General features: G+C 37.8%; 3 protein-coding genes across 3 annotated transcripts; 2 read left to right on the top strand and 1 right to left on the bottom strand.

Moving 5' to 3' along the window:
* The first annotated feature begins 19,919 nt into the window (after positions 1-19,919).
* LOC311432662 (transthyretin) lies at positions 19,920-27,591 on the top strand. The gene is made up of 4 exons (XM_084511106.1): positions 19,920-20,075; positions 20,854-20,993; positions 25,251-25,386; positions 27,300-27,591. The coding sequence occupies exons 1-4, from the start codon at positions 20,007-20,009 to the stop codon at positions 27,405-27,407; spliced, it is 453 nt and encodes a 150-aa protein (XP_084367232.1). The 5' UTR covers positions 19,920-20,006; the 3' UTR covers positions 27,408-27,591.
* A 2,025-nt stretch (positions 27,592-29,616) lies between these two features.
* On the top strand, positions 29,617-36,466 carry LOC311431804 (transthyretin-like). The gene is made up of 4 exons (XM_084509697.1): positions 29,617-29,755; positions 31,587-31,717; positions 34,355-34,490; positions 36,038-36,466. The coding sequence occupies exons 1-4, from the start codon at positions 29,687-29,689 to the stop codon at positions 36,143-36,145; spliced, it is 444 nt and encodes a 147-aa protein (XP_084365823.1). The 5' UTR covers positions 29,617-29,686; the 3' UTR covers positions 36,146-36,466.
* An 879-nt stretch (positions 36,467-37,345) lies between these two features.
* On the bottom strand, positions 37,346-61,369 carry B4GALT6 (beta-1,4-galactosyltransferase 6). Its single transcript, XM_084509696.1, has 9 exons — positions 61,225-61,369; positions 50,276-50,392; positions 49,801-49,914; positions 46,073-46,197; positions 45,480-45,596; positions 44,038-44,225; positions 43,289-43,411; positions 42,195-42,296; positions 37,346-41,033 (listed from the first exon to the last, which is right to left on the bottom strand). Exons 1-9 carry the CDS (start codon positions 61,337-61,339, stop codon positions 40,886-40,888), a joined length of 1,149 nt encoding a protein of 382 aa, XP_084365822.1. The 5' UTR covers positions 61,340-61,369; the 3' UTR covers positions 37,346-40,885.
* Between the last annotated feature and the right edge of the window lie 2,206 nt (positions 61,370-63,575).

Genomic DNA, 63,575 nt, shown 5'->3' with positions numbered 1-63,575 from the left:
TACCATTCATAAAAAAATAAAAAAAAAAATAAAAAAAAAATATCAGTATGTGGGACAAATGGTACAGAAGAGTGCTAATTGTAGGTGAATTAGTATTGCATCGTGAAGACATTAATCTTTAGCACTTATTCAACATTTCAACCAAGGATTAAATCTGAGTTTTCTGTCACTGCTGTGAGTGCAGAGAGCAGTGGCATCATGTTTGCCACATATGATGCCATTTGAGGGAAAAGAAAACACACAAAATCCCCACCTTTTATCAACACTTAGATGTTATCATCAGGTGCTAGTGCTGGCAGAACATTCATCAGATTAAATGCATTGCTTCTAGTGAAGCTGTGTTTTGTAAATGGTCATGGGAGGAATGCACAGACCCAAACTAATGGAAATGCCTGGTTAGCATCCAGCCACGAGGTAACCCTGGGACTGGCCCTAGACACTTATCTTCTGTCTTCAAAAGGAAAAACGAAGTCTGTAATTTTCTTATCTAAAAATAACACAGCATGGTTATGCTAGGGCTGAAATACCAGAGTGACAGGGACTGTATTCACACTGCTCTGTGGTGAGTTATGGTTCCTTCAAATCCTCACTATGTACACAAGACTTGACAAGCATGACCTAGCAGGCTGCAACCAGGACATGGCTGTCCCCAGCAGGATTGCCAAGGAAGCATGCGGAGTGCTGGTCCCCAGCACGCAAAAGAAAGCATTTCCTGGGCCGTGCCTCAACATGTGTGGGGAACCATCCTGGAGTTTTGCAAGATAGGGTGTTTTCTTCCAGCTTCCATTCTTTCTTGGGTATTTGACCATCATCCACCATCAAAAGCTTAAAGCTTGGTGGGGTTATCAGCAGTAAATCTGTTTAAAAAACAAAACAGCTGCTCCCTCCAGGAGGCTGGCCATGCAGGGAAGTGCTTATGGCCTTGAAGAATCCCAACAATCCGTCACTCCCTCTGTTTGTGCCCTGGTAGTCGAGCTGCAGATACTGGCTATCTCCTTCGTTGGCCCCTTTGGCCTCCTGGTGGCCTTTGTGGTCACCTTGAGCTCAAAACACAGTCACAAACATCTGCTCTTCTTGCCTGGTGGATAATAGAAAGAGGTACTGTGCCTGCTCCTCCAGCTGAACCAACTTGGGTGAAAACCCTTTCTACTTGGGCCCAGTTGTGAGCGGCTTTGCGTAGCACTGCCTGCCCGAACCTCAGCCAGAGTGTGGTGGTGGGACTGGGATGGCACGGTGTGATAGCTGGAGGGGGATCTTTGGCCTTTCCTTGAGGGATTTGAATTCCCTGCTTCCCCAGATTGGCGTGCTCCATGTGAGAACTGACACCACTTTTGCCAAGGTCCTCACCTCCAGCAAAAGCACATGCAATGTTAAAAAAGCTACTATAAATGGTGAAGTGGGTTTTGCACTCCAAAAGGATTTGAACAAAAATAAGTTGTGCCAGTGTTCGGTAGCAGTGGCCCATGCCATCCCCCACACTGCATTTTTTTTTATTTCTGCAGCCTGAAAAAAAGACCGACCGAAGTAGGCAAAGCTGCAAATGTGGTTTGGAAGCAGAGCAGGGCTGGGCGTCTGCTCACCTGTTGCATGGGCGTAGGCTGTGGGGAGGTTATCCTCCTTCTTACAACTCCCCATTCACTCAGTTACTGAGACTGCGATGAAAGGGTCATGAGGATTGCAGCCAAGGCAGAAAAGTGTATTTTTTTTTTAATAGCATTTAATAGTATAATGAGTATTTAATACTAAGCAAATTTTGACTTGCCATAGACTGAAGGAAACTTACAGTTACTGTACTATGTGTACAAAGCCATAGTACTGGTACTAAAATTCCCTTGGAACTCATTTCCTTGGAATATATAACAGAAAGCATCCAGCTGAACTGTGGGAATGTCTCCAGAAGGTGCTGGGACAGCTCTGAGGGAAAAAAAAGTGCCTGGCAAACAGCTTGTGCAGGGCACTGGGGGCTGGTTTATAACCCCTCCTACCTCAGTGCCACGCTGGTTCCTGACCTACGTTTCGAATGTTTCATCAGATTATTTCTCTTAGATCTGTTATCTCTAGCAAATAAAACTCAGAGACGAGCTATCTCCTCCCGGTGATTAAGCAACAAACTCGACTGATTTTCTGGCTAATGATTATCTTCGATCTCCTGCAGCCTTGAGTTCAGCCTCCCCAGGCACCTGGCTTTTGTAGCCAGGGCAGGCCAGGTGGGCCGCAGGCCAGCATGGGTGCCAGCAAGGTGGTGCTGGGCACCGAGCTGTGCTGTGGCGGGGCTGCCTGCCTGGGCAGGGTGGTGTTGGCCTCCCTGGGTGACCTCCAGCCTTTGCTGCCTTCTCCCGTTGCCCACACAGGTTGGGTCAGGGCCCTCCTCACTTCCCTTGACTTCTGCCCTCCCTGAAAAAAAACTCCTAGTGTTGCCTCTCTAATGCAAGCCAGGTAATTTTTTGTAATCTGCGAGCATTGCCAACTACTCCTTTCTTCTTTTCTTGAAATAATAAATAAAGGCAGAGTTTCCAAGTAGAAGGAACGTGGTACTTGGGGCTTCTGTTTTTAGGTTGTGCCTGACCACGTCTTCCAGATGATGCATTGCACCTGATGTAACTCACATTGACAGCACAGCTCATGCTGGCAGGGGGAGGTCTGCTCCGTGTGCAAGGGCGCTCACCCTTTGCCATTTATCATCCTGTGATACACCTGACATTTTGTCCTGTAGATGACAAGCTTGACTTCTGCAATTTCAGGAAGTACAGAAAGCTTCTTACACTCTCAAATCTGGGCCCCAGACAAGTACTGCCAAAACAATAGTGCCATTAAAGAAGAGCTTGTTATCCATCCTGCCTTTGTCTTGTTCTGTGAACAAGTGTGGGCGAGCTGAATTACGGATCTATAAAAATATTTGATTTTCTGTATTCTTGGTGAACTGGAAAGGGGCTATTTCTCCTCCTCATATTCTGTCTTGGAGGAATAAAATATTTTTCTCTGACACAAACAAAACTATACCTGTTCACAGTTCTGTTTGTGCTTTTCCAGGCATCTCTTAAAGCAAACATACAAATTAGTCTGTGTCAGATTGGGGTCAGGTTAGTCTGCTAAAATTGGGGTTGTCCCCTTATCCACCTTTTTCCAGCTTAGAGACCATGCTGATAGCTAGTGCTAGTGGAATCTCTCACTGAGCTCACTGTGCCCAAACAACTGTCAGTGGGGGCACATAAAACAGAGACTAAAGCAGGTAAACAGCTGGGGCAGATCTCAAGGATGTGTCCTAACCAAGGGGCAGAGGATTGTTCTCACAGTCCCATTCTTTGAATTAATGAGCACTTAAATATTTGATGCTACATGAAACAAGTGTGTTTCACACACAAGCATCCAAGCAGAGTGACCTTACAGCAACCTTAAAGCTCTTAGGAGGTTCTTTTCAAAGAAAGGGAAAATGGAATTGAACTGAACACAGGTCTTACCACACATGAAAATTTCTCTTATGATTGAAATAGAGGCAACCACCATTATACATGCTGCTAAATTTTCTGGGTGACTCTGTTCATGTTACTCCATAAAATAATTAGTTCAAAATACTGATGGCAAGACATTCAGAATTACTTTATTTATTTATTCATTCATTCATTCATTTATTTATTTATTTTTGTGGGTGGAAGACATACAGTTAAAAACAAAAAAGAAAAGAAAAAAAGAAAAAGAGCAACAAAGAAAAACTGCTCAGCTGCCTATAAATCCTCACTCTCTCCAGTTGTGTCCTCCTCCTTTTAAACCCAATAAAATTCTTGCAAAATGGTTTACAATTAAAACAAGATGCAAGTACCTTGCGCCCGTTGAGCTTAAAATCCATGATATTAGATGCTGAGAAGGCAGTCACAAAAAAACTGGCCTCAATTTTTTCCAGGACACCAGAGAAGTACAGTTAGCCCTCCAGTGATTAAGGAAGTCTTTTAAAGGAGTTTTTTAAGTAAACATTCTGCTAAAACAAATAAAAACCCAAGTAAATAGAAAAAAGCATTAAATACCCCCACTAACAGACCTATAAGGGATGTTTCTGTGTATAACCCACCAAAGATCTCACCATTTTATTGTGATCCCCTCCCTTCAAATCTTACCGGAGACTTCCTAGTGCAGGCTGGCAAGGCCAGAGTGCCAAATACTAAAGGAAAGGCAGAACATGGTGCTCTCCTACCGTGTCTTTAAACATTTTCCAGGTATAGTGTTTTTCACTGAGAAGGAGTATTTTTCTATATGACAAAACAGAATACCTTTGAAGGATGTGACTGGAATAGAAATATTATTGAGGTGAATCTGGTGCTAGGAGTAAATTGCAACCTTAGCCAAGATAATAATTTGGAATAAAAAGCTCCAGAATAGTGATGTTCTGCTGTAAACATGATTTTATGCTCTTGAAAGTTGATTTACTGTATCAGCTAAGTTTGGGATTTGTGGAAAAGGACAATGTGACATAACTTGTGATGGCACGGAAGGAGAGAAGCTGTTCTTTTAAAAATCATTTCTGGAAGAGAAAGTGCTGAATGCACCTCTAAACCTGAGTTTATGAAATTATCATCTGCTATGTGTTAGATAGAACCTGTGAGGAATGTGTGCTGCCCTGGGAGGAATGTCTACCACAAATAATAGCACTTAGCACCACTGGGGCTCATTTCAGAGAGAGCCTCCTCTGGAAAGCCTTGTGGCTCAGATAGCCTCTTTGTTTCTCTCCCACATGTACCTTTTCCCGCTGTGCTCCAGCCAGATTAAGGGATCAGCAGGAATTGAAATACTCCCCTGTGCCACCCACTTGTCCAGCAGGCTCTGTGCAGTTTTGTTTAAAGGAGTTTGACAGCCTGACCTATCTGAGTGCATTAACCTTGTTTGTGGAGCGTTAGGAAAGAAATCCAGTCCTTCAGAGGGAAGCGGAAAATGCCTTCAGTCTTTATTTTTCTTTTTTTCACCTTGGCGACAGAGCGATTGCTAATTTTTATGGCTGGCTCGGTGACACAATAGATAAGCTTCTGAATCACGGTAATAAAGAAATGCCAGGCCTGTTCCCTGGTGTAATTGAAAAGAGAATTGGTTTATTATATTTATTACCAACAGAGGACCAGCTGCTTCCTTAGAGACATCAACAGTTTAATACATTTCTTGAAACAGAACCATTGACATCTTTCCTTCTGTATAGAAAAGCAAGAAGCCTGAAGCCAATAGAAGTATGAATCCCAAAGCATGAAGCCCTAAGCCAATATTCCCTAAAATTCATTTTCTGACATAAGACTCAACACACATATCCACTGTAACCACAAAACACTAGCAGCTGCTCTCAGCAGCTCCCCAGGCACCACTGCTTGTGGTGTCTGGGCTCCTTACTCTGCCCCTGTGAAACCAGGGTGCAGAGCATTTCTTCAGGGCTCCTGCTTGCTACCCCCAGCATCAGCCCCTTGCAGCCGGGAGCTCCCCGGCATCCCTGATCTCCCTCGGGAGCCTGCAGGCAGGCTCAGAGCCCAACACACTTCCCAACTCTGGCCTGCCCGGCAGAAATTTTGGAGAAAAAGCATTTCCCTGAGCAAAAGTAGAGGCAGGAGGCACCAGGGTGGCTCAGACCACCAGGTGGCAGCCGGCTGCTGCTCTTGTCTCCCTGCAGGCAGGCAACACTTGGAGGCATTACAGGGGTTGAGAGGAGCAGCCAAACCAAAGGTAGGGCTCGGGTCACACGGTGATGCTGGAAAACCTGGTATTGCAAACATCTCTGCAAGGGCCAGACAGCACAGCGGCTATCACAAATTCACCCAAACTCAGCAGCGTGACAACCAGTGAAGTTTTTCCATTGGTGTTGCATCAGAAAGATTTTTGCTTCAGTCGGAAAGAAATCTTCTACTGGCATTAAAATGCAACCTGTTGGGGTCAATAATGCCAAGGGGAATAAAAAGCAAGGTCCTGGACTGTGATACAGCCTCTCTGTTTTAGCGTTTCATGATGGTAACAGAGATGAATGACTTCCCAAACTTTGTCATTGATCTCTTAAACACAGCATTCTCCCCCAACACACTAATCCTTTTTTATTCTCAAAGGACAAATCTCTTAGGATAGATTCATGGCACTCTTCTTTCACAAATTCTGAGATATTCTGCAGTGAGGAAAAAAACAAAACAAAACAAAACAAAAAAAACACCCTTAACCTGGTTAATAGAAGTGCAGCTAACAAATACTGCCCTGGGGGAGCAGTAAGTTTTCTTATCAGTCTTGTCATCAAGTAATGCTGGAGCAAAGTCTCTCACAACAGCTCTCCATCCCCCTTTTCTTCACTCTTCTTCCTCTTGATTTTGCATGGTTTTATACTGAGGTGGCACTACAAGCATGATGGTTTTATACAGGTGATGAGCAAAGGTACAGCGGGGAAGAAAAAAAAAAAAAAAGGAAACAAAAAAAAAAGACATCCCAACATTTCGGGTCACTGCATGGCGGTTTCTGTGTAACTGTCACCCTGACTCAAAAGCGACAATCTATCAGTGACACCTTTACAAGAGATCTATTGTGGTCAGGCTTTTGTTTTTACAGTAAAATCTAAGAAGAGCAAAAAGTTACACAGAGCAGCACAGGAAGTCTCCTCAGAACCTGCATGGTCTGTTATGTGCTATGCAACACAGTACTTTTATCACCCCTTTTCTCTTTCCTTGCTCTGTAGGTTTTCCACAAAAAGCTGCTTTTCTCCTCTCAGCACTTATTTCTTTTGTGACCAATCACTTCCACCCTGCTGGTACTGGAAGTGTTTTATGAGGAGACCAGACTATACGCCACAAGGGGTTTGCTTCATCAGGGTTCACTTGGTTCACTTGGTATTTCCCTCAGCATCTAGTATAAAGAAATGTCACTACAAGGTCAGGGACAGATTGCTTACCCTGTCAGAACTGGATATGCTGACAAACAGCAAGGCTGCAATCGTCCTAGTCATTTAGATTTCTTGGGTCCAAAAAAAGTTTAGGTTTTGACTGCTGTGGTCAAAGACGGAGTTCAGACTGTAGATGACTAATCACAAGGACTGCAGGAAGTCTGTAGCAGTGAAAAGAGAAGGCACTATTTTTGGAGGGTACTTTTCCTCATTCCATAATGACTTGAGATAAAGGGCCCTACCTGATAATACCCAATAATAGACAAAAGCTTTAAAAGCATTTTTTTTTCCTCCCCAAACCAGACTGTTCACACGGGCAGCAGCCGAAAGCAGAGGCTGTACACCACTCAGAAGTACTCGCTGGTCCTCCACCTGCTCTCCTCCTTGCTTTCCAGCATCTCCATGTTGCAAGCTCTCCCAGACCACTGCTTCTGGAGCACTCCCTTACCACTGCTGTGCTGAGGTCAATCACATCCATTAAGACTGAACGCCCCCCAAAAAACTGTCTCAGGTGTGGACATCAATAAGGCACACTAACCAGAAGGGAAGACAGGGAGGTACCTCCTGTCCTCATTCCGGGTGCTGTGCAGAGAGCAACTAGGAGTCTGCAACATCTTCTGTAGCTTGCTGATAAGAGAAATGAGACTTGATTCTTCAAGTCTGAGGGAGGCCTATAACATTCATGAGAAAAATCTGTTCTGGGGTAGGAACTGCAAAGTGAATGTTTGTGTTGTGCTTGATCAGCTGAATTAACATATCTCAGCAAGAGGAGTTCCCCTTTTTGGACCCACTCCTCTAGTCTGAAATGAAAACTGATTCAGCAAAAGCCGAGCAATTACCTCCAAAGAGAAATTACACGCAAAGCTAAGGTAGAGTGGGGTGGCAAGAGAATTACAGAAACTAGGAAGGAAGGAAGGAAGGAAGAGAAAGGTGTTTTCACACACTCTAAAATTTCACACACACAATGCCTCCTTTTCAAGGTGCTCCATAGAGCAGGGTGTTCATAAAGGACAAGGCCTTGAGTAGACACATGAGAAGCACACACACTGAATATCAGCTACAGCTTAAAACACAGAGACTGCCTTGGAAAAGATTTCATCAGATTTGGTATTTCTTGAGTTCCCATTTCCCCGGGAGGCTTGAGCATAAAGACACAGAAAATGCCTGTCTCCCTGGAAAACAGGTATACTGTGTTGCCCACGGAACTGCTTTTTTATACATTACTACATCCTGTTTCTCTGTTTGTTTGCATGACACTGCCTACACCACCTCCTGAAAGGGTATCTTCTTTACCTCTCTCCTGCATTTTTAGCACTCATTTTTCATCTTTCCCTTTCATTGTTTTTGCAGCTCCTGTTTCTCACCATCCGTCCATGCCAATCCTACATTTTACTTCCAGTTTAGCCAAGCCATTTTCCTTCTCTCCTGCTTTCATTAAATGTTTGGCTTGTTTCTTCCTCCTCCTTAGTCACAGGGATGGATCCATGCACTTCTCTGCCCATCTTTCTCTCCTCTTCCTCACACAGTTCTCCTCTTCACACCTTTTCTACTTAAAATAATCTAAACCAATTTTTGACTCTCTCCTACATGAAAAGGCCTTCACTCCTCAAGCTTCTGTGAATGCAAGTGCTGTGCATGACCCCCACCCTCCCACCTGACAAATTAAATCTCCTCCACAGCCTCCCTTTCTGTCTGCATCGCTAATACTGGCCAGCTGCACTGTTTCCTGAATTTTCCATGTACCTTTCACTGTTTCTCTCTCAAAGACCCCTCTAAGGAATTTCTGCCAGAGGTTCACCCATAACATTAAGGAATTACCTCGGTCACTTGGCTTTTTTTCTTCCTCCACACTCTGAAGTTGCTTGATTACATTTGCTTGAGAGAATGGAACTGTGTTGGCTGGGAAAAGTGGAACAGAAATGGGGAATTTCTAGATGATGGAAGCAAATGGGAGACCTCTGAAAGATCTGAGCTCTCTAACCCATTTTACTCACTCATTCCATTTTCTCCTGAAATAAACCATTCAGAAGGACTAGGGTAGGACCTTAGTTTCCAAGACACGATAGGATCAGAGATCCTTCATACAGCCCGGCAGGCTGAGCCATGCCTGGGCTCTGAGGCTGCTTAGGATTTGGGCCAGTCCCCAAGAACAATAGATTTGTGCAGGGGTGAGAGCGGGGTAGGAGTGCAAAACCTAAAAATCATTTCTCAAGTGAGTGAATGAAATGTATAATTACACAAGAGCACTGAATAGAGGTTTCTGTTAATCTGTGATCCGATAATCTGCTTTGGTTGCCACTTAGCAACAGAATTGCACATTGAGGACAGAAACCCAGGGTGACTTAAAATTCCTCTCTTTGGCAGAGAGGAGAAAAGGTCCCTCAGCAGGCAAAGCAGGTTTCACAGGTGCAGGTTATATTGTGCTTTCAGTGTTGTTATGCAGACACCTGACTTTCAATTTGCCCAAAGTCCAGCTCTGCTGGGCAAATAAAATTGTTTATAAAAATCAGGAAACTTTATTCACAGAAACACAGGATTAATCCAAACAAATACATCCATGGGCTAGTGTTAAGGTCATATACTGTAAGCAGGAGGAACGTGGACGAAGAGACCCGTGGGCTAAAATTGCTGTACCAGAAATTACACTTAACTGGAGGATACAAACAACACTTCTCTCACTTTCTGGGGGATGCACGGTGTCACAGAGATGCCAGGAGAAAGGTGCAGGAAAGCATTATTCTACAGCAGCAGTCCCTACCCAGAGCCACTAGCCTTCATTGTCCTATATCCGAGAGGCACCCTACACTCAACAGAGAGTACTAGCCTACCTCAGCCCTCTCCTAGCTTCAGCTAGTTTCTTCAATGCCACAAAAATAGATAGATAAGTGTAAAGAGGTTCCTATCTCTTTACATCTGTCTGTGTGTGTTTTTTGTTGTTGTTGTTGTTTTTCCTTTCTCTTACCTTTTTTTCCTTCTTCTTACTCCTTTGCTTTTTAACTAATGAGTCTGAAGCAGCCAGACAGGCTGACATCTTTTGCAATGTTGCTATGAATCTGGGGCCAAATAGACGTGGTTAAAAGACATGGTAAGAAGTGCCTGGCAGCCAGGCTCAGCTGCATTTCGGGACATCAGGTAAGACTGCAGCCCCTGCTTGACATTCAAACAGAAGCAGATTCTCCCTCACAGTCTGCTTTGGATAACTTTCTCTTAGCATGTCCTGATATTCAGAGAAGACTCCAGCAATGTCAGCATCTTCCCACATGAAGCATTGTGGTCCCCATACTGTGGGAAGGATGGACTCCCACCCCAGCAGTGCTGCCCAGCAGCAGAGGAGAGAAGGGAGGTAACCCAGCCAAAGGGCAACAGAACCAATGTTGTAGTTAAAATGAAAGTTTCATCTAGTATTTACATTTTAAAAGGATTAAATTTGTTTTCCCAGGTTTGTTTATCTTTAGTCAAGGACATGTGTTTTTTTTTCAAATTTTTACAGTGAAGTTTTGTTCCAAGACCTGTCCATGCCAGATGCACGAACCTTTTTTAACACAAAACACAACTCTGCTCCAGCTTTCTGGAGCTGTTTATTCCTAGGCCAGACTAACCGTGGTGGTATGTGTCTGGCCATTGGGGCTGCAGAGCTCCACAACTGCTGGGTGCCAGGGGCCAGGGGCAGGGTCCCCTTGGGAAGGAGATGAGGGGCAGGTGAATGTGAAGGGCAGAAACAGGAACTCTGCTCCCTTGCCTCTGCTGGTTTTTGGGGTGGGGTGCGAGGTTGGCCAAAAGGGACAACCAAAGGAAATTTGGCTTTTAAAAGACCCCCAGGGGTGGTTTCACAAAGTGATTGCCTTTGTGCTGGTAGATGTTACTAGAGGACACCAGACTTCTTCAGGTAGTAAGCACTCTGTCTACAAGCCTGTTACATGTATGCAGCAGGCAGTTGTGCATGCCATTTCAGGCATATGTGTGCACACGTGTTAATGTCTGATAATGCATGGATAGCTCTGGGTTTTCACAAGTTGAGTTTTTTCCCAATTTCTGCATGCCAACACTGGGTTAATGAAAAAAAAAAAATAAAAAGGAAAAAAAAAAAAAAAAAAAGAAAAGAAAAATTGCGCCACAAAAAGGAGTGTGACTAGCGATTACACACTTCTGCTATTTACAGCCTTCCTCACATAATGGTACAAAGAAGGAGTAAAAATAGCATGTGCTCTTTTTATGTGACTCTTTGTACTTTGCAGAGGAACTTCAATAGACTCATCAAGATGATGCTAATAAAGAAAAGATCTACAATTCTGTCTGTAGTCAAATATTCCCCAGATAATACTCATGGGCTGGTGCTATTTGCTATTTTTCTTTTCCATCTTAGGCTATGCTACTTTTTTTTTTTTTTTTTTTTTTTTTAAATATCTGACAATATAAAGCTCAGATGTAAAACAAAAGGCAGTAGTGCAGACAAGTCTAATGCTGAGGTCAGAAGGAATCTTTTAGATTGCATGAGGAAAAGTAAAGTAAAGAAATCATCCAGAGTTGAACAAGATTTTTGCCCTCTGTTGAAGGAGAATACTTACTTGCAAGGGTGGCTAAGGATTTCAATCTGATATTTCAACACTTTTTGAGGGACCCAGGTGATCCAGAGGACTTGTCTGTTTGGCTACACTTGACAGCTACTTAAGACAGTATGTGAACCCCAAGTGTCGTAACTACTCTGATAGCTGCACACAAGCTTCCAGCCCCCATGTTCTCTCCAGCCTACATGAAAGAAGATTAAAATTCCTTTCAAGCATGATCAGATGGGGAAATCACAGAGATGGAGGAGATTAAAGAAACTTATGTTACCAGTATGTATCTCCCAGAGCTAGTTTCCAGTGGCTGCAAAGCTGTGTGCTTGTGATGCAGTCTCAGGAAGGCATGGGGTGCTGTGCGCTGTGTCACATCACAGCAAAGGGACAAACTGTGGGGCAGCACCTGGCAGATAGATGGCTTTGGGCAGGTGGCCTAGTGCTGCCCCAGAGCAGCTCTGCAGGAACACTGGGGAGAAGCTGATCAGGAGTGGTCCACGAACAGTGCTCTGCTTTGTGCTGTTAGAAGGGTTGTAGGTATGTACAATGACCACAATATGTACTAAAAGGACTTCCAGGTTTTCCTGGATGACTTTACTTAAGCAACACTTTTTACACAACAGATTTTAAAAGAATAAAGTCAATTTCTGAAGGAAAAAAATGTCCCAAACAGGAAAACAAAACCTAGGCATGTTTCACTGGTAGGTTCCACAGCATACCCTGCATTATAGAATTTTATCATTTTAGAGCCAAGCAGTGAGAGCTTAGACTAACTGCCTGAATGTGAGATACATGTGGTCTTAGTTAAGTCATCGGCATATAGCATTCAGTGGAAAAACATCCAACATCAAATGATCTTTCAGACAGGTCTACAACTAGATTGAATTGTTGCAAGCAAGGAAAAGGAACATTCACAGAAAATTACTTGAAAACTCAATGAGAATGGTCAGTGGGAATAACTCCCTAAGATATTCCCCATGCTCACCCAGTGCTGTGGATCATTCTGCTTGCACTGTGCTGGGTTTCTAAAATAAGCTGTTGGAGTCAGGAAGTAAAACTGGCTGCCTGTCTGACTTGACTACAGGCCATCATCTCTTTTCATACCTTAAGTGGAGACGGGACAAGCTGCTTTACACCAACTACTGTTTTATCCCCTGGGCACTACATACTGCATGACAAATAGAGGGTCTGGTAGATAAGGTGGCTGCAGTTCTGTTTGCAGTTGTCTTGAACACAGATCATGTTTCTGCTTCATTACAGTTATTGATAAAGCACCCCTGGATGTACAACAAGTCTAATGATTGAGCAGTTTCTCAGCAATGGTGTGTGGCAGACCAAGAATGAGAAGGTGTATACCCCCCAAAATAATCCCCATTTTACCCCAGGGATAAAATGCATATTCCAAGTGGAAAAAAAAAAAAAAAAATATATATATATATATATATATATATATATATATATAATCACTGTAATTTTGGGTCTAGAGCAGTGATGCAACGGCCATACCTACAGCTAAGCTGCAGCCTCAGCAGTGGTATACTTTATTTATGTGCTACAGGAGGTGTTCTGAACCTAGTTTAGAGATGGCAAACAATTAAACTTATTTTTGCCCTTAGCAAGCGTTGCACTGAACTTTTGTCAAGTTTGCACTCTATAAAACTGAGCATGTACCTGTTACCTGATTAGAATTCAGTCTTCTAGCTTGGCTGGTAGTAGGTAAAGGGGTTATAAGCACAGAGACTTAATCAGAAAAAAATATTTACTTGCAGCTTCTGTTTGTCCATTTAAAGCAGCAATCTGTGTTTGCAATGATGTAAGGTAGGCAGCACTTCATACAGAATGCATATGGGAAAAAGGTTGTGTTTACATATATGAAAGCATACACAAGGTATATTTTCCATTACAATATACCACGCCATGCTTGTCAGTCAACCTTCAGCTAACTCATGTAACCCACGGTATTTCAAAGTGTACAAATGAATTTTGTCCCACATAATACAAAGCTAGCTCTATTTACTGGCGATATGGTGAAAAGCACTAGGAATCCCAGAGCTACTCAACATTTTCCTTCACCCCATACTTCCTACCTTCCTCACAGATTTAGTCACATTTGCTATGGACATAACTAGCGACAGGTTTTGGCTCAGATAAGCTTGTCTAGGAGCAGTGGCTGGTATACAACAGCTATTAGCTCTTTTCCTTTGCTTTTCTTCTGCTAATGCATCATGTTGTTGCAGGATCTACAGCACAGAAAAGTATCTAGTCCTTCTCCAGGAGTTTTTCTACTTGAAATGTTATAGTATACTTTATTCTTGTTTTAAAAGTTGAGGTAGTGCAAAATAGAAGGAAAAAAAAAAAAAAAAAAAAGGAAAATCCAGCCATTTTTACTGTCTCATACATAAGGTTCCTAATCTGCCCATTACTGCTTTTTGAGAATCCTTTTTCTTCCCCCTCTAAAAAAAAAAAAAAAAAGAGATAGAGGGTTGCTTCCTCTCAGACTCTATTTCAATGTGGTGCACATCTGCTTTTGCTAGACCAGTATATCTGGTAAATGTACTTGGAAGCTGATGTAAATATTCAGTGAAGCCCATAAAAGATACAGACACACAGCTTGTGAGATAAAATGATTAGTACAGCATTTCCCCAAGGCTTTTGGCAGGAAGCAGGCTCCAGTTCAATTACTAAAATGAAAGATATGGATGTGTGATGGCCATGCACATGACAATCTCTGTAACTTGGTTCTTCCTGTTCAACAGTACACGAAGTGGATTTTAATCCAGGGTAGATGGTGATCTTATGCCAAGATGGGGCAGATCTGTGGATGAACTAAAGAGGCTAGGTAGCCCTGGACACATGATAGAGCATAAATGCAAACACAGGCTTTCCAGCTACGGTTCACTTCAAAGCTGCATCCAGATGAGTCCATGTGGTGATCTCCCTATATTGACCTCCACTGAAAAAAGAACTGAGTCATTTAAATAGCATTATAAGATGATTAGTCATTAACCAATGGCTAATTTGACACTGTGTAAATTTGAAGAAGCTTTTGAAAGGACTACCCAAGTGGACCTACATGCTGGAAAAACATGCGTTTCCACACACCTATTTGTATTCAGGTGCCAGAATGAAGTGTCTGGGAATAAAGCTTTAGACTCAGCATTTTACAATCTTAAACAGCAAGATGCTGAGCAAAGTACATAGCTGTAGTAGCTGACACAGGAGCTTCAGCAAATATATTTGTAACTTAAGAAAAGATTATAATTTAACTCTACAGAACCTTTTTAATGATCATAACAGCTAGGGGAAGATTTTCAATGTCAACAGTGTCTGATCTAATTATTCATTTGACATCTGCAGTCCGCTGACATTACATCAAGTATATGTGGAGACTGCCTTAAATTCTTTGCCTAGACAAAGCCCCCTGAAAATTGTGTTCTGTGTTATTTTTTATGCTAATAGAAACATTTGCATTACATTGTGGATTTACTGTGTACCTCTTACTATAAGAAGGGTACGAAATTAAATAGATAACCTTCACTATCTCATAATTTTGCTATCAAGGAAATTGACCTTTAAAAAACATCGATCCCCTGGCAAGTTCAAAGTATTTTTCAGCAATATGAAAAGTTAAGGCACCAGGGCTGCCACAAGGGTTATTCAGTTAGCTTTGCATATACATTTATTTATTTGTGCATTCAATTGTCTAGACTGATGGATTAGTATGTAGACAAGAAGACGTATCACAAGTTTGTTTTAGAGGGATGACAGGGACTACAGAGATAGCTAATGAAGTAGCATTGAAACACTTCAACGTGAAAGTCTGCACAAGTGAGAAGGTGCCAGGTGAATTCATAGATTACAAACACTCCAAAGTAACAATCATCTATTTAGATGTTTCATTCTTTTGGAGTTTAGGTTATGTCCTAGGATGCTTTGAACATAGCCTTGAAATAATCAAAAAATGCAATTTTGTACCTGAAGCCCAGTCCAACCCACTTGTTTTCTAAATTGCTTGTTAACAGTTTACACTTCCTCTTTATCAGATTAACCATTCTTGATATAGTGTACAAGATAAGGATGATTTTCTTATTTTTCTATTTCTGAGCAGTAGTGTTTCCTTATTTCCCATTAAAATATCCAGTGTTAGTCCTCTGAACAAGGCAATTTGAGAATGGTCATTAAAACTCTAAATGCAGACATACTCCCTATACAAAATCAAAGTGCATAGCTGACTGACAAACATGCACTTAGCACAAACCTCTGAAATGCCACTATTTTTAAGGCAATTCTTTGCAAACTGAAATTCAAGCTCAAACATGAACTTCCTTAAGCACATTTTTATTAGAAAAGTATTATCTCCAGCTTTGCCGAGAGGATAATGGTAAATAATCTGCAAATTGCTAAATCAGCAGAAAACCTCTCACTGACTGCAGCAGTGCCCTGATGTGCCAGAGCTCTGCCACAGCAATTCAGTGGCAGATGCCTGGACTAAAATTCAGAGTTCTTGACTATAGCTCAGAAAGTTCAGGCAAACTTTGTCAAGAGGTAAATCTCAGGTCTTTTCCTGTAAGTCCTAATAGAATGTAACTCTAGAAAAGTTAAAATAAAAAATCAAATCAAATCAAATCAAATCAAATCAAATCAAATCAAATCATGTTGAGTTCTCTATACTATAGAAAGTTTTGGTTTTGTTTGTATGCTTTCTCAGAAACTCATCAATTCTGTAGAAGAAGTGCAAGGAAATTTATTCAAATAACTGAATGGTTTATCATCAATCAGCATATTTCCTGCTGATGTCAAATGAGTAGCTTACAGGGTTTTATGGTCAAAGTCATATATTTCAGCATATCTGAGCATTTTTCCATGTGAAATGGTTGGTTTTCTAAATAAAATCAAACAGAAGAGAATGGAGGAGAGAGTAAAGAGTTTATTTATGTAAAATAAAATTAAGTGTGTGACTATATGGAAGAGAAAGGTATACTGTAAAGCAGTTGGAAAAAGCCTTGACATTAACAAGAGTATTAGCGGGACATGTTTATTCTTGACCTGAACACTATAATGCTTCCAAGCAGGGAACACACTTTCAATAAAAATAGGCTTTAATTCTAATTCTTCAGCAATGAACTTCAACTGATTTGGAATTCAGATAAGCCTTAAAGTATTTACATATTTGAGGATTATCTATTTTTTTCCATAGCTGGGGGGTCTCCTATTTCTTGGCTTCCATAAGGCTGTGGTTACTGTGCACACCAGAGACTCTTTGCCTTTCTCTTCTCCAGCCATCTAACCAACCTGAATGCTACTCCCTTCTTCTGGGTTTTGCATGTTCTCCAGCTCAAAATAGCCTCTTTCTATTTCTGTGTTCACTTTATAACTTACCTTTTCTTCCACACCAGAATTCCTAAATTTCCTCTCCTCTCCTCTCCTCTCCTCTCCTCTCCTCTCCTCTCCTCTCCTCTCCTCTCCTCTCCTCTCCTCTCCTCTCCTCTCCTCTCCTCTCCTCTCCTCTCTCTTTTTTTTCTTTTTAGATGTTTTCAGTGATCCTGTTAACTATTTCTTTACATTAGGGCTTTTATGGTACTACCCCATGTCTGATGCTCTGTGTAGCAATGCTCTCCTTATGACATGTGCCCTCATAGCAGAGTCTCTGGGAGCTGCCCAGTTTCCTGCTCTTCATGGAAGCTCCCTTACTGCTTTAGAAGACTGAATTCCCCAACTCCATTTGCTCTTCTATGCTCAGCCCCTTTTCTTTAGGTTTCTTATTTATTTATTCATAAATACTTCAAACTTCAGACTCCCATTACCCAGAAAGTGTTTAAAAATGTCAATCAATCATCACTTGCTACATGCTCAGCAGTTACTCATCTCCTGTCTCCTTCCTCCTTCTACAGTCACGTGTTTTGATTCTTGCTCAAAATAGTAAGATTTCATTCACTGAGGCTGGTACATTCTGTAAAATTTTAGAGTTTAGTTGGATGTAAATGTCAAAAACTCTCACAGTTCAAACACACACAATCCAGATGATAGCCATGCCCTTCTAGAACCACTGTATCCTTCTCTATTTAAAACCATCTAAATAGGAGCCTCTACCTTCTCTTTAGTGTCACCATTTCTTCTGGCTCCAAGTAGATGCCTTTTTCTTTCAGCTAATACTCCACTCCTTGTGCTCCTCAGCCAGCTATTCCAAATTGCTGGACCCTCCTATGTATTTTAGCAAAAGCATTTCACTGGCAATATTTGTATTAGTGAGTTGAGACTGACAATGGAAGGAGAATAGTCTAACAGTCATTGGTTTCACTAGGCTATAGTGATTCTACATTAAGTTTGCATGGGATTTTAATAGAATTCAGTACAAATTCTAGATGTTCTATGGCCTCCTAGGTTGGAGAAATACTGAAGATTTTTATCTTCTCACTGAGTCCACTCATATTTTATCATTTACAGCAATAATCTAGTTACTGCAAAATGTGGCAATGAAGATTCACAAAAACACAGAGTCTATTTTCTTTCCAAAATGGTTACCCTGCTAATAGTCAAAGAATCCCTATTTAGATTTTGTTTGAGAGAGGGAGAGTACAAAAAAACGGTAAGGGAAGGAGGAGAAAAAAAAAAAAAAAAAAAAAAAAAAAAAAAAAAAAAAAACTGGTTTGGGAGTAGAATTTTCCATGCTTGTTATTCACTTCAGAAGCCAGCTAACAAAAGATCAATGTTATAAAAGAGGAAAGTAAAACAGTAATACAGACAGATGAAATATACTGTCACTCTAGACCTGATTTTTTCAGAAACCCTCATCTCACAGAAAACCTAAGGAAAAGGTTTTTTCCCCAGGTTTCCCTTTTTTTTTTGGAAGTCTTTCTCCCATATGAGGGCAGTTCCAGGTGCAGACAGAGTCATTAGCTCCTTAGCATAATTTCCTTGCAGACCAGCTGACAGAAAATGAGAGGACAGTCTACTTGCACTAAAATGCAGATAAATTTTCTTCCTGGCATACGAAGCCTTACTACTTCAGAGAAATATTTATAAACAATGTGAGCAGAACAAGGAAGTAAAGCATTGATGCACTGATCTAAGAGCAGTGTTTACCTCTCCAAGATCTGAATAGAACCCACAAGCACCAGACTGCAGCACGAGTTGTTACTGCTGGGCACCTCACATTCACTTTTACGTGCATACAAAATGAGCATAGAATGCTACTTACGTATTAGCCTGCTTTGCTGTAAGTTCAAAGGGCACTGTGATCCCAGTTCAGGAGATTACTGTAATATAGATTTTTTCCAACCCACAACTTTGCCAAAAGAGAACAGAGTACATAAAGCAATCTGAAGGCATAAAAGCTTCTGGAGAATACTGTCTATAACCTCTAAGAACTTCACCATAATCCCACCCAATTTAAGAGGCAAAATTACATTTTTTAGAATACTATGAAATCAGTAACAACTAAGTACATCACCTCCAAAGAACTGAAGTATAAAGTCAGGGTTGTTCAGGACATGGAAAGTAAGAAATGCCAAAGGATTGTTTCTTTCAACTAGCACAGGGTGCGGTACAATTTTTATGTGATGCAGCTGGAGAAACCCAGCTATACCATGCCACTCCTCCAAGTTACATCTTCTCCCTTCTAACTTAGCTTAGGGCTGGATTCACCCCTGAAACTACTTATATGCAAATGCACTTTTCAGAGCATAACAATAACTCTACCAGGATGATAAGAGTTTGACAACTAGACTGTTTGTTAGCCAGATCTTAACTTAAGCTACCAGTCTGTTGATTTGGCTTCTGCTCGTGTCCATGGAACAAGAGAGGACTCATTTCTCTTCTCTTAGACCTCTGCCTTCCCAAGGGGACAGATTGTACTAGGTCTCTTTCCAGTGACTAAGAGGAAGACTTAGTGTCTAGCTGAAAGTTAGGCATGATGAATCCTAGTCTTGGGAACTTCTGGTGAGAGTCAGCATGTTGTCAGATCCTATCTAAATTAGGTTTCAAAAATAAACATTGCTCTTATTAAAAAAGCAGATGCAGACATGGGAATCTGTCTCCAAGCATGGACCATTAGTGCTGTCTCAGACAGAAAACGAACAAACTCCATTACTTATATGGAGTCCACCTCTATATTTGGGAACTAGTCTTCAGAGAGCATTAAATCCATTGAGAAGAAACATGGAGCACATGTAGAGAAAACACTGGGGCATTATCATGCACAACCTGAGGCCAAGGGAATGTAGATCTCCTAGAACTAGTTGGAATTCTGTGCAAAGAAAGGTCGTTTACATTATTCTGTGGAGGGCTTTCTACGAGTCTAATCTCCCCAGGCAAGGGTCATGTTTGTGTCCGTTACTTATTCTCTTTACTCTAGTGATCCCGCAGTCTTTCCATTGACTGCAATGGCTGCGCTATTCATGGACTGACTCTAGGATTGGACTGTGTACTAAGCAAATAATCAGAATCAGCAGATTTGGAGTCATATGGGCACCCAATAAGCAGCCTGTTTTGTTGTAGGATTGGGTATAAAATCCCAAATCTCATCAGCTCCTAGCTGTTGGCACCAGGACTCACTAACAGCAAGCAGAATGGCCTTTCACTCTGCTCTTTTTGTTTTCTTAGCTGGACTGGTATTTCTCGCTGAAGCTGCACCACTGGTGAGTCTTTTTTATTCAAACTCAATCATTACAAGAATCATCTATATTTTCTAGATGACTAGCATCTTCCTCAGCCATGAAATTCTGCAACAATTAGACTTCATTGAAGTGTTATTTTAATACCATTTTTTAGGTATCTTCTTCAGAATTCTTTAAACTTTTCTTTCATCATTTACCCATCTATTTTAGGACACTATGAAAGGGTATAGGATATAGGACATGTGACCCTTTATTTTTCTCTCTATATGTCAGTTTCTGACTCACATCCCATATCTTCAATATAGAGATAGCTTTACCTTTTTCACCAAACAAGTGCTTCTCTAAAGAACTAAAATGAAAAAAAAAAAATGTATATATATATACATTTATATAGTTTATATATATATATATATATATATATATTCTTCCACCCCTAGTGATGATGTAGGCATTTATTTCTTGGTTGCCTAACATTCCCTATTAAAATAATTTACTATTTTCTTATCTGTGATCTCACTAAAAAGGTGTATTTTACGATATCTTCCCAGGGACACATGCAACTGTAAATATTTGTCAAACTGTGTATATGTATGTATGTAAAATAAAGTGATATGTATAAAGACCAAAGATTCTGCTGTAAGCCATAAATGTTAGTGAACTAGCTTTGAAATGCCATTTTGCAAAGAACTTGCTTTTAAGCCAACATTAATTCTGCAAGAACAATCTATCTTCTCTTTGAAAGAAAGCTTTTGCAGGCCTAGTGAACAGCTCCTATATAACTTCTCCTGCTTTCCCCAAGGTCTCCCATGGCTCTGTTGATTCCAAATGCCCTCTCATGGTGAAAGTGCTGGATGCAGTCAGAGGAAGTCCTGCAGCTAACGTAGCTGTTAAAGTCTTTAAAAAGGGTGCAGATGGAAGCTGGCAGGACTTTGCCACTGGGTAAGTTATGTGGTCTTACTGAGACATTTTCAAGGTGCCTTGGGAAAACAAATGAGAAATAAAGGGAATGGAGCTCTGATCAAAACAACTTTAAGTTGTCTTTCACATGTCACACTATAACCAGAATTATACACACTAAAACCACACTATAACAGCACATGATTTTTGGTCTAGAATACATCCAATTCAAGTGGAGCATACTTGTTACTGAAATTTAAATACATACTAATTGGAAAAAAAAAAAAAGTTTATTCAATACTTATTATTTTCTCCTATCTCCAATATTACCTTTCCGTTCTCCAAATATGTATATATATTTAGATCTTTATTTTCAACAGTCACGTACAAAATCCTTTCTGTAAACTCCATCTCTACACATACGAATAACAAGTGTATTAGTTCTCTTCTGTGCAATAAACTTGCTCGTTGGATGAAACTGCTTAACCTGAAGGTTTTCAAGAGTCACATTTTAACAAAACACAGCATGGCCACAGCATGTTTGTTGTCATATCTATAGATTTGCATGGCTTTTGCTATTGTGACAGGTTTATAGTTACAAAGCATCCTCAGAACATCACTGAGAGGCATGCAAATACTACTATCTTCAGCCTGCAGGAAAAATATGTGGAACAGAGGGATACAGTTTTCTAAAATTTAAATAGGTGAGGTATTCATGCATCTAAGTTTCATTGTAACAATTGACTGATTCAGATTTTTAACTAAGAGAAATCTCTATCAGCAGGATGATATTCAAGTACAGGACAACAAGCATAGGTGTGGACAGGAACAACTAGAGCATCCAGTGGTCTTTTACTAGAACTTTTATAACATGATTTATATAAAAGCTGTAAAGAGAAACAGAGAACACTACAAGCAGAGACATACCTTTCTCTATCTGAACAGTTTCTTTCTATAAAACTCAAAACAATCAAGAAGACAAAACCTTTCCTCATTGAAAGGTAACCAACCACCTAATAAGGAGGAGATAAAACCAGACACCTCCACCCCCAAAGGGTGAGTGTTAATCTAGGAACAAATGACTCTTGGAGTGGATTTATATACTTCAAGCAACAGAGTACCTCTTTAAAAATTGACAGGTTGCTTTGGGGACAATGGTAATGTTTTGCTCCTAACAAGTATTTGTGCCGTGATCAGGAGATACAGGTTATTTTGAATGTTTCATCAATTGGTCTTGTATGTGTAAAGTATAATTTACACTGGAATAAGATAAATATAACATCAGTGTTTAATGTTGTCACCTTTTGAGAATACTAGTGTTTTCTTGTTCAGTTTATGACACTGCTCTTAACATGTCCAAGGAAACAAATCCTGTGGCTCTTCTCGGCCAAGTTCTTTTGGCACTTTATATTACAGAGAAAGTCTGAGAAAATAATCTATTTAAATTACTTAAATAAATAAATGAGGAAAATAGCCTTAGGCACAGAAGTATTTTGCTGCGGGAAGGCAATAAAATAACATTAAACCACCATTTTTACTGCAGGTAAAGATTATGACCTTTCCCTTGGCTTGCATCTTAACCAAAGCTGCTTTCAGTGACAACAGCGACTTAGGCTGAGGGCACTAGTTTGAAATAGTTTTTCACATATGATTGCAATTTTCTTCCTTTGGGAAAACTAGAGTTTATATGTGATAAATCTGTTGAAAATTTGAATGCAATCAAGGAACACAATCTGTAACTACACCCAGCATGTTAATATTTTGAAGGTCTGTATGCATTTGCTAGGTACTGTAAAAGAGTCATTTTGCATAGATGTCTATAAAGGCTTTTTTTTTGTTTTGTTTTATTTGGCTGTTTTAGTTTAGTTAGTTGGTAGTTGTTGTTTAGCCTTGCTAACACAATTTAGGGAACTTAGCAAACTTTGTAACTATAGAATTTAAAATATTAATAAATATTTCAAATAATAATGATTCTCTTTTAAAAGGCAGAGAATAAGTTAGCATAACAACAGCTGATTTTATTAAGAGGCTTATTTCAAAATAAACTTGGCCAAAAATATGCAAGAAAAGCTTTACTACAACTGAGATGCACTCTGAGGAAGGCCCTAGGGCTAGGAAGCATGTGATATGGGTTCTCTATGAGCTCTTCCCATGACTAGCTTTGACCTTCTCACTGCTCACATGTTTTTGAAAATCTAGGCCTTATAGTTCGAGAGTTGCATTCACTAAACATTGTGACCTTGTATGTGAATCATCATCAAAGAAAAGAAAAGAAAAAAAAGATGTCACAGCACATCTGATAGAAATACAAGTGCTCATACAGAAATACAAATGTTGCTCAGAAAGAATCACTTGTACCATTTTGCTACCAGGGCTAAATGCAGGAAATGCTCTGCCTTGTGCTACTCCCTCCCAGAATATGAATCACACACTGTCCTGTAGGATGTCACACAACAGTGGTACTTAACGGTTTGCTTATGAGCAAACCACTGACACTGAATGGCTATCACTTGATAGCTAAAATAAGAGAAAGTGCCATTAACTCTTGGTGGTGAACAGAAGGTTTCAAGTGAACCCTTGTTTCCTGTTTCCCAGTTGTTCCGGATGGTTAACATCTGCAACTCTGGATCAGCTAATTACAGAAAGGACCATTCAAGCTGCATCCATGTCTTTCTTAAACTAATATTTCTTCATATGAACAAAGATTTTGAGTCACAAATAATTTTTTCCCTTTAAACAGTTTGTGTCAAAACCATCTAGCTTCTAAGCAGATACATGTCAATTGCCAACCTGCAGCCTGAACAATTCTTCAGGGTCTCAACAATTGCTTCACAGTTTCAAGGACACATGAGCACTTGCCAATGAGATCTTCAGCCTTTTGTCTCTTGCCTTTTCTAAAGGCAAGATAGCTTAAGCAAGGAAATACTAACGCTTCTACAAAGACTGCCTATGAGACACGTTTCAGTCATGTCTTGGATTCTCTACAGGTATGGAAAGAATACCTGGGTATAGCTGATTTCACCTGTACTATACCTGTGAGACTTTTTCAGTCTTCAAATTGCTATAGCTGAAATTTAAGAAAACCTGAACAGTACCACAGCATTTTTGATTTTGTAAATTCTTAATTTAAGGACAAGATCATCATTCAGACTTCTGTCATTTACTTGTCAAGTAACCAAGGAAGATAAGCAAGATTGAGGAGGAGGCTGGGAAAGAAAATCTGTAATAACACAACTGATTCTTTCTCTGATAAGAAGCAGTAGCTCATTTCATTCTCTCTTCCCTCTATTCCTCCTTATGTGTTTCTATTTTCAAGCTATTCCTTGTCATAGGCTGGACAAGTCCTACTAGCTCTTCAAATCAAAGTTTTCTTTATTTTTCCTTCAAATACATCAAGTGGTTATGAAATGCTATATAAATATTTGCAGTAGAAAAAAATAAAATCATATAAAGAGATTGAAATAAAAATAAAATAAAACAGTGAGGGAAAGGGCATGCAAAGGAGTTAGAAGACAAATATGTAAATATTTAAACAGCTGTCAAACAAAGTTTGGTCTTTTTCAAACTAATATGGTGCAATGCCAGCTAGATTTCCTCCTTGCTTTTGGATTCCATTCACCCAGCATTTTGTTACAAGCTGAATATATAATCTCTCTGAGCTGCCAATTCCTACTGCTCATTTACATGGCACCCAGTGGAAGAGGACCCTGCTCTTTGACCAAGACATGGTAATTTGAATTAATAAAATCTCATGACACTAAATTGCTGTTCCAAGACACTACCATTCAGGGTCACATAAAAACACATCAGTGTTTAGATGTAAAACCTATAGTCTCAGTGCTAATAACTACTGAATAAAACAATTTGCCACTAAAATCTCTTTTCTCTAATTATAATTTGAGAATTGGCATCTTGCCTTTCATCATGACAATCCTTTTCCAAAGCAACTAACATTTGGTTCCAGAGGGCACTTAGTACAAGTTTAACATGATATTAAAACAGGGGTCTTAACTATAATCCCTGCCATAGCAACAAAAATGACCAAAGAAAGCAAGTCAGCTTTAATTTGTGATGTACGTGGATAAGCTGTTAGCAGGGACAGGTTCTGCAATATCAAAGCATATACTACACAGGAGGGAATTATTTCAGATTACTAGAAATCATTCAGTGTTGAATTTGGCTATCCAGCACCTGTGCTATTTAACACTCCACATTGACTGTTTCCATTTTTTGGATTCATGCCACCATCTCATTTAAATGACAGTATAAAATATTTATGTAGATATTTTGTCATTACAGGAAAACCACAGAGTACGGTGAGATCCATGAGCTCACAACAGAAGAACAGTTTGTAGAAGGAACGTACAGGGTTGAGTTTGACACCAGCTCTTACTGGAAAGGACTTGGCCTTTCCCCATTCCATGAATATGCTGATGTAAGTATTTGCAAGTATACCTAATAACCTATATATCATGCAGCAGCATCAGCTGGACAGAATAAATACAGTGTTTTGATACTGAAAAAGCAATAAAATGGTTCACTGCCACCTAACATTGTGCAAATAAAGACAGTAAACAGTCAGCTAAGCCAGAGGAAGTAGCCAAATTCCCTGCAAGTACAAATTGACACAGCTCTTCAAAGAAGAGCTGTGCCCATTTAGTTTAGTAGAGACCTTTGTCCAAAAAGAGCTATGTTATTTGAATGGACTCAGTGTTTTAAAACCAAACAAACAAACCAAAATAAACCAAAACAACAACACACAAAAATAACATAGTCTTCTTTAATTGTTGCATATATCTCATTTCATCGTAAATATACAGATTTGGAAGCCTTCATTTTATAAAAAATTAGCTTTTCATTAATCAGGGAGATTTCCCTCATACCAGTCACCTGAATTCTTGTATGATTGCTAATTACAGCAAAAAAATTGTTCTTTTTGGTGTGCATTTTTTCATGATGCTCAGTAAATACATGCATAATGATACATGCAATAGAAAAAAAAAAAAAAAAAAAAGGAAAAAAAAAGGAAAAAAAAAAAGAGGCATAAAAAGATAAAGAAACAATCATAGTGAGAAAATAAAAGTTGGCTATTTCATTGATACCCAAATTCCATACTTGGGGTTTAATCGTGTCATATGCTTCCCTTTGCTTTCAGCCCAACAATGATTTATAGTGTGTTCTTTTCTATGACATTTACTTAGTAATTCCAAAAATTTTGTTTACATTCTTGAGGCTTACTCTGCCATTTAATTTAAGTTTCTCTAAACATTCTGTTCAGTGGTCTGGAATGGCTATGGAATTATTTTGTAGAACATTTTAAATTGTTAATTTATGGAGACCTGTGGAAGACTAAAACAAATGACTAAGGCCCTGATCCATAAAAGCCTGAGGTGCAACTTGAATGATTTAGGTCAAATAGACAATCCTCATAAGTGTTCCCTAACCATTTGGATGTCTGAAAATTGCTGGGACCTAAGAATTTCACCTCAAAAGGTGCCTAAAAGCACATAGTTGATCCTGTTCCAGCTAGGCTGTTAGGATGCCTTCCTTTGATGTAATGGTCTACAAGTCACCCCATTACCCTAAGAAGTGGGCAAAGTTCAGTCACTGTCTGTGTACAAGGTAATTCTAGCCTACAGTTCTCATGTCTTGGCAGCTTAGACTTTGGCAGGATTAGGGTGGAGGGGGGGATCTCTCTAGTCTTGACAGTTCAGAAAATAGTTCAAGCATTAGACTAAAGAGAGCCAAAGAAAGGGACTCAATTGAAGGCACTTTTCCTGGGAGCTGCATGTCTCACCTTCCAAGAACTGATTTGGAGAGCAGCAAATGTGAATTCTTTTAGAACAAAGGTCTATTCCTTTTCTTGCAAGTCTAGTAACTCAGCTCTTCCATTAAGATCTGACTCATCATGAGCTGTGTTAAAAACAGTACTGAGGCACTGAAGTACAGAAAGTGGCTTTGGACTCCAACTGCCTGCCTTGCTTGGAGCTTGGACACCTCACACAGATCTTTCTTACTGGTTGTTTGAGATACCTCCCTCTCATCCTCCCACCCCACATCACAGACTAGAAATAGGCATGCCTGACTCAGGTGTTCAGTGTCTTCACTGCACTTCACTACAGGTGAGGCTTTTGTGGACACTGGTCCAAATCACACTAATTTCTCCATCTTCAGCATGTGTAACAAATTAATGGGGAGCATTACCCTTTGCAAAGGTGTCTGACCATTGACTGAACAGAACTAGCTAAGTAGTCTACACAGGAACTAGAGCATGCTTCCTAATTTTAAAAGCTAAGGCAGTTTCAAATGTGTGCTGTTCATCATGGTTACAAGTTTTCTCTTTTCCAGGTGGTGTTCACTGCTAATGATTCTGGTCACCGCCATTATACCATTGCCGCTCTCCTCAGTCCTTTCTCTTATTCAACCACTGCTGTTGTCAGTGATCCCCAGGAATAAACAAGTACTGTCATTACACAAACACCTTCCTCTGCTAGGACTATTGTAGGCTTTTAGGAGGAAGGGTTTTTCTATTGCTAATGCATATCTTTGTGCTATATTAGTTTTTGTGTTTGTTTATTTTTCATTTTGTAACCTGGCAAAAATTCAAACAAGTCAATAAAAAGTTACTTCTTTAAAACAATTTCTGCTCTATTGGTGAAGTTTTATTGTGTTATAAAGTGCCATAATTTGTGCTCAAATGCAAAGGGCTTCTAGAAGCTGTGTGTGGCATATGGAAGTAAATTAACACTTGTTTTGGTTCTGTTATCTTCCTCCAGTACTTTAAACAAAATCTCACCAAATGAACTGGCTTGAAATAGGAAAGTTAGAGTTCTGCTACCTCAGGAAAAAAAAAAATCCGACCAAACATACTCAAAATAATAATGTCATCTATGCTATTCATAGCTTACACACAGAAGAGACAGTCCCACAATCAACTAGGTCACAGGGTAAATAGGAGAAATTCTGAATATCTAGCAACAAACAATGTAGAAAGATTATTAAAATATGTAAATGTAGAGAGCTGGATAAAATCTATGTAGCTTTACTTGAAACTTTAAGGCATACTTTGTTGATTTCAAGAGGAAGAATTGCTACTCACTGAATCTAGGAAGTTCTAGGAAGTAATTTCAATTACCACCATTTTTAACAACTCTGATCTTTAACCCAGTTGGCTACCATATTCAGGTGCATTCCAATTAAATCTCTAATAAGTCAAATCTCTAGCCAATACCCATAAAAAAAAAAAAAAGTCCTAAAATAGAAGCATAACCTTAATATGCTCTTCAAAATTTTAGAAGCAGAACAAGGCAAATTGTAGAGTAATTGTGATTCAAATAACATTGTTGATAAATGGACACATGAGTGTGACGGCTTTAACAGTGATTTCTGTCTACTTATGGCCTATTGTATTTAAAAATATCCTGAAGCAGAGGAATTATTGTTTAATGGGATTATGGAAATGACAGAGGCCATTACTGAACTCATGCCATTCAGAAACTATCAGTACTCATCTGCACTGACCTTGGAGTTGATCTCTCCACTGAGAGCCTACTGGGATGACTGCATACCAAGAGAATTTACAAGCTATTTAGTTAATTTTCCCCCTGATTTCTGGACTCCAACAAAGTTACACAATTCTAGTAAACAGTGCAGATGGTTTCAAAATAGCACCCATGTTGAAGCATGCATGCTATTTCATGGGAACCTGCTATTCCTAAAGCTTGAAAATCAGTAGGTTTGATTTGCAGCAGGCTATGCCTAGCCATTTAATTAGAATGTAAATATGTTCCTAAAGTTGTGGTGTTGACATCAAAAATAAAAATAATAATAATTTAAAAAATAAAAATGGAAAAAAAAAAAAAAAAGAAAAACAAAAGGAAAAGAAAGAAGAGGTTAACATCCCTACTCTACATGTAGTCATCCACCTGAGGACAGGGTAAATATAGTAAGAATGTATTTGCATGTGCCTAGCCAAAGATCAGAAAGAGTTTCGTTTCAGGAAATAACATTTTCCTAAAATGAAACAGAGACTTCTGGTGGGGGCTGACTTGCAGCTGTACAGATGAAGTCCTGAAATTGTACTGAATCTAAGGAACAACTAAAGTGACAGGATTTAAAATGCTATTTAGCTGTACATTCAGAAATGGGTATGTAGGTACCTAATTAACATGCTGGAAGCCAAGGATAGTATTTTCCCTCCGGGGAATACATAAGAAAACTAGATAGTTCACACATTATACACTTACCACAGAGAGAAATCCCTTAACAGATAAACATGGATGAGTCAATTATGCCCCACTATAACCACAGAGAGATTCTCATAGAAACTGAAATTGCCGAGTTGATAAGGAATCTCTATTTCTCTTAAGTATATGACAAGTATACGGCACTATTACTCAACAAAAAGAAAAAAAAAAAAAAAGAAATATAAAGAAAAAAAAGAATAGACATTTTTTTTCCAATAAAACGGATCACTGAAGGTAGGTAACTATCCTCTTGTGGGTATCATTCCCACAAGCAATGATAGAATACTTATTTTCACAGACAAGGTTCATGTTTGTATGGGTTACTTATTTTCTCATTATTTACTAAGTAAATAGTAAGAATCAGCAGCATGTTGAAAGTCCTATGTTGTTTTTTTGATAAGTAGCTTCAGTTTAGAGGCCTTGATATAAAAATCACAGACCTTGTCAGTTCATACTTGCTGACACTGAGACTTCCTAGTGATAAGCAAAATGGCTTTTCACTCTGTATTTCTTATTTTCTTAGCTGGCCTGGCATTTTTCTCTGAAGCTGCACCACAGGTAAGTGTCTTAGGATTGAAGCCCTTCATATTGATGTAGTCCCAGCTCTTTTTTTTTTTTTTTTTTACTTTAATACAATTTGTGTAAGTGAAAAATATAATATTCCATTTTATTGCAATTATTTTGATTTTGTGGTATGTATTGACTGTAGTTCTCTCCTGTTCTTTTTCTGGTCCTTCTTTCTCCTTCTGTAGTGATAACAGAGAGCTTTCTGGTTAGAGAAGCAGCACTTGCTATCAGACTCACCAGCTACATGAAAAAGGGTGCTAGAGAAAAAATACCATAGTCACTACACAAAAGCCTTGGACAAAAAGCAGCTATAGTCCTTATAACACAATGAACAAGGTCATGAGGAGTTTCAAGGCAGTTCTGGCAAGGTCCTGCAGTCCTAGTATTCCTTATGGTCCCCAGTCCCTCCTCCCACTTTGGTTTTAGCTGCATTGGCTGAGTAGATCCATGCTGGAGTGATGTTTTTTCTAGTCCTCTCTTTTACTGCTACCACGCATGAATTCATTAATGCAAGCAATGAACAGGCCAAAGCCAGGATCCCATTTCTCCTCTCTCCACTTATAGAGGACTCATTTACTCCAACAGAGCAAGCTAGAGATCCAGACTTCTTCAGTCTGTAAATCTCTTAGAATGGACTCTCCTAGAGTCTCTCTCTCCTCCTACTCATTCTTTCTCTCAATCTCTGATCTTTGGAAATGTGAGTATCTGATCATCCTTGTGAAAAAAAAAAAAAAAAAAAAAAAAAAGAGAGAGAGAGAGAGAAGAAAAAATAAAGGTCTTCTATTGAGTTTACAGGGTGAAAAAGCCAGGAAAATAGCTGGTGGCATTACATACCCCATTGCCATTACCTCAAAAGAAACGGTAGCAAGGAGCATGGCATTCCAGAAAGTGAGCCTGAAGATTCAGAGCATATGGATGGTATATATGCTGATATAATTCTCTGACACAGGGCAGGGTTTTTGGCCCATGGGATATTTGGTACATCATAGACTGTAAGTGGAGATAGATGAGAGAACTTGCAAATTTTACCATCTACGTCACAATCCATTTTGCAATGATTAAATGGAGATCAACAACTGTTATTTTGAGATCATCCCTGCTTAGCTCTATTTTCTCACTTTTCATCTGAAGAATTAGGCAATGGAAAGTCAAAGCCCTAATTCAACTCTATGTTTGAGTATGTAAAACATTAAGGCATGACCACCATTTGTAATGAATGTGTGCAGAAGAAAACTACGGCCATCCCATGTTTGAAGAAAGGTTTTTCTCTTCTTCCCATGTATAGTTGTCAGGAGATAATAAATCTTATCTAAAATGGTGCTAGGAAAGACTCAGTTTACAGCAGAATTCATATAACTTTAGGGCAAGAAGTACATCAAAAGCCCTCAAATTCAGAAGGCTTTGCTCAAACTGCCACCCCAAAATATGAAGGAAGAGTTATAAGATTTTTAAACATTTCTACTGCTTCTGTTAATTTAATTATTTGCTGCTCAGGACAAAACTTAGTTAAAAATTTATGCTGGAAATGATGTGTAGATGAGTGACTCCAAAGGGAAAACAAAAAGACATTCTCACACACAGCTGCAGTGTCTCTAAAGTGTACATAACTACCATCCTCCCTACAACCCCTGACATCTTCCTCCCTGGTTCCATTGTCTCTAGCCCCCTGAAACCTTCTGCATATATATTTCTGCAGTGCACAGTAATCTTGTTGAGCAGATGGTATATTCAGTAAAGCTAAAGAACAAGGTCCCTTACTGCTTTATTATGACCAATGACTTACCTTTCTTACAACATAAAAATTCTCTCTTCCTACCTGAAGGACTCTTCTGATTCCAAGCATCCTCTTGTTGTAAAAATTCTGGATTCAGTCCGAGGAAGTCCAGCTCCAAATGTTCCAGTTAAATTATATAAAGCAGCTGCAGATGGATCTTGGGAACTGTTGAATTCAAAGTAAGTCATACCAAAGTAATGTGTGAGAGAAGAGAAAGATAACGGGAAAGCCAGAGTTGAAAAAACTTCATGTTCTCTAATGAACAACATCTTTTTTAGTCAGAGAAAAGATACACTACTGAATGAACAGCATTTTACTTGCTGCAGGTTGTCATTTAACTGTACTACAGTTTCAAATAGCAAAATAGTTTTATAATGTTATTTCATTACAAAAGGCCTTTTTTTTTTTTTTTTTCCTTTTTAATACCCACCAATGAACTGTTGCATTATTACCAGAGGAGTCAGGCAGACTCTAGTTTGTTTGAAACTGACCCTGGTTGAGAATTCCACCTTTATTGACTGTTTTTCTTCTTTCAGAAAGGTTTTCCATTTCCTACAATACTTTAGCTTTTTTTTTTTTTTTTTTTTTTTTGAGTAAAAGGAATTAGCCAAAATGAGAAAGTGTTGATATAAAGCTTTCTTACCACTTTTCCCACAAACATTTATATCTAACAAGAAAAAAAAAAAAAAAAAAAAAAAAAGATTCTCAGATATATAAACTTGTCACGTCTTTTAAAAAATATCATTGCATAATTTCAAATATAGATAACTTTTTCTGTGTTTTTTTGTTTGTTTGTTTGTTTGTTTGTTTTTTGGGGGGGTTGTAATTGATCAATTTTTAGTATATACTAACATTTTATAAACTCAAAAGCATTTTTTCATGGAAGTATGTAATATGAAATTGAAAACAATTATTAGGGGCTACCCAAAATTAGCATTCCTTCTCTATTCAACAAGCAATATCCCTCTTCCACAATTCTCTGACCAAGATATTTGCAAAGTCTCACCCAAGACATTATTTCCAGGATATACAGTATATTCTATCTTGAAAAAAAAATAATAATAAATAATAATAATAAAAAAGTAAGATGGGGAGATAGGGCTCATGAGAGTTAAAGCTGACATAGTACAGGAATTTCTCTAGCATGATTCCAGACTCAGATGCATTTGTAGAAAGTCCATGAAAAACCATACATAACTGGCTCTTTGGTGTAGTAAAGCAGTGCACTGGCAGAAGCAACAGGGATCTCATATGTGTCTTTGAAAAACACAGCTACAGTGAAGGCTACACAAGCAAACTAAGCCAAACAAGAATGATGTATTCATGTTGTCCTACCTAAATAATTTGCCTCCCGTTCCACAAATAAGATAGCTTCATAAATATTCTGTCACTAGAAATGTTGTAATTTTCCATTAAGGGGATGTTCAGGTTAGATACCTTGAAATTTGAGCTTAGAGGCTTTCCATAGAGATACTGGGATACTGGGCTGAACAGCTGAATGTTGATCATAGCCTTAAAAAATACTTTGGGTTTGAATCAAAGAACAAAGTAACCTTAAGATGAGGTATATGAAAGATGTGATAATACTAAATCAACCTCTCCAGTCTTATTTATTTATAAATAATGGAAGGTTAGGAAGGGATTCTAAAATAGCTCTTCTTAATTAAAGATATGTTTGGTTTTAGCTGAGAAATCTTATTAGAGAAACACTTATCTAAAAATAATCAAGCCATGACAAAGGAAAAATAGAGACATTTGAATGGAATAATAAAAAACAAAAACAAAAACAAAACAAACAAACAAAAAAAAAAAACAACAAAAAAAAACTGCTGACAGTATCTTGGAAGATACAAATGACTTCATAGTTATTAAAGCACAAATCTTAAGTTGTGTACTGGACAAAGATATAAATAACATTCTAATCTTTATTTTTCTCTGCATGTAAGTTTAAAGTATGTTCAGAAAAGGATTTGGCAGCTAGAACACAAAACAGTGTTTGTGACTACTAAAAGCATATACAAGCAGCAGTTATTTGTGAATAACCTAGGTGAAATACCTAATTTTATATAACTTATTCCACAAAAATAAGTTTCAACCAAGAGATGTGTTCGAGAGACAGCATTCAATATTGTCTCTAGAGCCCCAGATTTTGGTTTGTGTTCAAAGGTCTGTTGTTTCAAGCCAGTTCTATAACCTTGGCTAGCATTGAAAACATCTTTAAGTCAAACTAAAGCATCTATTTTTTGAGGATGTAAAACCAACTAGTTAATACAGATACCAAGGAATTCCATAAGGCTACACTGTTGGCTGATGTACAGGCACTTCAAATAGTAGATTTCAAATAGCTGACTGTAAAAAATATTCCTACTGATAAAAGAATTTAACATATTTAAAAAAGATAGCAGGCTATGGAAAAGTTGAGTTGACCCTATTTACTTACATAGTTAAGCGCATCATACAGCTTTCACATTGCTTACAGCAATGGTGAAGTTTTCCATGTGAGTTCATTTAATTAACTCTAAGACTCTGCCAAGAGCCCACAAACAATAATGTCAACATTTGGCTCACCCCCAAACCATGCCTAGTAGTGACATGGCAGGCAGCCATCCGCTGTGGTGATCATGGGAGTAGTAAATGCCAAGATAAGCTCTGTGAGGCATCCATAATACAGATGGACATAAGCCATTCCAGATCAATAGAAGTATTCATCACATTACTTAAGCTACGCAACATCACTTGAGTTCAGTTGTTGAGAACTACATTTTTATAGGGCTTTTAACCAAAATATAAAAGTGCATTCTTCTCCCATTGTACAGACAAACCAATGAAAATGGAGAGCTCCGAGAGCTCACAACTAAAGAACAATTTGTAACAGGGATATACAAGATTGAGCTTGATACAGCCTCTTACTGGAAGAAACTGGGCTTGAACCCCTTCCATCAACATGCTGATGTGAGTATTCATTTTCCTCTGTACATAGGTTGCAAAGGATATATTAGATATGTAGGATTTGAATAATAATAGCACATATTGAACTTACTTTTCACTTTAAAATATTTTAGTATTAACACTTCAAATCTACAGCCTCAGAGCATTGTGACAATGCACTCATGACGGAATCTACCTAGTAGCTTTCCCATAACTCTTGATGAGCTCTTTGATGCATTACTGATGAAAAAGTTTTCCATCCTTCTGGCTATACTTACCTATCATTCTGAGACTAGATTTGAGAGAACAGGTAGATTATTAAGTTTCCTGGGAAAATAATTTATCTGCCTTTTATATCTAATATTTCTCTAGATGCATACAAAGTTTACAAATTAGATTTCTAAATAAATGGAAGTGTGAATTGTTTTCTGGATGCCTCGATCCTCAATTCACAACAGAATGAAATATAACAATTTTTTTTTTAATTTGCATGGGACTGGTTAGATGGTCCAAACCAGGTACCAACTGAGGCCAGCTCCATAGTTTAGAACTCACTGGGGACTATGTTCTTCCCCTTCACAGTATCAGGTCCTTCATGTGAACTTTCAGTAACAGCAGTCCTGTATTAGTTGTTTGCTGGACTGTGACAAATCAGTGAGCACCAATACAGCTGTACAGTTTGCAACTGCTGCTATTCTTCATCTCCTTGAGAAAAAGTGGCAAGCATGCGGGCTAAATTTTGCTTTGGCCTCCCTGAAATGGGTAAGAGATGACAATTCTTATTCTAGATGACAATGAAGGTTAACACTGGACAATCTTGCTTTTTGTAACTTAAACAAGAGATAAGATGCAAGATTCATAACATTCAAGAGAATTGATTAAACATCAAGAAAATGTTCACATCTCTATTCCCGACTACCACCTTTCTTCTCTCAACACAAAATAATCTACTAATCTATAGGGAGGAATTGAAGGAACGTGAGCTGATGGAACAGATGCTAAAAGGGCTCTTGTAAATAACACTCCTATGGAAGGTCATTATTGAGTCACGGCCAAAGGCAGTAGTTCTGTATCTACTAGATACTCAAGTAGGATTAAAGAAATGTATTGCTTACACATTTTGGAGTAAAGATAGCTCTGTTTAACTCTGTTCCTCAACATTTAGGACTTCATAAGAACAACAAAAATAAGATAGTAGTAAAATACTTGAAATTGTACCTTAATTAAAAAAAAAAAAGACTCACAGTGTTCAAGAAGAAAAAATAAATATCATTGTTATTTATCAATACCAACAAAGAAGTTACTATTTAATAATAAGAATTATTATTTGGATAATAAATGTGTGATAAAAACATAAATAATATACTTTAAGTGGCAAGTATGCTTTTAACAAAGGATATTTAAACAGTTATATATGTGGGACAGATCACTGGCCACATCACCACATGAGAAGATATTTCCAAAGTTTTGTGGGAGGTCAAATTAAACAATCACAATGTTTTCATCTATGTGTAGGTTTATAACTAGAGATCAATTCTTACTTGTCTTGTGTTTGTTTCTTCTTTTTCCAGGTGGTGTTCACAGCTAATGATGCTGGTTATCGACATTACTCCATTGCTACTCTCCTCAGTCCCTTTTCTTACTCAACTACAGCAGTAGTTAGCGAGCCAGTGGAATAGAAACAGATATTAAGCATGAAAATTTAGATATGTAAGTTAAATTTTCCATAAACAGTAAGAGTAAAAACAGTTTCTGACCGTAGTAACAATTTTAGAATTTGCATAGCACCTTTCATACTAAACCACTAACAATAACTGTCAAGTTGTTTATTCCCTTTGTTAACTTTAGGAAGATATATTGACTTTGTTTTCAATAACTCTGCTGAATAAAACTATTCAGAGAAACACATTAAGTTTAGAAAAAAACATATTGATTGAAGTCTTCCATTAAGTTAATAAACTACATTCCTTGCCAACAAAGTGAACAAAACACACTTGAAAGATGTCTCATGGTAATTAAGTGCACAGGAAATGCAAACCACCACCTGCCATTATCTATGTATTTCTGAAGCCCACAATGAATGAAGTCACATGGAACTCAATGTCCCACATATTAATCAAATAATCTCATCTCCCAATTCTGCTTTTGAAAATATGAAAGCAGAAGCAACATTTGAGTGACAGCAGGGAAGAATAGCACATAAGGATGCTATGTGTACTTAAAGTCTCCTTTCCTACTTCTAAATATAGTATAACCAGTAAAACTTCCAAGAATAGTCCATATCCAGCATGCAGAAGTGTATCTATCAAACATACTTGAAGATATTTGTGTGTTCTCATAAAACTCAAAGTTATGCAAATAACTTTGTCCTCAGTTTAAGTTTTCCTCCCAAAAGACTTGCATACCTCTAACCTTCAAACACTTTTCTTATAACTGTAAGATAAAAAAGAAAAGGTATGAATGACAATCGCTGGTTCCAGAGAAAACCAGGTCTCTATTTAATGCTAAGAGAAATATTGATGAATCCTATTTCACATTCTTGTAATCCATATATAAGGAAAATTACACCTCTACAAGAGAAAAGTCATTATGAAATTGAACAAAATAGCAATGCTTTCTTGGAAAAGTATGTAAAAATGCTGAGTCATTTAGCCCAGGAAAACAAAAACAAAAGCTGAAAGCTTATGAATACCAATAAAGGGAAAACAATTGGTTAGCCTAGAGCTCAATCCCACCACAGCCTCATTTATTTGATGGCCAAACTCCCTTTCATTTTGTTGTCCTTTTGAGGAATTATGTACTAGAAAAACGAGCCCTTTGTCTGCAAAGAAATCACAAAAGATACCTTTCCACGGAACCTCAGAATAAACAAGCCAACACAATCTTTAGAACATTATATTTCATAAAAGACAATGATAAAAAAGTACAAACATTTTCATGAACAACAACAACAAAAAAAATATGATAGTACACAGGAAATTCCCAGCATTTGTTTCAGTGCATTTTTCATTAAGCCTAGCTTACATACCTCTACAAATAAAATAATCTTAAGTACACTTCCTCTTGCTGATAAGCAATGGGTGCTTTTAATATTTTTAAGTAACTGGCTCATTAGTAACTCATTACAACACAGTCATTAGTAAACATAATAGAAAAATAGACTGGCAAGATCCAAGAAAAAGGACATTTTGCACTTTCTTTTCAATATATTCTCTAGTTTGAAATGGATTTTATATTTTATATTCTCCTATTTAAATTTAAAATACAGAAATGGGCTTAAGAGTATCATGTATATTGATCAGATTTCAGTGTTAATAGTTTTGTAATATTTTTACTTTTTAATTTGCAAAACTTTCAGAATCTTGTAAAAATACTTTCTCTTTCTTCTCCCTCTAACTCCTTGAAGAGAATACGTCCTTAATTTGCCTGGTCAGCAAAACCATTAGCAAAAGCCAATGTGACCGGCTTCTCTCTATGTTTTACAAGAATTATGAAAATATCAAAAGGAATGTGCACAACTCTTAGTTCTGCACCACATTTATTTTGTTTGAAGGCACTGTCTATGTTAAAATTCACTAAAGAATACTACTGAGTTCAAGCAGGTAGCATACAAACACTATTTTGATGTAATTTAAGATAGTGACTTTTAAAGTTTCCCAACAAAGTGATCAAAGTTATTTAGAGAGGAGTGTTAGTATTAATATTTCATAATATAACATCCATCACTTTGGGGCATCAAAATGTAAACTTTTTAAGAACTCAGCTATATGTCATAATCCATTTACATCCTGGTTTAAAATCAAATTTTTCCTAAGACCAGACATGATTAACCACTTGTAGCTGTAAAGTTATATTAGTTTAGCCACAGCATATGTGTAATATAGTATGTATATATATATATGTATCTATACATATATATGCATTAGAATTTTTTCAAAATTGCACATCAATTTCACAGAATGCCTAACAAATGGGCACCAAATCATGCTTCAGAAAATGGTAAAGACCTACAGTACCAAAGGATGTTTAATAATCACAATTGTTAAACTGTAAGTGAACTTGTACTGAAAAACAGATATCACTTCAAAATTATATGAAGGATTAAAAAATTTATTCACCAGTTCTTGAAGAATTGTGTTACTGTTATGAAATAAGACCAATTTTATTTTGAACATGTAGTTGTTCATACTTATTATCTCTATATGTATCTCTAATATGTAGTTGTACATACATATTATCTCTACCCTTATCCATATTCTTCAGAATATTCTGTACACCCAGTTATAGAAAAATATACCAGGAGGTGATCAAACCACTTAAGCATGCTTCTGAAGGATGTTCTGTTCACTTTATACTTTTTGTTATTTTCATTGCATCATTGCTAAATGATGCTATATTAACTGGCAGATTTTAGGGTAATTCCCATAAGGTTTAAAATATCCCTTTTCAGTTGTTCTCAACTACTTCCATTATATCTTATATTTCTATAAAATATTTGGGATGTCTACAACTAAGATTGTAACTTTACTTAAAAATGACTAAGGGCAAAATTTGCTGCTGGGACATCAAAGAGATAAAAGATGTTTATGGCAAACAAACTCAAATATACATAGCACCACACTATCTGTGGCAGCAACACATAGAAATGAGTTAGTGTTCTTTGTCAACGCTATTACAGAACACTCTATGGATAAACAATCCTTATTATATACTGCTTTCCATTTTTCATGGGAGCAGGAGTCAGTCTTTGGTTCCTAAAGAGTTGAATAACTGTCACAAACAAAACAGTTTAGGAGATCTTGGTCAGTATTCTTTGTATTAACATAAAAAATAAATGATTCAGTCCTTTTCCTTAGTATTAACAAGGAATGTAAAAAAAAAAGAAATAGGAAAAGATAATACTTAAAAGTGAGATAGTTATATGTAGCTTAACATTACAAGCAAACAGAAAATAAGAAGATATGTTTCTTATTTTAAGCTAAGGAGAAGCTAGTTACTCATACATTTAACACCACAAAAATAGAGAAACAGACAGGACCAATCCTTACTGGGACTGTGCAACCTCAATCTCATTCGAAGTCATAGACTTGAGGATACTTAGTGCATCATAAAAGCATTCAGCACTGTACCAGAATAGGCCCTTAAATAGCTATATTGATATATTATGGGTGGAATGTTAAAAAGCACTTGGGACTGGCCTACTTTCAGTTCCACTTATGCCATTGTAAGTGGAACAATTTGGCCCACACTGTGCTTCTGAAAATCCCACACTGCAAGCATTAGAACTATGTTTTATTATTTTCTTAAAAATCTAACTTTAATATTCTTCCAATGAAGATACATATTTGGCTCTTCTGATTTTGGAGGAATAAAAGTGCTGTTTACTAGGATTAAAAAAAAAAAAAAAAAAAAAAAAAGAACAATACCGAAATACTGTATGCACCCAGACACATTGTTTTAGGCATTAAAATCCCTGACATTGACACTAGTGGCACACGCGGAAACAGTTAAGAGTTTGTGTAGATCATAATACACAACAACTGCAAGATTTTCCATAATACACATGCAATATGTATATAAATATGATTTAGATGGCAGGCAGGGTATCATATAGTTTTGCTGGCAATAAATAAAATTAAAAGCTTTCTTTCAAGCAAGTATATATATGAAATTGATTCTTCTATATAGATATGCAGGAGGCCTAGAGCTCAAAACTAGTATAACAGTTTACAGTCATAGCTGGCCAACAATTAATATTTCCTTCATTTCACATAAGGTATAACCTTTTTTTTTAAGCATACTTACATTTTACACTTGTTCTTTCATGCTAATAAAAACATTCCAATAGAATTCAAACGAGAACGCACTCAAATACATACTGAAGCATATTGAGCAATTTAAAAGCAATGTACACACATTAATTTACATCACATATTTACAAAACACATTTTAAAAAGGAACAAAAGCATTCATTTAAATATGGAGAGGGAGGAGGGAAGAAGGGAGCGATTTAGTATTTAAAAAAAAAAAAACTTGGAAGAAGGATCTGTCTTACTTCCAGTGAAGCTACAAGTCTATTTTCTGCAATTTATTTAGTTGTGTGGTTATTATAGAGAATATGAAGGAGGAAGGCTTGAACAGTTGTCTCATGCTGTAAACATCTGAGTGGTGGCTGCTGGCTTTTCTTTCAGAAAAAATGCATGGTGCATACAATAATTTTATTTCTCATCCCAAATATGCATCATATCATCCAATGGTCAAAATCCCTAATTCTAAGCTGCTGTTTGTTGTGAGGGGTTTTTTTGTTGTTGTTCTTGTTGTTTTTGTTTTGTTTTGTTTTACAGTGTCTATACTGTCTATTAGTATCTTCCAGTGTTAAAAGTTTGCTCCAGTAGGGTTGCTTTGTCATTCCATTTCCATCAATAGTCTCTAACAGGAGCAAGTTCTGGTATGAGATTAACAGTTATATTTTTATACAATCTACTGACAAGTATTTTAGGAGTATATATTAAATTGTTCAACCCATCAATATACTGACGTTCTCTGGAATACCTCAGAAGTTTATATCTGTAGAGGGAGTTGGAAGAAGAAAACATGAGAAAGATTTGCAAGAAACCATTCCATTGATGTTAGGCATGACACTGTAACAGTTCATTTTGAAACGCTACATTTTTTAAACCCTGAAAGTACCTCTCAGTCATTTGAAATTACTAAATTACCTACCTTAACTTTAAAAGCCACCCACTTTCACCAGGTTTTTTAATACAATTACATACAATACAATTACATTGTATGTACATGTACCTAAGTTCATCTTAAGTCTAGACAACAAGCTGGGCAATTTATATATATTCTTCTTGTGGACCCAATTTTTAAAGAACATGCTTTTTTTATTATTATTTTTTTTTCCCCTATAAAACTCACTATAGAGATAAGAGAAGATCTAGGTACTTTTGCAGTGTATCACCACACATGCAAAATGTCTGAAATTCATTTCATCCTTGAGATAACTGCATTTGCGAACATCCAAATTGGACTTGATTAAAAAGCAGTTTTCCCTCATGGGTTACTAATATATATATTAGTTTCATATCACATATTTACTACTGTCTACAGTGCACATCAATTTTCTGCTTTATTCTCAACTGTTAAATAATGATGTTCTTCACATTACATTACAACAGTAGCTCATCTGCTGCATTCTGGTTGCTATTCTACTCTATCAACGTGTTTTGCATTTTTGTAGCAAAAGAAAGGCACCACAAAACTAAAATTTAGCTCAATATAATCAGGAAACAAGAAGATCTGTTTTCTCAGAAAATAATGAAATATGATGGAAGAATCAATCCTTGAGTAGTTCTAAAGTTGGTTTTCACAAAGGAGTCATTTTCCTCAGCTGTACTGCTTCCTTTTGCAAGATATTTAAGACTAGTGAAGCCCTCCCAGTGCTAATGCCCAAACTATTAAAGAATAGTAACTTTCTTCACCAAAGAGACCAAAGAGAATGACATTAATATCTTTTGACATACAAACCCTATCACTTTCATAATAAATAAATAAATAAATAAATAAATAAATAATGTTTATGAAAATACAGAGTTTAGCCCTAAAGAGGGAGTAACACTTAGAAGCACTGACTGCTCATTTTATGCGCAGAAGATATACACATATATGAAAAATCTTTACATCTTTAGCTGTAGTGTTTGATTAGTTTTCAATTTTTCTTACCGTCCTAAAAACTGGACTTCACCTCTGTGATGATGAGGAATGGATTTGTACTTCCCTAAATCTCCCTCTGGTCTTGTTACATTGTATCCAGCATAATGAACCCTACAGTACAATAAATAAACAATTTTATAAAGAATATCATAGAATTATAGAATCATTCAGGTTGGAAAAGACCTTCAAGATCATCAAGCCCAATTGTTAAAATATGTTTTTATAAGTTACAACAAAAATTAAAATTACATAATAGATCTCTTAAAGCTAAGTCTTTGCATTTACTGACATTATCTCCAATAAAAACAAAAACAAAACTTCTAGTCTAATGACAGAGGTTGGACTCGATGATCTTGAGGTCTCTTCCAACCTAGAAATTCTGTGATTATGTGTGATTCTGTGACTAATAAAGCTGACAAAACCAATAAAATGGGAAATATAAATTGTTATTTATTTAGTATTTCCTGCTTTATTGCAAAGCAGGATGAAAAGAAAAACAATTAAAATAGCAAGGAAAACAAATAACTACTTTAAAACATCTCTTTTTGAAGTCATGCAGACATCTGTTTTAAGAACTCTACTGGAATGTTTTACAATTGTTTACTGTGTGCAGTTAGTAATACAACAAACATTGCCATCCGTTATCCAATTTTTGACTATCACTACAGTTACAAATTAAACTATCACTCAGACACTGCTCTTGTGATATTAAAGATTAAATAAATACATGCTTGCTCTACAATCTGTAAAATGCTGTTCTATAATGCTAGCAGCAACAGAAATATAAATTAAAATTAAAAAGCAACATACAGAAGACTAGAGGAATTAGACTAAATATGCTTAATACTGTTATCTGTTGTTATATCTGTTATTGTGTTAAGAGACCTCTCTCTTAAAAGACTGTTAACTCTCCCCAGGCCAAAAGAGGTGAAGGAAGAATGAATGTCGTACTTACTCTTTTACACAGTATTTTCTGATATTACTAAACTGAATTCTTTAGAAATGACAGAATTTGTTCATTTAAAACAAAAAACGCTGAATTGCTCTCAAATGGTGGATATAAGAGAACAATAAGAAAGACTTAATAAGCACTGAACACTCACCTGTTCCAAAGATCATCATCTTCTCCACCCCATCCCCAAAAGGCATTAGGAAATCCATTGATCTTCTTGAATTGTTCCACTGTCAGTCCACTTACCCCACCAAAGAACTCATTGTATGGAAGACTGAAAACAAAAGACAAGTTTTGTATTATCTGGACTTAGGAAAGTAGCCTTCTCATTGAGCAACACCTTTCACTAAAACATAAAGAACTCTAAATTAAAGACAGATGTGGAATGTATCCATTAAGGGAAACTGGTTCACAGATAACAGGCATTAAGTAATACAAATGGAAGTTGAATAAAATATTTGCAGTAGTGTCTCATTTGCATGAAAGGTATTCTTTAGACTGTAGCTCATGTTAGTATCATCACATGAAACATATCTACCACATATTTAAGATGGCTGATTTAGACTCAAAGCTGAAAGAACTGTGAAGCAAAGCCTTCAAACTATTGTACTTTGACACTATTCAACTGGAAAAATTGCTCTTTATCCATTTGTAAAAAAAAAAAAAAAAATAAAAAAATCAACAATTAGTAATGTATCAATTAATGTATATATTTTTAAATACATCTAAAATCCTGAAAATTTTGACAGCTAATTGGTTGCCAACCTGAAGCACAAACACACAGTTGTGCTTTCAATGCATTGCTATTGATCTGTCCAGCAAAACTGCTAGAAAGTTATACAATATTCAAGAATGTTTCTGAGTCTTTAAGAAAAAATTTGGATAAAGTTAGTTACTTACATGTACATGTATTTGTCCAGCTTTGCTGCAAAATGACGTGGCATTTCTCCACACCCATAATAATTACGGTCATTTTCAGGTAAGTGATCTACATCATGAAATATAATGCAGTCCCAGACAACATCCTTCATAGCCTCCTTGAAGCCAACATTAAAGAGCATTGCACGATTAAAAGGTTGTGTACCTGTCTTCAAACACAAAACAAAAAAGAAATTGTAAGAGTCAAGAAGAAAGAGACATAATTTCAACACTATGAGAAATACATCATCTTCCGCACTAAAAAAGTATTGGCAAAGATGTCTGTTATTCCTCTAGTTAAGCAGAGCAGTAGTTCTGATTAACACCAACCACATCAATTCTTATTTTGTGATTTAAAAGTCTAGGCAACCTTCTACCTTGCACAAAACTTAACAGCACTAGTAACTTACAGCACTAGATCAATACAGCATTATATTACCAGGTAAAGAAATACTGATATAAACTAAAAAGAAATATTTTGTTTCTTAAAACAGTTGACTGTTTAGTCAAGCTGTAATTGTTATGTTTTCATAACATTTACATATATACATTAATGACAAGCATATATAAGAATTTCCAATTTCTTAGAAACTTCTATGAAGTTAAATTCAAATTATTTTTATTTCTAGCACAGTTTAAATCTCCACATTTCTATTTTGAACTAACAAGACAGTACAACTTACAAGACCTTTTGATATAGCAAATGCATTTTAAATAACTTTTTCATGACCATTTAGTGGATCTTTTTATTTGTTTTCTGGTACTTTTCACTTATGAAAATATCATATAAGATAAACCATGAAAAGTAAGTCCAGCAATTTCTTTGGGAGGTTATCTACTACAGCCAACAACAGTGCAAATTCCTCTGTTAATCTGAACTATTTTGTTCCTTCACTGTGACTTGCAGACATTTCTGGTTAGCTGTTTTTGTGTTTTATGTTGTTTGTTTGGTTGGTTGGTTTTGGTTTTTGTTTTTCCTACATAATCGTTCCTCTCTGTTTATGAAGAGTCTCTTAGTCTCTAGCTGGTACTAGCTGGTAATTTTTTAGGATCAACACCACCACTATATTTCATATATATGAACTGGATAGAACACACTTTAAAGTTACTGTCTTTGATTGGATTCCAGTGAACATGTACTGTAAAATGTTTTTCCCTAAACAACCATTCCCAATTCTTATCCTTAAAATGTGTATTTGTTGTTGTTGTTGTTTTACCTTGAAAACTTATAAAGACAACAGATTCAAAGAGGCCATGTTATCACCCGTAAAATACCAGCCTGCATTTGAAAAAAGGACATAGCATAATCCTGGAAATGGAGCTGAACTCTCCTTTTTCACTCAAAGGCTTAGAAGGGCAGTGAAACAATTTTTAAATTTAAATTATAAATCCCAAAGAATCACTTTTCAAATAAGTGTTGTTACCTGTTCAACAACATAGAAGGCAAATTCCAGCCGCTGCTTCTGCAACATAGGTATCAGATGCCGGAAAAAAATTGGAAGATGCTCATGGCGATTCCGGAAAGGAATGAGGATTGCCACCTTCAAAAAATTATTTATAGCAAGCTATTATATTAACATTTTTAAATTGTGATGTTTTAATACAAATTAAGTCTTCTGTGGCTTATACAATCTTTTTAATTTTTACTTTAAAATTGGCTCAGTGTTCTACAACATGTCATTTCCACTAAGAAAGCAGCTTGGAATTTTGCTCAAGCAATTAAAAAAAAAAGAAGAAAAAGTTATTACGTAAAAGTTAAATATGATTTTCCTTTTATGATCATTTGTATTGCATTAAGCAATACAAACATTGGAAAAGTTTATGTCTACAAGGAAACCATTTCATGCTTTTCTACAAGCTCTAGTGTCTTCCTAAACACAGCACAATAGATACAATATAGTATACAAGATGTTATATAAATCTATAGCAGTAAAAGGTTGAGTGCTTACAATTGCTAACTACTGTTGAATACAAATAGGAAAAAAAAAAAAAAAAAAAGGCAAAAAAAATATCTCACCTTCCATCGTGGCTTACAGTCTTTTGGTTTCCAGTGTCCTCCTGGTTTAATGTCTAAGTCTTTTGAAAATAGCTGCTGAATTTCATCAAAACTAATTTCACTCATATTGACATCAATAAGGCCTCCTAAATAGAGGAAAAAATTATATTAATTAATTTCAATTAAGATCTAACTCTGAAAGATTTATCACAGGCAAATAGAATCAGGAAATTTGATTTACATTACAATATAGATTAAAAAAAAAAAAAAAAAAAGAGAGAAAAAAAATAACAACACACAATTCATAGAATCCTCTTAATGTTAAGCTTTTACAGAATTAATGTCAGTATTTCCCAATACAAAAATCCCTTCAATTAATCCCATAAGCAAAATGTTCATCTCAGAAGACAAAGAACAAGACAATTTCAGTTCTAAAAAAAAAAAAAAAAAAAGTCACCTTCTATTTCTACTTCTACTGTTAACAATTCCAATTCATCTGCACTACTAAACTGACATTCAAATTCTAGGTGTCTCTCTGCCTGCACTTCTTCTAAAAAGAACCTTCATTCTAAATCCAGCAATTTAAATTCTATATATTTATTTCATATGCAGACTTCACCCACTGACTGTATCAGACCAATTTATAGCAAGTGGACAGATTTGAGAATTACCACTGATAGAACTGATTAGCCCAACAGGAAAAATATTTGCAAATGGATACTGATCAAAGAGGATTTCAGCAAGATATTGAATACAGACTACAATATGGTAGCAAAAAAAATCAGGTTAGTACTTATTACAAGAAAATACTAGATCGTCAAATAAAGATTTTACAATAACTTTCTGACAGATACCATAAAACATTCTTTATTTTTTGTCTTTAAACTCAAGTATTTGGTAAAGGTTGAAATTTTAAGGACGATGAAATAAATTGTTACCATTTTCTCCCCTGCAACTACATGCAAGAGATCTTTTCATGGAAAGAAGGAAAACATTTTGTAATTGCTTGATGCTGTAATACTGAATTGACTAGCTACCTAGACTCTTTTGAAAGATTTAAATTTTTGGAAAATACAACAAATAACTGTTAGTTACAGTATCAAATCAATTTCGATTATCAAGAGACAGAGAAGCATCAAGAACCATGCAATTGAGTTAAAGAATCTAACAGAAAAAATAAAAATAAATATCAATTGTTACACCACAAAAGGAATCAAACAATACACAAAATACACAATGTGAAGTACGAAGATGTGAAGTACTAAGATCTTAGTCTTAGATGTGACCACTGGATGATGAGAAATATTTAAATGTAAAAAAAAAAAAAAAAATGTAGGAGCCAGGACTAGTTAAACAATATTTAGATAAGGCGGACACTTTTAATTTTATGGAACATGACTAAATTCTCTCCAGATTGCTTAAAAAGTATAGTAAACTATAGTAGATCCTGAAACACTGGTACTATCAAAGTACGCAGGAGAAGGGTGAACAGGTATCTGTAGTGTTTCATTGTCATTGGTGGGGAGTGCAGAAGAAGGAAAGATCTGCATTTAGTATTCACTACTTCCGTTACTGTCAAGCTACAACAAAAAACAGATTTATTTATAAAACCTGAAAAGAAACAAAAAGAATAAAGCAAAGGAAGCAGAAAGCATTATGAAGAACAGAATCTGGACAAAAAAAAAAATAAAAATCAACAAATTAGGGATACGTATTGAAACCGAGTGAAATTAAATATATAAATGTATCTATGGATTGTTACTTTAGGAGAAATGAAACATTCACATACAAAACAGCATATACTTGGCCACGCTACAGTATGCATAAAGAGATTTTGATGGTTTCTAATGGATTGCATATTAATATGAGACAATAAACTGTAATGCAATTGCACAAAAATGGCAAATCTCATTCTGGAATACATTAACAGCTGTTGTATGAAAGACAGAGAAGGTAATTACTGGTTTGTTTTGTTGCCTTAGTCCTACCAGGGCTTTAGCTGGGTATGATGTTTCAAAAGGAAATCAAATTAGAGAAAGTCTATGGTACAAAATCAAGAATCACAAGAGTTTTAGAACTACGCAGTCTAGAAAGGCTGAAAGAATTGGTTTATCTACCAATAAGAAGATCGACAAAAACTTTGTCTTTTCCTAAACACAATATTTTGTTATACAGATGGCAACCAACTCTTGTCCAAGCATCACGAAGCACAAGGAAAAATCCAACGATTTTTTTGGATGTGGGGGGTAGGTAGAAGGAGGCAGAGGGGAGTAAATGCAGATTGAATATTAAGAAAATCTCAATCATTCACCTGATGGAACACTAGAATCTATAAGTTCTGGAGAACTTCCACTGAAAATTATTTGTTAAATACTAATATTTATTATAATTATTAATATTAAATTCTAATATTCATTATAATGGTTAAGGTACATTTAATCCCAGGGTATTGAGGTGATCATACTAAAGATCTATATATTTCTTATAGCTCACTAAGAGCCACTACTTCTAATTGCAGTGACCTTTGCAAACTAGTATAAAATTGAGATGACCTTAACGTAAGAGTTTTATTTCATATAGCTGAAACAACTCGTCTGCATTCCATTTACATGTCAAGCCAGTATTAAAATTATACTGATTCTGAATTACAGAAGATATGAAAAATTCTTTCATACTGCTTTTATGTTGAAGTAGAGGTATCTTGCTCCAGTTATGAAGTAGCGTAGCAGTGCTCAACCAGTGCATTGTAACCTGAAAGACTGAGTCATACAGAAGCCACTAGCTACTCATATTTTAAGAGCACATGTACTTGGGACAAAATATGATTTTACCATTCTCATTCCAGGATACAAATTTTGCAAATTGAATTTAGTCATGTGAAGAAATATAGTTGACTTCTGTAACAACCATAGATGACTGGGTAGGTCAAAATATATGTGATTCAACAAGCTGTTTTCTTTGACCATCTCAGGACCATCTGCAACATTTCATTATATTAGATAACCTTGAAAGAAGTTCTATTTATAGAACTATACACAGATAGATATTAAAAAGTGACGCATGAAAACCAAAGGGTGGGATATATATCTCCTTGCTGAATGGTAACTTATCCAGTGAATTACTGTCTATTAAAAGTATAATTTTTCATTAAATTCAGCACAACACGGTACAAATGAAGAGATCACTCAAAAAAAGATGAAAAAGAGAGCAGTAATATGAAGGCAAATTCTGGTAGATTTCCGTACAGCCAATGAGGTTTATAGGAAGGATGGCAAAGTAGAATGGAAGTCTCTATTCTGGCAATTCTGAATACACTTCAGTGCAAACACTTTTGCATTAGTGATTTAAGATTATGTGATAAAATTAGACTCATCAACAACTGACTTTCCTTATCCCTCCACTTCTGGACAGTAAACTAACACACAAGAGAAACAGTTTAGCGGAAGCTAGTACAGTTTTGAATTAACTAATTTGGCAGAATTCATCTGCCAGATTCCTTGAAAGTATCCCAAGAAATACTAATTTATACACATTTTTCAACTGGTACAATAACCATCCCTTTTCTTCAGTTACTGAGTTGATATTGTCAGAACTTTTTATTTGATTCCCAAAGCCGGGTAACTAAAATTCTTACTATTGAAATAATTTAGTTTTGTTACATACTTTTATTACTTTTTTAAAGTAATTACATTTTGTTTTAAGTACAATCCAATTTACCAGATAAACATTAATGTCAATTTAAAACTTACTCATGTAAGGCAGCTTCTCTGGACAAGCCTGGTAAGGAGAGTAAGTGAAGTTTTCTGGAAGATACATTGTTGTTTGAGCAACACAGTCACTAGAATTGCTTCCTTCAGGATAATCTTAAAAAGAAGAATTGACTTTTGTAAAAAACAAAGTTATCCACTGATTTTGTAACATATCATCAGACAGGTGACAACGCTGACTTTGTAAGTAGCCAATTCCATGCAGCATGATTAAATAACTTTTTACCACATTAACAGTAATTCAATTAAGGTATCTTTGTTACAGCTATGACATTTTTCCTACTAAAGTGAACTGATATACAGTAACTCTTTGGTCTTCTCTCTAGTTACTGAAAAGTAGTGCTTGTGTCTCGGCTTTCATGATCAAGCTATGTCTTTAAGGTTTGTTTTGTGTAGGTTTCCCCCCTGCATCCCAAAAAGCTCTTCTAAAATGAAATTAAAAAAGAAATATTCTTACCTGTTCCATTCAACGTAGTGTTTTTGTTAGTGTACAATCTGATCATGTGTCCTATTGTTTTTACATTTTCTTTCAACATGATACCACGAGCTTGCACCATAAAGAGATATGTGTTTGCTGATAAAACAAAAGGCAATTGAAATTTTGAATTAAAATAAGGTATTTCCAAATTATTCTAACATCTATTTATAACATGTTCAGTATTTACTACTCGGTCTGAATTCATGGCTAGTGAGCATTAATCCTCCAGAATGAAGAACCACAGAGTGAAATGTAACAGCAACAAAACGAGAATACTATAAACTCAGTCACAGGTCTATATAAAACTATAAGAAGTCAATATAAATTTTATATGACACTTTCATTTCTCTTTAGCTTACCAAAAGCATTTACCAGTACAGGGAATCAACTGCATTTACCAATAAAAATGTTCTCATATGGAGATGCTTATGCATCCATCTCTCATACATGCATAAATACATACATCAGAGAAACACTGGATAGAAAAAAAAAAATCCAGAAATTCCTTAGTCCCAGAGAACTGCCCCCAAAGAACTGTTAACTCACTAGTTAACACAACTTTCAATCAAAATGCACTGCTTTCAACCCCCAACAGCTGTTTCAGTATACAACTGCTACAAATCACTGGCAATCTTAAAGTATTAATGCTTGATAATGATGTGAAATATTTATTATAGGCATCAAACACAAGTAAATCAACATTCTGAGTAATTACAATACTCATAGCAACATTATGAAATATTCCTCTCTCTCAGCCCTTTATTCAAAGCTCCAAATCTGATTTCAATACAACTCTCAGTCCTAAACAGAAAGAAAGTTGGAAGACTTTCTAACACTACAGAATAGCAGGTTTACAGAGACATAACATTAACTCCCATTTATCAGGTGTGGTGTGTTGACCTTGGCTGGCAGGTAAGCCCCTACCAGGGGCTCGCTCACTAACCCCCAGTGGGATGGGGAAAAAAATGGAAGGAGAAAAGCAAGGGAGTGGGAAAGCAAAACCTCATGGGTTAAGATTAAGACAGTTTAATAAAGTGAAGGGATTAAAAAATAAATAAATAAAAAATAAAAAAATGATGCAAAACCAGTAATGTTCTGTCAGCAACCACTACTTCAGGGTGAAGGGGACACAATTTTGTTGCTGAGCATGACATCATATAGTATGGAACCTCTCTTTGGTCACTATGGGTTCTCTGTCTCAGCTACATCCCCTCCCAACTTTTTACCCATCCCAAACTTACTTGCCTGGGGGTAGGACAGCATGGGAATCAGAAAAGACCTAGATGCTGTACAAAAGCTGTTCGGTAACAGCTAAAACACTGGTGTTCAGCAACATCGTTTTGGTCACAAATCCAAAAGATAGCACCATATGAGCTGCTATGAAACAAAGTAACTCCACCCAAGCCAGACCCGGAACATCAGGATACATCCAACTTTGTTCTTTGCACAGTTTTAACCTGAATTAAAGTACAACCTGACTCACATCAGGGTGTATTTCTGCTATTAAGTCACCAACGCTTCTAGACAAACCACTTTTTGTTGCAAGTAGGAAACTGTTCACTTAAATGTATTTTGGGCAACAGGAAATAAAACAAAATAAAACAAAATAAAACAAAATCAATATAAGCTAGATCTACAACTCTGATAGGTACAAGAATAGACAAGTCAATACTCTTCAAGAGTTCAAGACATTCAAACTTTTATTGAGCTCTGCCTTCAGAGGTGTCCATTCCCAGAATTATTCCCCAAAGTCAAATTACTGTTTTTCTCCACAGCAGTTATTGTGCAACCTTATACATCTTTATACAATGAAACACAGATTATGATTTTACAAGAGAAAAGATGTTTTCATACACCTATGACCACTGTCTGAACATAAGCAGCATGGCAATGTAGCATTAACTGCGACACCCATTTACTAAGCTGTGACAAAATTAAGAGCCTTTTTATAGGTATATATTAGACTATTAGACTCAGTATTGCGTGCCCCCAGAGTTCTATGCTTAGACCTCTTTCAGACAGCCCATAAGTCATTTCACTAGCTTCTTCTTGATCCTTTTTTTTTCTTTTTTTTTTTTCCCCATTAGCACCACAACCTCAAGCTTCCTAAGAATATCACCTTTCCTAACAGTAATGCTCGGTGCTTTCGGTGCTTTCCCTTCTACTTACATGTTCATTAGCCTTGGGATTTATTTTTATTTTTTCTGGCTGCTATCAAACCCAGCAAGCGCATGCACTTCAGCTGTTATACAGAGATATGTCACTTATTAGACAAACAGCGACAGAAATTATGGACACTTTGTAGTCAGCAAGCATATTCTCCAGTATTGCTCCTGTTTGAAAGGAAATATTTGCTCCAGAAGTCAATGGAAGGAATATTTTCCTAACAGACTACTGCTGTAGTTTTAGGAACCTGACACAGTACTAAGGACAGAACTAAGACTAAGACCTTCAAACAAGTCCACAGAAAAGTTAAGAGGGCCAATAATTGCCCTCAGTTCCTATAGAAACTTTATGCTAGACCAGATGAGAAGGCAGACATAAACCTTGACAGAACAGATTTTCTGCAAAATCACCTATATCTCCCCTTTTTGAAAGCCCGTTTATGAAGGAGAACTTGCTGCTTCTGCAGAAAAGGAGAAAAATGAGAACAAACATATCAGACCTTTGTGACAGACAAAGCTAGAAAAGATATTTCTCTAAAAAATAGGTGTCACAAACAGATAGGATCCAAAAAACAACCAGGCAAAGCCTGCTGCCACCTTGTCCTAAACTGCACTTGCTAATAGGAAGATCTAACCTTGCCATGTTTGAATCAAGCTATTCTTGGAGTCTATGCCAATTCAACACCTCATCTTTCTGGCCAATCCATTTGCCAAATCACCATAAACTTCCACCCAAATACATAAACACAATGCAGTATCTTCCTTTCTATGCACTTACTCTACACATTTTGTAGCAGCTGCTTGAGAGTCTACCGCAAATAAAGATAACACTTTACTTGAAAGATAATACTCCAGCAGTTGTTCTTTATACCAGAGAACTCCTTGCAACAAATCTGGGCAGGGCCCATAGTTTCCACTATCAAATTAATGATCACACTTAATCTTCCAGAACTGTAACCTCTCCCTCACACCCTCATGTGACAGGACGTTCTTCTATTGAAAAATAAATATTGTGTGTCAATGTATCTTTCATAATTCAGTCCTTCTGATTGGCATAGCTGGTCTGCAACAGACAACAACACCTTATCTTAGCATAATATCCCAGCTGTCTCTCTTTTATGCTAATCTATTCATAGATGCACTAGAGCACAAAGCAAAAGAAAACCTACGCAGTATCCAGCCTCAAAACTGATAAAGCACCGCACCTTGCCACTGCCTGACTGACTTTATAATCTATTACTGTTCAACAGCTGCTCAAGTGATGGCAGATGCTTGAGTTGCCAATTAATTACTTTAGAAGCTAAGAGCATCATGTGAAATCAAAGATATTAACTTAGTCGTAAAAATAAATCTGCTCTATTAGCACAGGTTTGTCAGCAAAGGCCTGTGTAAAAGAGCATTGCATAAAAGAGCATTACGTGTCAGATCACCCAGCTGTGACAGCAAAGCATTCCAGATAAACTACAACAGCAAGAAATGTCAGAGAAAATTAAGTCTTTCCTGCAAGCATGTTAAGAGAACAAGACCGAGAGCAGAATACCGAGGACTACAGTTTGGGAAATTCCACGGCAATCCTCTTTTCAATTGCCAGTAGTACTTGAATATGGGTTATCTCCCTGAGCTTGGCACAGGCTTCCAGAAACACTGCCTTTGTTGTCATGAAGATTTCCTTCAGCTATTATCTTGCTGCATTTGTACCAATCACCATGCCTGTTACCATGAAATACGATGCACATAACAGGAAGTAAAATTTTCAGTTTTAATCAAACAAAACACAATGTAACCACTCACAACTAGTTTTCTTCATATTCTCCTTATTTCACTAAACATGGTCCATAGTAAACAAGAAACTGCACTCCTAACTCAAGAAATGTATAGAACCCAGGCTGTCACATAATGTGCATGGTTATAAGAAGTGCAGATGCCTTGGAATAAATACTGTACAAAATGCTCCACCTAATCTCAAGTGTGAGCAAGAACTCATACCTAGTTCAGATAAAGATTTCACTGACAATTGATCCAGACCTACATCAGTGATCAGAGATGCACCTCCACAGGTCAGTCATCAGAAGTCCTGGGCTAATGACTGACATTCTGAAGAACAGAAGGAAGAAGATAGCGCTGCGATTATTTCAGCAAGACAGTCAGAAAAGCATTAATGAGACCACAGACTATGACTTTTAAGATACCAAAGAGTAAAAGATGAACAGACTTGGAGATTACACATTTCATTTTGAAATCATAAACTTTATCATAAAATAATAAAAAAGCCTTATTTCAAGTACAATTCCACAGTAATAAAAAAAAAGTTAACACTCAATACTTAAAATACAAGAAGGTTACGAACAGAGCAACCCCAACAACATTATACACTCATCTTCAGGAAAAAAAAAAAATATATTGAAAAGCTCAGATGGGGATACTTTATAGAGAATCCAGGAACACTGCAAAAATTAAAATGTTATAGACACTGCTTTATGGAAACAGGTCTTGCCAAATGGCCTTTTCCTCCAAAGTTACACATTTGCTAGTCAACAGCTGTTTTCATAGGGCTTCCAAAAAGCACATCCAATACACTGAAAAAAAAAAAAAAAAAAAAAAAAAAAAAAAAAAAAAAAAAAAAAAGAGAGAGATGGATTCAAACTGCTTAACAGAAAGATCTCAACTAGTAACGGTAAATGGGAAATCATTTCACAGCTTCCTAGAACAAGTCTCATGTGGATCTCTTCTCATCTCAAGGTTCAGATTAAATTCTAAACAGTAATCTAAATATATAGTAAGGAGAATTCAATTTAAGATGGCTTCTAAAACATCACAGTCAAGAATTGAGGTGCTAGGAATATTTTTTACAAATAGAGACTTTAAAGCAGATTTAATAAATAACTAAGCAGATTTAATAAATAACTTTGAAGTAAAGGAGAATAACCAAAGCAAGCTGAGACTGATGGAAACTAGTTCCTGTCTGCAAACTGAAATCTACAGAGAGCATAGATAAATTCTAGAGAAGTGTTCAACTTAGACTAAATAATTCATAAGATTTTATTTATTGTTATGTTTGTTGCTAATCAGAAGTTTTTGAAGCACATGAAACAATCAGAAAAATGCAAAAATGTGTATGCTTTGAAACCATTTTTTGACTTGATTTATTGCTGAATCTTTAAAACCAATTTTGCATAATTTGCAGTTTAACAATAACTCCAAACTTATTTCATGGGCATGGGGAGACTGCTTTTGAGTCTGTGTATGAATACGTCCTTGTAGGGAACACGTATTAGAAAGGTGCAGATCACTTCAATCTGTTGGAAATATGAATAACTACAGATGTGTCTGGAGGTTAATAGGGATCATTCAGACAGTGCAGATGGACAAATCTGTATCGGCTATAACAGAGAGGCTTCAAATTAGTTTTAGTGGCAGTGTTTTTTCAATACTCCAGACAATGTCTGCATACTCACTGCCACAAAGAATATGCCTAATTGGTGAGTCCTCTGGCTGTGAGGGATTGAATAGCTGTCAGTTTAACCACTAATCAGAGCCAGTAAGAGGAAATCTCATTGGTCAAGTCTCCACTTATGGGTGAAGAACGAACAATAATTAAGCTTTCTCTAGCAATATTTTAAGTGTGACACTGTGACACCTGATATAATCTTCAACACAACTTCTAACATATTTGCTATAGAGTTGGACTCAATGATCCTCGTGGTTCCCTTCCAACTCAGGATACTCTGTTCTGTTGTTCTACCTACTCTCCAATCTCATCCTATTAGCCAATTATGCAGCAAGTCAAAAATAATTCAATAGCTAATTCTGAAATAATTTATTCCAGATGAAGCCTTTGATAACAGATGGACCTAAGTAAAGCCAAAAATAGCTTCCAACCATGTTTGTAGCACAGGCATTTTCCTGCAGAAAGAATGAAGCAAAGGGATAGAAAAGTTTCACTCATTCAAGAAACTTGTAAGAGACCCGCAAGAAGGATTTCCTAGAAAGCAGTAAAAGGAGCCAGCAGAAAAAAAAAAAAAAAAGAAATGCGAACATCTACCACATCCTGCAACACCCATCATCCATTTATCAGATGACACTTTCACACAGCATAGAGAAGACAAACAAAGGATTTATTCTGTTTTAAACAGACTAGCTGTATTATTCCTGTTTCAGTGCAGCCCTTGAGCTGTATTAAACTTACTGCCTTGAAGACACACACTCTATTAAAAAAAAAAAAAGTCAGACTCATCTGTGCATCATTGTAGCAAACACAATCAACAGCATGCTGCCCTGTATTAGAAACATCATAGCCCCAAGTTCAAGAGCAGCAATTCTCCTCTATCCAGCTACTTGTGAAAACCATATTTAGGTATTCCAGCTACTTTGGGGATTCCAATAAAAGAAAGATATTAACATATCCGAGCAAGTCCAGGGGAAAGCACGTGATTTACAAGAAGAAAATGAAAGAAATAGGTTTGTTCAGTTGTAAGTAGAAATGGCTATGGGGAGAGTGATTTTTTTGTTGTCTTAAGCTCTGTAGTGGAAATGCATACAGAAGATGAAACTGAACACTTCTTGGAGCTACACAGAGAAGAGAGAAAAGACAATGAACGCAAGACACGAGATGGGAAATTCCAGTTATGTGTTACAATTTTCTCTGTGTTTTTAAACATGGGAAAAAGTTGCCCAGAGGTGGTGCAGAATCTCCATTCCTAGAGATATGCAAAACTCAACTGGACATGGTCCTGAGCAACCTGATATAATAGGATCTGCTTTCAGCAGAAGGTTGGATCAGATGACTTCCAGAGGTCCCTGCTGATCTAAATTGTTCTGTGATCAAACAGAAAGAAACAGAAAGCCTTTGGAAATATCAGGGAAAAAAAAAAAAAAAAAAAAAGGATGTCAGGAAAAAGAACATTAACACAGAGGCTGTACCCATATCTATGGGCTGTGCACCTGGAAGCACCGGCTACTAATTATCTTGCGGAAAGCATTTTCAGCTCTTTCCTCCATTTCTGCTTAAGTTCAGAAGGAGTGATATAATCTTTTCCTACTAGAAAAATGATTTCCTAATACAGAATAGGAGAAAAAAAAAAAAAGATATCAAATGTGATATCAATTTCACAATATCAAATTTGTGAGCTGAAACTGATGGAGATGTTTTGAAGTTCCACCTAGCCAGCACAGCTGCCCCTCGGTTAGGATTGCCAGAAAAGGCATAAGGTTTCAATAAGATAAGCAGAAGACCAGGAAAGAGAAAACAGTAGCTGTTTTTTTATCCTGTCTCATTCCATTGTGCAGGATTTCTGGTTACTGATGCCAAAACCAGACTGCATCTTCCCTGATCCCTGCACTGCTCCCGAACCAGTCCTCACAAGCACTACCATGTGCGCTTGGCCAAGCAAGACTGCAGTTCACTACCATATTGAGAGCTGTAAGGTGCTGGTAAAAGTCCTCTGCTGGAGCCAGACAGAAAAAATAACCCAGATTGTTTTTTGAAACCAGTTATACTGTCCAGCATGATTTCAGTTATGATGCTGATAGACATATTGAAAAGCCTACTAAGAAAAAAAAGTCTTTGGGAATTCTCAGATTGCCTTGGCAGTGAAATAAGATCAGTAAATGCTCTCTCTTAATGCTCTTACCACAGCCTTCCAACTTTGTCCAGTTCTCCTCATCTTTGGGGACACTCCATGATGTAAATGTGAAGCTAAATGTGTTTTGAATAGCTGTCAGCACCACCACACATTGACTATTAAAGATGCTTTTATCTGTATTGGTATCTGCAACACTGAATAAGAATCGATTGTTGCCAAAGATTCCAGCTCTCAGGTAGGTTCCTCAGACTCTACCTGCAATATGTAGAGATAATTGGAACTTCCAAGGAAGTTTCAGAATCACATGCCATCTTCATTAATTAATTCAAAATCAGTGTCTTCAGCTTGTATCTTCTATTTCAAGTACTGGAGAAGGAGCACCAGATGAACACTGTCAGAAAAATGGTCCTTCTGTCAAAGCGATGCTTCCTTCTATCAGATACATGAGACTAATGCACAGAAGTCTCATTTACACATTAAAATGAAATTTTTAAACATTTAGATTTTTTTCTACCATTTCATTTTGCTACCTAATCCTTCTAGTTGTTTGTTTGTTTTTAAACATCCATTCAGAAAAAGTAGTTTTCTTCTCTAATCAGCACTCACAGATCAATCTGCATTAGTGTTCAAGCTCCTCTGACTACCAAAACAAGAGAGGCGGTGCTGAGGTAAGGTTGCAGCCATCTCTACCCCACCCTATCTTCTGTTCTTGGGGAAGTGGGGAAAGGAGCTGCAGGAAAAACATAGCACATGAATTCTTCTCAACCACATAAGCCCTGTATTATATTATGTGGAATATTATATGCCTTAGTCTCAAAACCAAAACCCTGAACTTTGAATGCTTTTCCTCCCCCATATTCTGAAATACACAGGATAACAGACGTTCCTATTTCCCAAAGAACTAATGTTCTGTGAACCTTCTACAAAAAAAAAAAAAAAAAAAAAAAAAAAAAAAAAAAGAGAAGTGACATACATATAATTACTGTGCAAATATTTACAATTTAGAAATAATTAAAAACATTAAAATAAGCAGTTGAGATTTTTCCCTCTGAACAAATTAGCAGTATTTCAAATTCACAAAACCTGCAGTTTCATTACAAAATGCAGCAATACTGTCTTCTAATGGGCATGAAAGCCAGAGACGATGTGCTAGCCTCTCTGAAAACTCTCATAGTGCTAAGGACTTCCTTGTGCAGACATCTCTCTTTGATAAGCCAAGAACTGCATGCTAGGAGGGAACTCCACCCCACCAGCCCAGTAAGAATTCAAATTTTCACTCCATTTTGGCATTTCAGGAAATCATTCTGCACCATAACCCACTTATACTTCTTCTCCCACTTTCCAGCATACCGCTGACCTACACAATTCCCCTCCAAGAAAATTGCCAGGGTGGCTGTTGGGTTTTATTTTAGGACAGTATTTGATCTTCTTTCTCTCTATTGTACACAGTAACATTTCCAGGAGCAAATTCCTGGGAAACCATCACGTCTGCAAGTTGACACACTTAGATCAGCAGCATAAGATTTCCTATTGCCCTTTCCTTTACCATTTTATATGTTCACTACCCCAGTAAGACCGGCACAGGACAGCAGCATTCTGAACTGTATTTGAGAAGTATCAGAGACAAAATGTTGTAGGGTTTTTATTTGTTTAAGCTGGATTAGTTCACAACAACTGCATACACAGGGCAGCATGCCATTGAACAGGAGCTGGAACGAGCTGTAATCTCACAAACTTATCTAACTACTGAAGGTTTTTGTATTGTAAAACTACAGCTTGAAAGGGCTGACTGCAGTATATACATCTCAGATAGCAAGAGAGACCAGTTTTGGTGAGCATGGTGTGTTTTGTTTTTAAATGTTCATCAGGCCCAAGTAACCGACCCCAAGAATTCTGTTGGTGCATTCTGTTGTTTTCATTTCTCTGCTGGTACAAAGAAAACTGAACAAACATCTAACTCAATAGCAAAATGAAGTCAGTTAAGAGAGTCTAGTTATTAGAGGATCTGACTCTGAACAAGGTACTGTGCAAATGCTGCTAAGACAATATCCAGTGAAGAAGAAACATTTAAATGATTCTGCAGTAAAACTCCAGCTACACCTATTATGTGTGTTAATAGTTCTATTATAAAAACGTGGAAATGGCACTTTGTTTTCTAAACCATAAGCCAAGTGGTTGTATTTACAGTCTATTATGATATTACACTAGTGTCTTGGAGAACTAAGATGTCTAAATGGACCCTAGCAGCATCATTCCATCACAGGAATGAATTAGGTAAGTACGGGTGAAGTAGCTGCACCCTGAAGTGGTTTAAAAGCTACACAGATTATGAACATGAGGAAGCTAAACAGCAGTCAGCAGGAAACAATTACTGCAGGGATTCAGCCACCTAAGCAGAGTGGACAGACATTTCGTTGCAATGACTGCAGATAGGAGTTTTAAGCGCTGAGGCAATACAGTGAGATGGCTACACAGATACTTTGGGAGTCAGAAGTGCCGGAGAAAGTGTCAACATTCCTTGGGAAAAAGGGCAAGCACAGCCTAGCCAACAGACACACAACACAGTGAAATATGGAGCACCACACAGATTATCTCAGGGCGAACGCTGACTTGTCCTGAAAGGCTCATTCAGTGAGAAGAAGCCCGATGCCCTCCCAGAAACAACATACGAGTGACCTAAGCAAACAGCACGTTGACTGGTGCTTTGTGATGTGTGTTTTTTAAAACCCGGCCCAGGCTCGCAGTTACCCTATGCAGCATTTCTTACGCAGCTCGTCTCCCCGCTCGCTGCAGCAGCGCTTTCGGAAGCGGGGAAGCCTGCGAGGAGAGACCCGTCCCGGTGACAGACGAACACGACAAGTATTCTGACCCACTCCCAGCTGCCATCCACGCCTGCTTTATTACCACGGCACCGACCTACCTCTCGCCGGCAGCTGAACCTTCTAGAGCGCTGGGAGCCGGCAGAACAAAGATGCCAGGCGAACACCGGCCGGCAGCGCCCCGCTGGCCGCCCGCAGCCCTCAGCAGCGGGGGGGGGGGGCACGGGAGGAGCCGGGGCAGGCGGCTGGGGGTGCCTGGGGGTGCCCAGGGGATGCTGAGGGGTCGCGGATCCCCCCCCCAACCTCCCCCTCCCGCCTCATCCCCTCAGAGGGGAGCACCCCGCCCCCCCCCCAGGACTCACCGATGCCGGGGGCCACATAGATGAAGTAGAGGCAGGAGGTGGAGAAGGAGAAGAAGAAGATGAAGGCGAGCATGGAGCGATTGGAGACCCGCAGCGCCTTGCGGAGCACGGGCATCCTTCCTCCCTCCCTCCCTGGGGCACAGCCGGCCGCCCCCTCCGCCTCCCCGCCAGCGGGGGACGGTGCCCAGGAGGAGGAGGAGGAGGAGGAAGAAGAGGAGGAAGAGGAGGAAGAGGAGGAAGAGGAGGAAGGGCAGCGGCCCTTTGCGGCCGGCTCGGCCGCCCCCGCCTTGGCGCTGCGCCTCCGCTGCCGAGCAGGTGGCGGCCGGAGCCGCCGCCGCCGCCTCCTCCCTCCCCCCCTCCCCTCTTTTACCCCGGCCCTAGCGCTGCCAAGGGGCTCGGGGGCCGCTCACGCCGCCGGGCGCCGCGGCCGCCCGCTGTCCCCTGACGGGCAGCAGCGGCGGCAGCAGCATCCCCGCTGCGGGCGGGCACCGCGCCCCGCCCCGCCCCGCCCCGCCCCGCCCCGCCCCGCCCCGCAGAGCCGCGGCTACTGCGGCGGTTGGAGCGTGCGCGAGCCCCGGCGCGGCAGCAGCAGCAGCAGCAGCAGGAGACTGCAGAGCGGAGGGGGGCCGGGAGGGCGCCGGCAGTACTGCTGCTACTGCTGCTACTGCTGCTGCTGCTACTGCGGCTGCTGCCCAATGGGGAGGCAGGGAGATGCTAAACCCGCCCTCCCCATTGGCTGGCGCGGGGCTGCGGGATGGGGGCCGCCAGGGTACCCCCACACACACACGCACCATTCGTCACGTGGCGGCGCGGCGGGAAAAGCCGTTGGGGCTTGAGGGGGCTGTGAGGGGATGTCGGCGGTGGAGGGGGTGCCCGGCGAGGCGGGCGGCACCTTCGCCCTGCCCCTCCGGCTCGGCCCGGCGTGCCCGAGCGCCCCTGAGGCGGCAGCAGCGTCGGGTTCCACGGGAATCCGTCTCTGTGTCGTTGAAATATGTTCCGTTTCTTCAGGCAAAAAGCACAGAAATAGGGAATGAACCCCCTTCCAAGTACAATTTTGCCTCAGTCACTGTACTCGCACTATGGTTTTTACGCAACAGGCCTTGCTGATAACTTCATTTTGTTTTAGATGTGTCAAGACAGTCATTTTGTTCACCCACCACCTCTCATGGCCACCTGGATTTTATCCTTCAGACTGTAGGGACAACCTTATCGCTTCCTCCATTTCAGTCACAAGCAAACCGCTTCCAAACACTTTGCAGGCTTCCATATGAATATTTTTGTATCATATGTATAAAAACCAGAAGTCAAGACATGAACATCAGCACTAGAAATATGAAGTTATTGGTTAATCAGTGATATAATGATGCAGATAGGTGATAGTAATAAGAAACCAAATATTGACTTAAAACACCTTTGTTATACAGCCAAAAGACGCTACTCTATCCTCCAGCATTGCTAGATGTTGAAAGGGGACATTTCTCTGTGCAGTAGGATACAGTATGCACAGTAACAATTTGTAGCCACAGAGGAATTTCCTGATTGTCCCTCTGATGCAGAGCAGAGACACAGGAATTTCCCAGTAAGTGTTTCCATAAGAGAGAGAGGAATCTGCTCCATCAGCCCTGAAACAGACTTGTCAGTAATATTCTGATGAATGTTATTGTGATGGGTATTGGATAGATGGATAGATTGGGTGATTCATTTTGTCACTAAATTGTTTCTGAAATGCCAGTAGCAGCTGTGCAATTGATTTATGCCATTGTTTTATTGAGCAGGGTATAAAACAACACTGAACTATATACGCATGGTTTAAATTTGAAGCTTCAGCTGGCTGTAATATAGAGGGTCCCTGTGGGCATGAACTTAGTTTTATGAAGAAAAAACATATTGTATCTTTATGTGTTGTTACTGTCTCACATTAAAGTAGAATCTATTTTAGACGCATTATTACTTGTCATGCTTCTCTGTTATTGTACTTTTGTGTTTTATTTTATATATATATATTGTTTTAGAAGATCTTTTTCTATTCTGTAAACATAGAGAAGGGCAGTAGAATATCAGTACAATGACAACTTGCAGAATCCCAAATCCTGTCAGAGACAAGAGTGAGTTTTATACTACTTGAAATATTAAGATTAACCCTAACTTTTGTGTGGAGGAACATCAAGTGGTGCTGTGCGAATCATTGGCTTTGCATAACTAAAAGCAAGTGACATGTCTTCAGCTCAACCGTATTACTGGTGTTTTAACTGTTTAGACCACTAGGAACAATTTACAAGACTTTAAATGCTACTGTAATGAGCTTGAGAAAACCTGTGGAATAATAACTTAAATGTGTAGAGATATATGTG

The sequence above is a fragment of the Aythya ferina genome (assembly GCF_964211825.1).
Source record: "Aythya ferina genome assembly, chromosome: 2".
NCBI lineage: Eukaryota > Metazoa > Chordata > Aves > Anseriformes > Anatidae > Aythya > Aythya ferina.
This window is presented reverse-complemented; position numbering and strand designations above follow the sequence as displayed.

What these genes read in the sequence shown, in the direction of transcription:
- LOC311432662 (XM_084511106.1), top strand. Translation starts at nt 20,007, where the DNA reads ATGGCCTTTCACTCTGCTCTTTTTGTTTTCTTAGCTGGACTGGTATTT. An exon ending in TGGCAGGACTTTGCCACTGG is followed by an intron (nt 20,994 to 25,250) that starts GTAAGTTATGTG and finishes TTGTCATTACAG; the next exon opens with GAAAACCACAGAGTACGGTG. An exon ending in CATTCCATGAATATGCTGAT is followed by an intron (nt 25,387 to 27,299) that starts GTAAGTATTTGC and finishes TCTCTTTTCCAG; the next exon opens with GTGGTGTTCACTGCTAATGA.
- LOC311431804 (XM_084509697.1), top strand. Translation starts at nt 29,687, where the DNA reads ATGGCTTTTCACTCTGTATTTCTTATTTTCTTAGCTGGCCTGGCATTT. An exon ending in TCTCTGAAGCTGCACCACAG is followed by an intron (nt 29,756 to 31,586) that starts GTAAGTGTCTTA and finishes TCCTACCTGAAG; the next exon opens with GACTCTTCTGATTCCAAGCA. An exon ending in CCTTCCATCAACATGCTGAT is followed by an intron (nt 34,491 to 36,037) that starts GTGAGTATTCAT and finishes TTCTTTTTCCAG; the next exon opens with GTGGTGTTCACAGCTAATGA.
- B4GALT6 (XM_084509696.1), bottom strand. Translation starts at nt 61,339, where the DNA reads ATGCCCGTGCTCCGCAAGGCGCTGCGGGTCTCCAATCGCTCCATGCTC. An exon ending in CTGGACAAATACATGTACAT is followed by an intron (nt 43,412 to 44,037) that starts GTAAGTAACTAA and finishes TTTTGTTTTCAG; the next exon opens with TCTTCCATACAATGAGTTCT. An exon ending in GAAGTCCAGTTTTTAGGACG is followed by an intron (nt 41,034 to 42,194) that starts GTAAGAAAAATT and finishes CTCCCTCTACAG; the next exon opens with ATATAAACTTCTGAGGTATT.